At 48.6% G+C, this 66,835-nt stretch overlaps 3 protein-coding genes across 8 annotated transcripts in view; 1 reads left to right on the top strand and 2 right to left on the bottom strand.

The window, feature by feature from the left end:
• Positions 1-4,371, top strand: part of CCT7 (chaperonin containing TCP1 subunit 7) — a 17,548-nt gene extending 13,177 nt beyond the window's left edge. For both annotated transcript variants that reach the window (XM_032291723.1, XM_032291724.1), the window contains 5 exons: positions 677-865; positions 1,500-1,597; positions 1,960-2,092; positions 2,872-3,078; positions 4,000-4,371. In XM_032291723.1, the coding sequence (XP_032147614.1) occupies positions 677-865; positions 1,500-1,597; positions 1,960-2,092; positions 2,872-3,078; positions 4,000-4,221 (849 nt within the window). In that variant the 3' untranslated portion in view covers positions 4,222-4,371. The remainder of the gene's footprint in view (positions 1-676; positions 866-1,499; positions 1,598-1,959; positions 2,093-2,871; positions 3,079-3,999) is intronic.
• Positions 4,372-6,274: 1,903 nt separating this feature from the next.
• On the bottom strand, positions 6,275-35,834 carry FBXO41 (F-box protein 41). 4 transcript variants are annotated; one of them, XM_032291719.1, is made up of 14 exons: positions 35,531-35,783; positions 32,672-32,848; positions 20,250-21,293; positions 17,978-18,203; positions 17,422-17,495; positions 16,812-17,170; positions 15,844-16,085; positions 15,509-15,624; positions 15,241-15,393; positions 14,783-14,878; positions 12,286-12,404; positions 11,948-12,106; positions 10,798-10,913; positions 6,275-10,661 (listed from the first exon to the last, which is right to left on the bottom strand). In XM_032291719.1, the coding sequence occupies exons 3-14, from the start codon at positions 21,152-21,154 to the stop codon at positions 10,599-10,601; spliced, it is 2,628 nt and encodes an 875-aa protein (XP_032147610.1). In that variant the 5' UTR covers positions 21,155-21,293; positions 32,672-32,848; positions 35,531-35,783; the 3' UTR covers positions 6,275-10,598. The 4 variants fall into 4 exon arrangements, with proteins under 4 accessions (XP_032147610.1, XP_032147611.1, XP_032147612.1 ...); XM_032291720.1 differs by lacking the exon at positions 32,672-32,848 and having other exon boundaries at positions 35,531-35,834; XM_032291721.1 differs by lacking the exon at positions 35,531-35,783 and having other exon boundaries at positions 32,672-32,899.
• Positions 35,835-43,505: 7,671 nt separating this feature from the next.
• Positions 43,506-46,275, bottom strand: EGR4 (early growth response 4). Of its 2 annotated transcripts, none has more exons than XM_032291717.1 (2): positions 45,759-46,275; positions 43,506-45,358 (listed from the first exon to the last, which is right to left on the bottom strand). In XM_032291717.1, exons 1-2 carry the CDS (start codon positions 46,246-46,248, stop codon positions 44,034-44,036), a joined length of 1,815 nt encoding a protein of 604 aa, XP_032147608.1. In that variant the 5' UTR covers positions 46,249-46,275; the 3' UTR covers positions 43,506-44,033. The 2 variants fall into 2 exon arrangements, with proteins under 2 accessions (XP_032147608.1, XP_032147609.1); XM_032291718.1 differs by having other exon boundaries at positions 43,506-45,355; positions 45,759-46,210.
• Positions 46,276-66,835: the final 20,560 nt, after the last annotated feature.

Genomic DNA, 66,835 nt, shown 5'->3' with positions numbered 1-66,835 from the left:
GTATATGTGCTGCCGAAGCGAGCACTTTTTTTTCCTTCGAGATGGAGTCTGTCTTTGTTGCCCAGGCTGGAGTGCAGTGGTGTGATCTCAGCTCACTACTTCCTCCTCCTCCTAGGTTCAAGCGATTCTCCTGCCTCAGCCTTCTGGGTAGCTGGGATTACAGGCATGTGCCACCATGGCCAGCTAATTTTTTTTTTTGTTTTTTTTTTGTATTTTTAGTAGAGTTGGGGTTTCATCATCTTGTCCAGGCTGGTCTTGAACTACTGACCTCAGGTGATCCCCCCATCTTGGCCTCCCAAAGTTCTGTGACGGCAGGCATGAGTCACTGTGCCCAGCCAAAGGGCTCTTAACTGTTGGGAATTCCATGAGTGCAGCACCTCAGAAGAGGCTAGAGCTCAGCCAGGTTAAACTGTTTCTCACATCTTGACAGCACCAGGTCTGGTTCTCAGCCTTGGGGTTACTTTCTGCTTTCGTATTAGGGGGTTTCAGGTGATTCCTAAGTCCATCTTACAGGGTCCTTGTTTGCTTGGACTGAGGAGTGGCTATTCTGTTTATCCCTGTTAATTCCCAGATAAATCAGGATGTTTTATTTGTGGGGGGCAAGTGGATGTATTTTACCCTACCATATATGTCAACTTTCACCCCAAAGCATTCTCATCCTTTTCTGGGTCTCCAGGATTATCAGGCGATTGTTGATGCTGAGTGGAACATTCTCTATGACAAGTTAGAGAAGATCTATCATTCTGGAGCCAAAGTTGTCTTGTCCAAACTCCCCATTGGGGATGTGGCCACCCAGTACTTTGCTGACAGGGACATGTTCTGTGCTGGCCGAGTACCTGAGGAGGATCTGAAGAGGACAATGATGGTAACCAGATTTTCACAGCCTGCTTCTTGGCCTTTGTGGCCCTGCAGGGTTTTCACTGACCCTTGGTATAAAAGAGTGTACTGTCAGGTTGGCGTGTGAATTGAGCTCTGTTTTCTTTTAAGTCTCTTTTTTCCAGGAAGTACTCCATTTCCATGTGTGTGTGCCCAGTAGCACAAACTGCTTTAGTCTAAGCAAAACAAGTCCAGAAATCTGGTTTGTGAGAGAACCTAGCAGTAGTGCTATGATTAGCTGGAGAAACTCAAATATTGATATTTCCAGCCAGATTTCTTCCCTTTCATGAGCATCACACAAAAGATACTTTTAGATTTAAAGTACTGCTCCTGAGTTCAATTGCTGGACCCAAAGCCACCCTAGTTTAGGGGTGGGAGTATAAGCTGAATCAAAGGGGTCCCTATCTCCTTTTAACTTGTCCTGTTTGATGTATTTTAGTTCTATTTTGTTTTTTGCTCTTTCAGAGAGAGGGAAGGGTTGCCTGGAAGTCAAGGGAAAGGGCGGGTTATCCATTGCAGAGGCTCTGGGGGCATGCATGGGAATTGGCTCTGAGACAAGGTGGCAGGAAGCTACCTGGCTTTGGGATCCTTCACTACTAGATCTTGCCTTCTTTGCTCCCTAGGCCTGTGGAGGCTCAATCCAGACCAGTGTGAATGCTCTGTCAGCAGATGTGCTGGGTCGATGCCAGGTGTTTGAAGAAACCCAGATTGGAGGCGAGAGGTGAGCCGTGGTCCCAGGCTGTGCTCACAAACCTGCCTGAGTCTGACCTTCTGCCATCTTTCAGCTGTGATATATAGCTTATACTCTTCTTTTTACAAAGTCTCACCTTTGGGTCATAAAGAACTCAGATATATATAACATTACAGGAAGGTCTAAAGTTTTAACTCCACAATCCTTTATGCCCTAGTAGTACAGCTGCAGACCTTTCCAAGAAAATGTCTACAGGTATAAGGTTGGGATTGGGCAATCTGAGTGAAGAATGTCAGAGCAGCTGCTGAGTGTTAGAAGGGCTGGCAGTGAGGACAGTACAGCAGGATGGTGGCAGATGAGTTCATGTGTGTACTGTTTAATCCTGGGCATAGGTACAATTTTTTTACTGGCTGCCCCAAGGCCAAGACATGCACCTTCATCCTCCGTGGCGGTGCTGAGCAGTTTATGGAGGAGACAGAGCGGTCCCTGCATGATGCCATCATGATCGTCAGGAGAGCCATCAAGGTACTGGGCTGATGGCCTCCTGCCTTCTCAGCCTAACCTATCCTATCTCCCTAGCTGATCAGACCTTGGATTTCTGTGGTGATTCCTTCTCTATATGACCTGCCCTTTCGTGGGTGGTGTGGTGAGCCCTGATTTGCCCCACAAATGGCAGAGAAACTGAGCCTCAGTTTCTCAAAAAGTAGGTCATCCTGCCTTGAAAGCTAAGACTTGTTCTTTTAGCCAGGCATGGTGGCTCACACCTGTAATTCTAGCACTTTAGGAGGTGGAGGTGGGAGGGTCTGGAGGCCAAGAGTTTGACACCAGCCTAGGCTGAACATAGTGAGACCTCGTCCCTACAAAAATAAAAAAACATCAGCCAGGCATGGTGGCATGTGCCTGTAGTCAGTCCCAGCTACTTGGGAGGCTGAGGTGGAAGGATCCTTTGATTCCAGGAGTTGGAGGCTACAGTGAGTTATGATCACACCACTGCACCCCAGCCTGGGCAATCGAGTAAGCAGAAGAAAAGGACTTGTTTTTGTTAGCAAACTGTGGAGCTAATGTAGTCAGATATTCTCGTGATTGTTCCAGTGTCTTTGGGCTGCAGATGATCTTGAAAATAGAAACCATAAGGCTCAGGTTGGGATATTCCAGAGAGGGGCCATGTCTGGGCTTCTGGGGTTTAGGATGGAGGAAGGAATGAAGAACCACTCTTTTTGGGCTAAAGGAACCTGCTGAGTGGCCCAGCATGGAATCCTGAACCAGAGGCTCTCTTACATTGAGAGGTGGTCTGATCTCTGCAGAATGATTCAGTGGTGGCTGGTGGTGGGGCCATTGAGATGGAACTTTCCAAGTACCTGCGGGATTACTCAAGGACCATTCCTGGAAAACAGCAGCTGTTGATTGGGGCGTATGCCAAGGCTTTGGAGATTATCCCACGCCAGCTGTGTGACAATGCCGGCTTTGATGCCACAAACATTCTCAACAAGCTACGGGCTCGGCATGCCCAGGTGGGTCCTTTCTCTCCCCAGGGTTCAGGGTTTTGGTTGGTGGGGCTAGATTCTGAATGTGAACTGTGCTTACTTAAGCTGTGCATGCTTGGCCCAGGAGATAGGCTGCAACTCCACCCAGCCTGTCTGCCTGACCAACTGCCTTCTCTGAGGGCAGAGGGAAAGCCATGGTGCCAGCACTGGGGATCCAGGGTTTCTTCATTGCTTCTGCCAAGAGTATGATTCCTCCTCATGGAACCACAGGAGGAACCCTGCAGGCACCTTCCTGGAAGCATGCACTGACCACAGGGAGTGGGCTTATCAGTGTGGTGGTGAAGCTCTCCAGAGCCTTGCTGACCTGTGGCCTTGCTGGGGCTTCACCACCAAGTGTGACCCTGGGCTAGTTACTTCAACCTTTCTGAGAGTTTAACTTCTCCATTTATTAAATAGATAGGTTTGTTAAGTGCTTAGCAACGAGTGAATGACCCTGCTTCTGGCATGTATTAGGACTTTTGCTTGAAGTCACTTTACCTCTGTGTCTTCCTTTCTTCATTTATAAAATTGGGCTTAATTGAAGCAATGAGATGAGAGAGATTGGATAGTAGTTTTGTTATTCTCGTTTATCTTGAGATCTCATTGTTTGATATATGTATAGTCCTCAGGTGACCTGAGGATGGGGACACCCCAAAACACAACAGCTTGCCTGGGAGGAGATCCCAGAGTTCTGGTGTGTATGTCCAGGGTTAGAGGGAGGAGTTGGCAGGAGTAGGGGTGTCCCCAGGTTCCTGACATGCTGCCACAGGAAGATGCAGTACTCTTCGGGGAAATGCCACCAAGTTGAGACAGTCTGAGGGTTCCTAGCAGTGTCTTTTGGAGTACCAGTTTACAAGAGGAAAGTTGAGTGCAGTTCCATATTACCTCCTTTCTTTTCTACTCTTTCAGGGGGGCACATGGTATGGGGTAGATATCAACAACGAGGACATTGCTGACAACTTTGAGGCTTTCGTGTGGGAGCCAGCTATGGTGCGGATCAATGCCCTGACAGCAGCCTCTGAGGCTGCATGCCTGATCGTGTCTGTAGATGAAACCATCAAGAACCCTCGCTCGACTGTGGATGCTCCCCCAGCAGCTGGCCGGGGCCGTGGTCGTGGCCGCCCCCACTGAGAGGCACCTCACTCATCACATGACTGGCTGGCTGCTGGGTGCACTTACTCTCCTTGGTGTGGTTACATGATTTTGCAATGAAGGGGTAGTCATTGGCCCACTCTCTTCTCACTGGAGGCTATTTAAATAAAATGTCAGACTTAGGATTAACTTTGTAAATTCTTTTGGCACAGTACTTATAAATGTCTGGCTATAGCTTAGAGTTTTAGCTGTGCGTGCACTTGTCCAGCAGGGAGACAAGAGCATCCTGGGGTGAGCTGCACTAGAGTGGCCCCTGTCTGGAAGTTTGACTATGGTTGCATTCTTTGTTCTGGAAGTGGCTGGATGATACAGAGTTGCTTTGCGGCATCATCTTATTTAGCCTTGGCCTAGTCAGGTACTGCTCCCAGGGTTTCTCTGGTTTGAGTAAATGGGTTACATTGCCTTGTCTGCCCCTTCTACCTCCATATTCTTTTGGTTTAGTCCTTTGTTCCCTCTTATTCAAGACTTAGAAGGGTGTTTTAGGGAGGCCTCATGCTCTTTAAACTCTGGTGATCCCTTGGAAGTCCACTAAGGAGATGACTGAAAGCGCCCACCTGGTCTTCTCAGTTTAGCCCCCCAGTGATCTTGGCCTTTCTGCTTTCTTATGGCCAATGAGAGTTTGCAATGCCTGGCACTGATGAGCTGGAAATCCAGCAGTATCTAACATCCTCCTCGTTTACACTGGTCCTGATAGCTGGCCTATACCCAGCTGTAGTTGGTCACTGTTAAAGTTGGAGGTAAATGATGTCACTGTCAGCCATTGAGACTTGCTAGCTAAAACTGGCAAGTGATTTTTTTTTTTTTTGAGACGGAGTTTCGCTCATGTTACCCAGGCTGGAGTGCAATGGCGCGATCTCAGCTCACCGCAACCTCTGCCTCCTGGGTTCAGGCAATTCTCCTGCCTCAGCCTCCTGAGTAGCCGGGATTACAGGCACGCACCACCATGCCCAGCTAATTTTTTGTATTTTTAGTAGAGACGGGGTTTCACCATGTTGACCAGGATGGTCTCGATCTCTTGACCTCGTGATCCACCCGCCTCGGCCTCCCAAAGTGCTGGGATTACAGGCTTGAGCCACCGCGCCCGGCCTGGAAAGTGATTTTTAAAAAAAATTATCTGAACCTAGCCACTCCTGGTTAGATGGACTCAAGCACATAGGTCCAGGCTTTGGAGTCTGGCTTTCCTCCTAACTTGATGGTCTTTGGGTAGACTGATTTTTCTGAGCCTCTGTTATTCTACCTTTATGACAGGGTAAGAGTAGCTAGCTCAAAGAGTAGTGACACTTAAATACTCATTTTACTTGATGTTAGAGAGACAGTTTAAGCCTAAAACACCTATTCTTTTTTCTGGTTTTAAGTATTTCAGGACTCTAGGAATCAAGTCAGGGGCACAAGGGCATTTTATAAAATGGGAAAATCAAGGCCAGACCATGATGGCAACTTGGTGTCCCCCAGTCAAAGCCTGATTGGCTGGCCAGAGCCTCCTGAGGAGGCAGCCAAGCCAGGGAGGGGCTGGGCAGTGCCTGCTGCCCTGTTGTACTGCTGCTGGGTTTGCCCATGAAGACAGTCTCTCCCAGCTGAGAGTCGGAAATAATGTATCCCAAGGCATTTCCTCTGGATGCACACACTGAAAGCGGGGTTGAGCTGTGGCAGGGCAGTAACCTAGGTGGCTTTTCTGCAGTCCTGAGACAAGTTTTTGTTGTTTTTGAGTTGGGGCCTCACTTGGTTACCTAAGGTGGAGTGCAGTGGCATGATCTCAGCTCACTGTGACCTCCACCTCCCTGGCTTGATATCGTCCCACCTCAGCCTCCCACGTAGCTGGCACTACAGGCACATGCCACAATGCCCAGCTAACTTTTTTGTAGAGATAGGGTTTCACTATGTTGCCCAGGCTGGTCTCGAATTCCTGGGCTCAAGCGATTCTCCCACCTCAGCTTCCCAAGTGCTAGGATTACAGGTGTGAGCCACCGTTCATTCCACTGGGTTACCTGCCTGTGTGCACTTAAGCTGCAGAAAGACTATGGTGACACAGATGACAAGTGTGGCCACATCCCATTTACTTCCCTGGGGCAGAGATACCAGTTTCACCACCTTTTTTATTGGATACAGAGTCATAAATTCTCTGATGCCCATGTGAGTCCTTTTAAATACATACGCTCAGGTACATTCAGCAAAGGGCATCTTATGGGTGACATGGAGCAAAGTGCTGGGATGGCGATGCCTGGGTGGGGCAGAGAAGTGTGGCCAGGGAAGGCCCCCTGGGGGCTGGAGGTACAGGCACCACTTCAGAAACAAAAATAAAACCAAAAATTGCTCTCCACCCATCTGCCTGTGCTTGGGGCTGGGGAAGCTACCCTCTCACACTCAGGCCCATTATAGCCTAGCTGTGCAGGAAGGCAGGGCCTAGGGGCCAGTTATGGAGGTCCCCACCAGTGGTGCCCACTGGAACCAAGCCTGCTGGCATCAGCCACAAGGCAAGCCTGGGTCACCTCAGGCCTCTGCCCTGGATATAAGACCCTTGCCAGGGTAGAGCTGAGGCTGGGCAAGCCCAAGGCCAAGCCTCCCTTGGGCCATGCTGGCAGTGGCAGAGGAGACTTGGCCTCAAGGTGGGGAGCCTGCTTGATTGTCAGGGCAGCCTTGGGACTGGCTGAGGTCCCAAGGGGTTGGGGAGGGAGTAGTTGCCTTTGTTGGCCCTGGTACTCTGATCTTTACCCAATCCTAAACCTTATCCTCAGGCAAGGGCTGCAAATGAACACTTGTCCAGGAATACATACATACACACAATACACAGCAATATATACAGAAATGCAGGCCTGGTACAAAGCTGGGTGAGAAAGCACGGCCACTGGGGTAGAGAGAAGGGCCAGGCCCCCAGGGGAAGGAAGTTACACTCATCAGGGACTGACAGGCTGGGACAGGTCCCATGGGTTCGAGTTAACTTCTCTGGGCACTTGGGCCATACACCCACTCACCATCTCTCCTGTTTCTACCCCAAGTCCACCAGGAACTCGGACTTTGGCACCAATAGTCACTCTGGGAAGGTCTCCTTCAGCTTAGCGCCTTAGAGGGATTGGGGCCCGGACTGCTCCCCACCTGTGGCCCAAAAGATTAGAAACCAGGACCAGGGTAACAGGCAGGACCCAAAGGCAAGGAATGGAGCCAAACCTTGGAGTAGCAGGCCTTGGGAAGGAGGCCTTTTTTGTTTTGTTTTTTCCTTTTGAGGCAATTCCTGAGGGGCTTGCCCAGACTCTAGTATTATAGGACTAAGAAAGCAGGAGCTGCCCTGATACTTCAGTGGTCTCTCCTGGCTGGGGAAAGGCGACGGTTCTGGGCAGCCCACCCATTCTTTATCCCCACAAGGATGCATATATATGCATCATTTTCTGCCAGTGCTGTGGGAAAGCAACCTGAATAAAGCATGAAGTACTTAAGCCAAGTACACCAGCCTCCAAGGTAGGCACTGGGGCCAGGCTAGATGGCAGGGGGTGGTAGGAACACCAAGTGGCCACCTCCACTGGGCCTCAACACATACCTGGGGCCCCTGGAGCAGGGCTGCTTGTTCTCAGATATTCCTCTTTTTTGCATCTTACCGAGTATGAAATGTGGAGGGATCCCCTTTGGATGGGTAAAGATGGATGAAGTGCTTATAGGGATGGCCAGGCCCACTGTCCCTGTTTCCATCCTCAGCCTTAGCTGTATGGTTGCCAAAGAAATGAATGCATAGAGCCTCCCAGCAAGCAAAAGCTCCCTACTCAGCAGCAGGGCTCATCCCCGAGGAGAGAACAAAAGAGCATCAAAGGGCTGGTGGGGAGCAAGGGCTGTAAAGCTGCCAGTGCTCAGCATGCATGAAGGCTGGGGTGCACAGGCCTGTCAGCCCTGGGGGTGCGTGTGCAATGCGATACTCTGACCTCTTACTCCTGCTGCAAAGGCTTAGGCCTGTGCAGTATGTGCTCTCACACATCCTTCACATAGCCAGAACAGGGCAGAGGACTGAGGGGCTTTCCTGGAAATCGCTAAACTCATGGGAAGTGGACGTCCCCCCAGGCGGAAGGGTATCTTGTTCATCCTTCTGTCTCTAGTGCTGGTGGTGCTCAGTACTATTGCACAAATGAATGAATGAATGAGTGAATGAAACTATGACTAGCATCAGTAACCTTTCAGCACCACCTTTCTGTCACCCTAGCTCATTGCCCATACACCCCAACCTCCTTTCCTAGGGCTGATGCCAGGCAGTCTAGTGTGTACCACTCAGAAGTTGCCCAGAGCCTTGTATTCAGGGATGGAAGGTCCCAAGGGCAGAGAAAATCCCTCAGTTGGGCAGGCTTAAGCCAAACAGGGCATCCCTTTGTGCTTTGTCCAGGAGACAGGGAAGGCAGCACCTCTGGTTCTGGGGTCACAGGGAGCAGGAATTACAGGGGTGCAGTTGGCAAGGCAGGACAAACAAACCCAAAGCAGCCAGGCCCTTAGTGGACCTCCACCTCCCTTCCAGGCCTCTGGAGCAGAAGGCGGCTGTGCTGCTTTTTCCTGACCCCTGAGGACAGGACTGGTGCAGGGAGGAAACCAATGGAGCCAGCTGCTCTGGGGTAGAAGCAGGGGGTGCCACACACAGCCAAAGCTTCGTGCAGGACTAGGCAGGGAGTTGCCAGCATAACACCCTTGGTATTTTAGGTTAAGGGCAAGGACAAAACAAGCCATGGGAGGAAAAGTCAGCCATGATAGCAAGAGCTGGGACAGAGCTAGGGAGTGACACTAGGGGAGCTGGGTGTGCTGCTGAGCCCGTGGGGTCCCAGCTCTGGAGGACTCTTTACAAGGTAACCTAGGGCTGGGTCTTCATGTCCAAGCTAGGTTGTGTTAGGAAGTTGGTCCCTGGAAAGGACTGGGTAATGAGGGGACCCCATCCCCAGCCAGGCCTAATGGCTAGGGCTGGGAGCCGATTCTATCTAGGAGAGAAAGAAACCCTAAGGTAGATCTAGTTTAGATGTCTGAAAGAACTTTCCAAATGAAGGTTGGCAGGACCCCCAGCCTCTGAGCCACTACGGGAGTACTTAGAGGAGGAACCGGGGAGACCTGAGCCTTTGGAGCCTTGGTGCTGAGACCTGATACTTTGGGGACTGCAAAGGCCAGTGAAAAGCCCCACTGGCATCCTGTGGCTTCTAAGCCAAGTGGCTCCAGCCCAGGTTCAGCACTGCCCCTAGGCAGAAGACTCCAAGGCAGCCCTCACTCAGCCCGCCGGTCCTGTGGAGACTGAGGAGGGGGAGTGAGTCTGGAGGATGCTCTTCCTCTTCTTGGCCCCATGGGTCTGGCCCCCTGCCAAGGCCACATCTCCAAGCAAGCTAATTAGACAAGGAAGCAAAGCATGCCACCCTCATCCTGGCTTCCTCCAAGGCCTCAGCACAGAGGGTGGCCCTGTGCCTCCCTCCCAGACAGCCCTGGTGACCCAAAGGCCAACAGGTTCCTGCCCAAGCACCTGGATTAGAAATTCCTTGAGGACAGGAACTACTCACTGTGACAGGGCTGCCTGGGGCTGGGACCCTGACCCTCTGGAGGGTCCCTCAGAATGAGTGTAGGTATAGAAACATGCACCTTTCAGCTCTGAATTTAGCTCTGGTGTGCAGTGGGGTATGGGGCTGAGAGGAAGGGTCTTGTCTTACAGCAATAAATAAGTTTTCTCTCCCTGGCAATCCCCCACCTTGGAAGGGTGGTCTCATCCTGGGGAGAAGTTCTGGGTGACTGTTTCCTTTCCAAACCCACCCCCACCACTCCATTGTACTGCTGCCCCCAGCTTTTGGCTGACCATGTGCCCAGGCCCCTAGGTCTGCCTGTAGTATCCCCAGAAAATGTAGATCCAGAGCCTAGGCAGGCTGTCTAAATGGGGTACCCCCAGAAGCTGGGGCAGGGTTGGGGAGAAGAGCCCTCCTTGCCAAGTCTGAGCTGCCTTGTGGAGCCCCCGCTGACCTTGGCCCCAGAGGCTCCTGACCAGGAGGCTGGGCCTCGGGAAGGAGAGGCCGGCCGGAACAGCTGAGGAACCACTGGGTGGTTATTGCAGATCCTGCAGGTGATAACACCAGACGCTGGTGGTGACAGCTCCTCACTGGCTGTGCCAGAGGCTGCTCCAGCTAGGGTAGGGTTGGGGTCAGAGGGCAGCTTCTGTCCGAGCCCCTGTCCTGGAGAGGCAGTGCCCTGGGTCAGGCCTGTTGCTCCACTGCTCCAGGAGGACGACAGGAGACTTGTCAGTCTCCCCTGGAAGCCAGGGATAACACGCGGCCTCCAAAGGTCTAGTCCAAACCAGGGTCCCTCCGAGGTCCAAAGAGAGTGCCCTGGTGTGGGGCTGGCAGGGGCCCTGCCGCCCCCTACCCGGGTTAGCAGCCGCCTTCCACCTTGATGTGCAGAATTTTAGAGAAGCCGGGCCTCCGTCGTAGGGCCTGAGGACAGAACCCTGGGTTAGTCCTCCCTCTGTGCCAGGCAGGTGGGTCCCTCCTGCCACACTCACCCAGGTCACTGGCCCCAGTCTAGGGATGCCACTAGGGGTCTTGGGCAGCCTCAGAGCTGACCCCTCACCTGAAGTTTTGTCACCATGTCTTCAAACAGCTTCTGGGCCTCAGGGCTGCTGGGTTCTTTGAAATAATCTGCAATCCCAATCTGGACCACAATGGACTTTAGGTTCCGACAGATGCCTGAGAAAAGGTGGGCAAGGCAGGGGGCGTGTTGGGCTTGGACAATGGAGCTGCCTCCTATCCTCTCACTAATTAAGGAAATCAGACAATCATGTGCCAGCCACCACCTCTGTCCATGACAGAGGACAGCAGACCCATGCCATCTGGGTGCTGGCGACCGGATGCAGGGAGAGGTAGATGGGGCTGAGGCACCGGAGAGGCTGCAGTGGCGTCTGGGAGGGTGAATGGGCAGCGGCCAGCTGTTGAAGGGCTCTGGAAATTTCCCTGACAGAGGGGGAAGCTGTCCATGGTCTGGTATGAATGACAAGGAACAGAGTGGCTGAGGTGAGGCTTGTGGATCCAGGCTGGAGCATAAAGGAGGGGGAGGTGGGACAAACACTGGGGAACAGAGGGCTTAAGGGCGTGAAGTATGGAGAGGTGGAGGAAGGTGGCTGAGAAGCACTGGGAGGTCCTGATTCTGGTGGTCCAGGGTGTGCCATGTGGCTGAAGGGGGAAGAAGGTCTTGGAAAGAGGGTCAAGGCATGTTGGCGCAGTTGGCATGGGGTCCTCCCAGGAGCCAAAGGGTCCTGGCTAGTGGTCTCCTTGGGCAGGAGCAGCCCACACTGGGTGCCATGTCCTCAGTGCAGGTGGAGGAATGACTGAGGGTGGAGTGGGTGGTTTGAAAGGTGTGGAAGCCAAGGAGGCATGATATGAAGTTCAGGGAGAGAGGGGTCCTCACCCTGAGAACTGTCCTGGGGGGGCTTCCACATATCATCTCATTTAATCCTCTCACGCATCCTAGAAAGTCAGCTTAGAAGATGGGACTTGGAGAGGTATAGTAACTTGCCCAATGTCACTGAGCTAATAAGTAGCAGAGCCAGACATGGGACCTAGGTCAGTTGAGCTCCAGACCCAGTGTTCTTAACCTGTCCCCTTGCCTCTGCCCTTGGCTGGAGGCCCTGATCAATCTGCACCAGTGATAGTTAGGCTACCTGCTGACAGAGCCCTGTGAAAGGTGACAGTCATACCCTGCCCTGCATTCCCCCATTGCTCACTGTTGAAGTGCAGCAGGGCCTTAGGGGTGACAGGGGTGGCTGTGAGCACCAGCATCTCCAGTCCCTTCAAGCCTTCACGGCAGACCTCTGCCGCCACCTCCTGGGTGATCTCTGACACATGGTCAAGTTCCAGGACCTGCAGCCGCATGCAGTTTCTCGCTAGGAAGAGGAAGCAGAAGGATCCTGCTGACAAACTCCCCAGGTCACCCCCGCGGGCAGCACCCTGGGTCCCCTGCCACCACCCAGGCTGCAGTCCTGATCCCCTGTGGGATTTCACAGGGTAGCACTGCACCCATGCCTGCTTCTCACTACCCGACTCAGTCCAAGGAAAGACTCACCGAGTGATGCCAGGCCCTGTACCCCACAGCCGGCACCCCCGACCCCCAGGGCTCGCAGGTGGGGCCAACAGCGACCAATCATCTGCAGGCAGCGGTTACTGAAGCGCGTGGGCTGCTGGCTGGAGAATGGGAAGGGGGAGTCATCAGAGAAGTCTCTGGATGCCTGACACCCCAGCATGTTCCTCCTGTGGGACCCCTCCCTGACTGAGGCAAGTGTTCCTCCCAACAACCCAGCTGGTCAAGTCAGAAAATCAGGATCATCCCTGACTGCTATGCCCTCATCTGCCAAGTCCTGCAGATTCTGATTCCCAAGCACTCTTTTTTTTTTTTTTTTTTTTTTTTTTTTTTGAGACAGGTTCTCACTCTGTCACCCAGGCTGGAATGCAGTGGTGTGATTTTGGCTCACTGCAACCTCTGCCTCCTGGGTTCAAGTGATTCTCCTGCCTCAGGCTCCCAAGTAGCTGGGACTACAGGTGTGTGCCACCATGCCCGGCTTATTTTTTCATATTTTTAGTAGAGATGGGTTTCACCATGTTGACCAGGCGGGTCTCAAACTCCTGTCCGCATGCGATCTACCCCACTTGGCCTCCCAAAGTCCTGGGATCACAGGCACGAGCCACTGAGCCCAACCTCAAGTACTCTTGAACCCACAGTTCAGACCACCATTGGCATCCTCTGGGTTAGTACTAGTCTCCTGCCATGTCATCCTTCACACTACAGACCGGGAGCCCCTCATTCCTACATCCATTCATGCCACCATTCAGCAAATGGTTATCAAGTGAAGAACAACTGAGCTAGGTCCTGGAGGTACAGTGGTGACAACACAGGCAGGGTCCCTACCCTCAAAGAGTGGACAGTCTATTTAGTGGCAGGAGTGGTGGGGGGCATAGAACATTACCAGTCTGATCTTAATCCCTTTCTTATAATCTAAAATCCCCCGAAAGAGCTTCCAATGCTTTCTAGATAAAATGCAAAAAACCTAAAGTCCTTAGCAAGGCCCTTCCTGATTGCCCCAACTTTCCTTTCCATTCACACCAAACTTGCCATTTCCCTGAATACTTCATCCCTCAGCATTTGCCCTGGCAGTAGATATCTCTCTGGCATCTATTATCCACTTGGTAGCAGGGATACAGAAATGGACATTCCTAGATTCTGCCTTGAGAACCACCAGTCTAGCGGAGGAGATCGAAATATAAACAAATTATTGCAAAGTAGGGCCAGGCGTGGTGGCTCATGCCTGTAATCCCAGCACTTTGGGAGGCTAGGGCGGGCAGATCACCTGAGGCCAGGAGTTCAAGACCAGCCTGGCCAACATGGTGAAAGCCCATTTCTACTAAAAATACAAAAATTAGCTGGGCATGGTGGCCCATGCCTATAGTCCCAGCTACTCAGGAGGCTGAGGCAGGAGGATCGCCTGAACCTGGGAGGTGGAGGTTGCAGTGAGCTGAGATCGCACCACTATGCTCTAACCTGGGTGACAGAGCGAGACCCTGTCTCAAAACAGAAAAAGAAAAAAAGTGCTTGGAAATCAGAATCTGCAGGACTTGGCAGATGAGATGAGAGCAGAGGAGTCAGGGATGATCCTGCAAAGTCGATGACAGAGGGGTCAGGGCAAGGTACAGTGGAGATGGAGGCAGGCGAGTAGTGACACGCTGTCCGGGAGGAGCTGTCGTGTGGAGAGAGGCAAAGTGTGGGGAGCAAAAGAGCCTGGTGTGTTTGAGGAACTCCAGGCAGAGTGAGAAAGGATTTCATAGCCTGGATTCTCCAACAACTGGTTCTTATACACCGACCTCCCTGAACCGCCTTTCATATGTCAAATAAAGCTGGTGATTTTTAGCTGGTGTTTACTGAACAATTAAGGTGGACTCTGCAGGCTTTGGGTACTTGATCTCTTCTGGGCCAGTAACAGCCCTAATAAGGTCCACAGTTCCTAATACCACCTTTACTTTGCAGTTTGAGAAACTAAGACATGATTGGGATGCCCAAGGTGACAGTGCCAGTAAACCAGGACATAACCCCAGGTCTGATTTTATTTATTATTATTTAGTTTATTATTATTATTTTTTGAGACAGAGTTTCACCAGTGCAATGGTGTGATCTCAGCTCACTGCAACCTCTGCCTCCTGGCTTCAAGCGATTTTCCTGCCTCAGCCTTCTGTGTAGCTGGGAATACAGGCACGCACCACCATGCCCGGCTAATTTTGTTATTTTTAGTAGAGAGAGGTTTTTTCCCCTGTTGGTCAGGCTGGTCTTGAACTCCTGACCTGAGGTGATCTGCCCACCTCAGCCTCCCAAAATGCTGGGATTACAGGTATGAGCCACTGCGCCTGGCCAACCAGGTCTGATTTTAAAGCCCTGCTCCTAAGGCCTCAATGGACAGATTAATGTGCATGAATCTGTCCTAATAGCTTGTGGAATGGGCTCTGATCTACTCAGTCCTCAGGACACAGGACCAACTGTGTCCCCTCTGCCACCCCCCAAACCTGCCAGGGCTCACCAGGGGTGAAGTGGCGCCACTTGGAGGGAGACGATCTCTCTGCAGCCTGCTCCCAGGGCCCAAATGACCTCGTGGCCCACAGGGTCTGTGGCACTCCTGTGAAAAGACAAAACTGCAGGTCGGCTGGCGGGGTGGCTTATACCGTAATCCCAACACTTTGGGAGGCCAAGGCCAGGGTTGGGGATCACCAGAGCCCAGGAGTTCTCGATCAGCCTGGGCAATACGGCAAGACCCCATCTCTATTTCAAAAATAAAAATAGAAAAGAAAAGATACAAGACAAAGCTGGAGTCGCCCACTCTGGTGGCCTCTGCTCTTGCCGAGGCTTCCTTCCCTTTGGCCATAGAGGTCTTGGGTCCCTTTGCTTGAGAACCCTGGTGGAGACTATGCAGTGCCTCGGGATATTGTGGCACCCTGGGCTGAGAGGGCATGGGCCATGCTTCTAGTCAGGTGGACCCACCTGTAGGTGACAGCCTGCAGTGCGCGGCAGTAGCAGCTGGCCAGCCAGAGCGAGCGGTCGGTGAGGATGTTTGGACAGTGGGAGATGCGCAGGATCAGCAGGTTCCCCCCAGCTGCCTTCAGCAGGGACTCCAGCCCAGCTTCCAGGCAGCCCCTGGGGATGACCAGAAACTCAGAGAGCTGGCCACCTCCTCCTCTGGGAAACATCCTTACTTAACTCCAGGCCTGTGGCCCAACAGCACCCACCACCCACCCACTGCAGGCCTCACCGGGTACTCCGGGCATACTCCTCCTTGCTCTCCTTCTTTCCCCGCTGCCGGGGCTTCAAGTTCTGCAGTGTCAGAGAGTGAGCCTGGGTGCACCACTGAGCCAGCATTGCCAGGAACTGCGGGGGCGGGGAAGGGTACTTGGAGATGAAGGGATCTGAACTTGGTTGGCTGGAGGTGGGCCAGCCCCAGGGTAGGAGGCCCCATGACAGCATTTCAGGCAAGCCAGGTTGGCACTAGTGTTGTAAGGGTTGCAAAGACCAGACCTTGAGGGGTCAGATGCTACCCGGGGGAAAGGTGGCCTCAAGCAGGGAACAGAAGACAGGTGGGGCAGGCACCTTGGAGCAGACACGGGCATTCTCAAGCAGCACCCTTGTCCAGACTGCGGGGTGGCGGGCCACGAAGCGCCAGTCCCGGCAGACCTCGGCAGCATGCAGCAGTGTGCGCGTGTCCAAGTAGGTGAAGATGCAGAAGAGGGCGGCTCGCATCTTCAGGATCTCCGGGCTGATGACCTCGTTGGAGCGTGAGGGGCTGCCCCTCTCTGCTCGCCGACCCCGCCCACTGCCTCCCTCGGGGCGGGCTGCAGAATACCAGGGGTTCAAAAGTGAGCATGGAGGGTCAAGGCTGGTGTGAGGAAGTGTGTGGGGAGCTGGGGCAGGGTGGGAGCTGCAGAGGAATGGGCATGCTGGGGTACCGGGGCCTGGGGGGGAAGGAAAAGGGGCCTCTGCATCCCTGTCCTTGGAAGTACCCCATCTCTAATTTTACGCATTACAAAAAGGTGTACCTTATGTAAACTTTCTTTTTAAGGTTATATATCACTCAAACTCACCCCCTACATGAGGTAATGCATCAGATTTGGAGAGGGAAAGGAGTTGGGGGGTGCTGGAGTATAAACCAGGCCTCTGGAAACAGAGGGCAGACATGCGGCTGCCCAGAACATGGGGTGCAGCTACACCCCTGACCCTAACCCTCTCACCTCCAACCCACCCACACATGTGCGGGGCCTCCCCCACTGCACCAGGGGCTTCAGAGTTTGGAGGCAACACTCAACTGCTCTCCTGTAAATGTTAATGAGCCCACTAGGTGAATGGACCCCTCCCTGGGCTGGATGCGGCATCCTTGTGCAACAGACAATCTGAGCATACTTGTGCCACTGCAGCCCAGCCCTGTCAAAAAGTTCCTGCCCCAGGCCTAAAGGGCGCTATGTAGGAGGGGTGGGCAAGTCTGGGGAAAGGGGGAGATGCAGGAGCCCAGGAAATTCACTGTTTCAGTCCTGTGTCTCCCTGCCCACCCTTCCAGGACTTACCTGAGAGCCGGCAGCTGCTCAATGGTCCAGCCATAGCAGGCCCGGGGCGGGGCACATCCAACGGGCCCTCAGCCTCTGACTCAGTGGTTCGGGAGCCCACGTCAGAGACATCACCCTCTTCCCCCTCGGTGCTGTGTCGGCGGGGTCTGCGCTGCCAGTTCTGGATGGCCTGGCGCCGCAGGCCTGAGCTGCGAGGGGCCTGGGACCGTTCTGGGCCCCCATTGGCATTCTGGGCCCGTGCGCCCAAGCCCCCAGGGCCACTGTCCTCAGGGACCCCCTCCTCTGGTCTGGGCAGCTCCAGACTGTCACTGTCATAGCAGCCTGAGCTCTGGGATGCGGCTGGCACACGGCTGGAGGCCCTGAGGCAGGGTGGACCACACAGTAAGGGGTGAGAGGCACCAGGCCTGCCCAAATTCCCCACTCTGCCCCTACCATCAGCCGAGGGCAACCCACCCGCCCTGCTTTCCAAAAGCCCCTTCTGGGTGAGGAAAGGCAGACACAGGTGAGCCAGGGAGGGTAGGGGCAGAGGATGACACAAGCCCCAGAAAGGCCAGCGGATCTTTCCAGGGCGAGGGTAGGCTGCATGGGGTGGGCTGGGCCCAAGGCTTACCCTGTGCTGGGAGAGGAGCCATGCCGTGACACTGCATATGTGCTAGGCATGGCCGGGCCTGCGTGGTGTTCTCGCTGTGGGCCCCCAGAGTGGGAGGTAAAGGAGAGGGGCAGAGGAGCCAAGAGGATGAGCAGGAATAGCAGGGAAACAGGGTAAAAGATGGAGAGGAGGGGAAGAGAGAGAAGGAAAAAAGTTGGGAAAGATGGACAAATGGACAGACAGACAGCCCAGAGAGGCAGGCTCACCAGCCGCCTCCCCACACCCACCCAACACCCTGAACCCCAGCTAGTGGCTCCTGGGCTCTCATTTGCAGTGATGGGCAGAGATAGCCCCTGATGGCTGGGGCCACTGGATCACATCTCACTGCAGCCTTAGGGGCTGCCACTGGCACTCCTGCCCAATCAGAGGGGCTCCCCTGTTCCCAGCATCTGCTCATGGAGGAAAAGCCAAAGAAGGGGCAGATGAGGCATCATGGGGAAAGGTCTGGCCATGTGAAAGGTGAGGTTGCGGGGGGCCAGGTGTGCAGATAGAGGAGGGAAGGCATGTGGGCACTCACCATTCTGCCTGGGCCCCGGGCATTGGGGCCAGCGCCACCTCCCCCACCTCCACGGCCCAGGCTGGCGCTGGGCGTGCTGCCACAGCTGCTGCTGATGACCTGCAGCTGCCGCTCGGCACGGTCAGCACGCTCAAGGAGCTCCTCAATGAACTGCTGCAGCCGCAGCTTGGCACTGGCCTCCCGCGCCGCTGTCTCCTTCAGGAACTGGTCGATCTGCACCACCTCCCTGGGCCCAGAGCAGTCTCTTACCCCAGAGTCTTGGCCTGCCTGCCCACATCCCCTCCGAAGGAGAGCCCAGCCAGTGCAGGCAGACACCTGCACAGCTGCCTGCAGTGTCTGCCTATGGTCACATGGGTTTCTGCAGAACAGGCCAAGCACATGGCCCCACACGATGACACAGAACAGAAATGCACGCATGCACATCGCACTCCGAGCTACACACTCACACCCTACCCACCCAATACAAGACATGCAACTACACACCCTTCTTTCCAAGAAATACTCAGGAATACTCATCCCACACAATCACTCCAGGCACACACACAGCCCCACACACATGTACCCCATGTACATCCATATGCCATAACCAGACACATCTCTCTCATAAACACAGACATGTTCAGACACACAGGCATGCCCTTCAGTACCCAGCATCCCAACACAGCACACTCCTAGGCACACACTTAAGAGTCACCAGCCATGTCACATATCCCCACACAGAGCCCCATTACACAGCCCCAGGCACAGCCCCACACATTCATGTTTCTGTACTCACATCATGTTCCAGCTCGAGCACATGCTCACGTGTGAGACACGCAAAGAAACGTGGAGGCACAGTACCACCAACATAGTCAAATACACTTTCAGGAACATTCAAAAATATACACTAAGTCACATCAACACGCAAAGGAATACACTCAAATGTGGAAGCATACTGATAGTTTGCACCAACTTCTAGGAGCTCATGAACACATGGCACACTTAGAATCACATTTGTACTTACTCCCAATTGCATTCCCGGTTGTTTGTGCATCCATTCAACATTTATTGAGCACCTTCTAGGTGCCAGGCACTGTTCTAGGTATTGGGGAAATAGCAGTGAACAACTCCTGCCTTTATGGAGTTTATATCACAATGGGGACATATAAATAATATCTATATACAAATGCTCTTTGGCTTACAATGGGGTTACATCCTCATCAGTCCATAATAAGTTGAAAATATCATCAGTCAAAAGTGTATTTAATACACTTAACCTACTGAACATCAGTGCTTAGCCCGGCTTACCTTACTTGTGCTCAGAGCACTTATGTTAGCCTACGGTTAGACAAAATCACTGAACACAAAGTCTATTTTATGAAAAAAAGTGTTGAATATCTCATGTAATTTATTGGATACTGTACTAAAAAAAGTATGGTTGTATATACTGTTTTTCATTTTCATACAGTATAGTGTCTAATGACTGCATGGTGCTTTTGTAGCATCAAAAAATCAAAAAATTGTGTCAAACCATTGTAAGTCAGGGACCATCTGTAGTTCATAATCCTACATTTAAAGACCAGAGAAATGAAGAAAATTGAGACAAAAAGCTAGAAGGAAATCCCAAGAGTGTCCCAGAAGGCAAGTGGAGAAGGCATGTCAGGGTTCAGCTGTGTCAAATGCTGCCAATGTGCCAAGTAAGATGATGGTTTGGCCTTAGCAACAGGAAGGTCTCTCTACCAGGGACTCTGGTAGAGGTGGAAATGCGATCAGACTGGGTTCAAGAGAGAAAGTAAGGAAAGAAATTGGAGACAAGAAGTATAAACAAATACAAGGAGTCTTCTGTAAGGCGGAGAGAAAAGGGGCAGCAGCTTAAGGGGAAGAGGGTTACGGCAGATGGGAGAAATGACATGTCTTTATGCTTTCAGGAATGACCTGCAGAAACAGAAAATCTCATGATGGAGAGGGGAGAGTTGAGCTATATCTTTAGGAAGGCAAAAGGGAAGAGTATCTGGTGCCAAAATGCAAGGGTTGGCTTGTCTGGGACAGAGAAGGAGAAAGGCACAGTCTTCACAAAGAGGCACAGGGTCACACTGCCATGTCTTCACAGTACCAAGCACACATCATCGTGACACTCTTGGCCCCACACACCATCACTGCATGCTCGTGGCCACAGATCCTGTTACAAAGCCATAGCCACATACACAGACACACTCAGGCACGCCCCCGGTGATTGTGGCGGCACAGTGACTGGACGGGTACAACCACCTACAGAACCCGAGGGTCTACTCACTGCTGCTTCCGGCTCAGCTCCTGTTCCTTGTGCACCAGGTCCTGCTTGAGCGAGGCCAGCAGCTCCACGCTCACGTCCACCTGGCGCGAGAGCTCAGACGCGCGCTCCTCCAGCTCCTCCTTCTCGCGCCCGAGCCTCGCACTCTCCTGCCGCGCGGTCTCCAGTTCAGCCGCCTTGCGCTCCAGCTCGGCCTGCAGCCGGCCCACCTGGCCCGCGATCTTCTGCTCCACCTCCTCGCTCAGCCTCTCCAGCCGCCGGTCCACCTCCAGCTTCTCCAGCGCGCGGATCTTGAGGCGCGCCAGGCCTTCTTCATAGGCCACATCCGCGGGTGAGGGGGACGCGGGGGAGGCGGAGGCCGGCCCGGAGCAGGGGCCGGGGCCGGGCCCAGGTGGCGGCGTCGAGCACGCCGAGGACGCCACGGACTTGCGGGCGAACAACTCCCCCAGTGGGATCTCGATCTCGCGCAGCGCGTAGCGCGCGGCGGCGGCGGGCACGAGGCCCGGCTCGGCCAACTCCTCGCAGGGCAGGCTGGCGGGCACCAGGTCTCCGGGGAAGTGGGCGAGGGGCGCGTGGTGGTGGTGGTGGTGCAGCAGGTGAGGCGCCGCGGTGGACGGCCCGGCCGCCTGCTCCTTGCCCTGGAAGGACGTGCTCTCGAAGACCTCGCGCCGGGCGCCGGGCACGGCCAGCAGGGCGGCGGGCTCGGGCGCCAGCGGGAAGCCCGAAGCGGCGGCGGCGGCGGCCGCGGCGGCGGCGGCGCCGTCGCAGATGCTGTTGGTCTTGGAGAGGATGTAGAGCGTCTCGTAGGTGTGGCTGTACTCCAGGTGCGCGCGCAGCGACGACAGGCTCCGGAAGCGTTTGTGCTCCCCGCAGCGGGGGCAGCGGTATGGCAGGTCCAGCGAGGCCATGGCCCCGCTGCCCCCGCGGCACGCAGGCTCCACCGCGGCCCCCCTCGCCGGTCAGCCGGGAGCGCTCATGGGGGGCCGCGGGCGAGCTCCCCTGCGGGGTGAGGAAGGCTCAGGGCGCCCGCGGCCCAGGGCGAGGAGGCTGAAAGAGAGGATGAGTCTTAGGAAGAGGGTACCGCTGCTCCCACCCCAGCTCCCAGTCCAGAGCTCACATCCCCCAGCCATGAGGAAATTCGTATCGAGACCTCCCAAAGGAGGCTGGGCTGCTTTCGCACCTGTGGGAGGGCCTGTATATGAGCAAGAGGGAGAGAGAATAAGATGTAGGTTTTTAAAGGGGAGGGCGCGTAATTACTTTTATTTGTAATGGTTCCAACCTGAAAATGACCCAAGTGCTCATCAACGGTAGAACGGTTATAATGATAGAATCTACCCAGCAATAAGAAAAGGAACTGTTGGTACACAGAATGACATGGATGAGTTCATCCAATATTATGTTGCATGAAAAGAAGCCAGACCAAAGAGTGCATGCTTTAGGATTCCAGAGAGATGGAGTTCAAGAACAGACACAATTGATGATGAAGAAGTTGGCATAGAGGTCTCCCGCTCGAGGCTACATGAAGAGGCAGGAGGCAGCTTTATGTGATGTGGAGAATGTTCTGTATCTGCTCTGAGTGGTGTTTATACAGTTGTGTACATATGTAAATAATCATCAAGCTGTACACTTGAGTGTAAAAATTGAAGAAGATGCTTATTTTCATTTTTTGCAGATTGCACCCCCACACAGGCTGGGACTATTGATACCATGTTGCAGTGACCAGGACATCACTCCACCTAATGACATTGCATGTGTCACTGTTTGTTCTGTCCTGATTTCTGCATCACATCCTCCTATCCCTACTATTCCAGGCACTTAGGTCTTTTTCTCAGACCTATTAAAGGTGGGGTGGGCTTCCAGAAAGTGTCCCTGCCCCACCTTCACCCCAAGTGCTTTATTAACCATCCTCCCCACACCCCTTACAGCACAAGGTCCCACCACCCCTCCACCAATTCTAGCATCCCAACCCTCCTCACCTTCAACTCCTGCTGCCCCTCCATCTCTGGCTTCCTGTCACCCTTCTTCTACCGTGTGGGGTCTCCATCCCATTCCTCACTGCCATCCTCTTCCTAACTGCCTGCAGTCGGGCTTCCACTGCCCTGTGATCAAGGTCACAGATCACTTGCTGATCAGACAAGCTAGTTGTCATCAAGGGTCTTCCCCTTCTTGGTCCTGTGCTGATACTGTTGACCCCTCCATCTTCACAGGCTGCTGTGGGCTTTCCTGTTTGGATTTTCCCCTGGTTCTGTAACTTCCTGTTCTTGCTGCCTTCCTAAACATCCTCATTCCCTGAGGTCTGCCTCTGCGGTCCTCCATCTCTCTCCTCCCACTAGGCAGGCAGTCAGCTTCCCTCTCATAGGTTTACTTACACCTGTAAGCTCTACTTCTCCATCATGACCTGCCGCAGAGTTCTGTTGCCTTCTGGCATTTCCACAGGATGTATGGGTGGATGTCTGTTCCCTGTGCCAGCCCAGCATCCAGTCCTCCTCCCGGTAACAGCACCCTGCTTTGACCGTAGGGAACCATCCTTCCCTACTTTCTCAGTCCACAGGGTCTGGGGGATGTGACATAGACTTGGCAAATCAGTCCTGGGATAAACACAGAGCACCAAAGTTGAGCCAGTGAGCCCCAGGACTGTTCTGGAATGATTGAGGGAAAGCATTCTCTTTGGGATCAGGTTTCTAAGCTGATGGAGAAGGGCAGAGCTGCTGGGGCCATCCTTTCTCCTTTTGGGAGGAGACACCTGGGAATGAAGCCAACCCAAAGAAGCAAAACTTAGATGGAGAAAGACATTGCTCACAGACACTGTTTGAGAGCCTGGTCTGTTCAGTTGCACAAACCAATCAATCCTGTCCCCCCACCCCACCCCACCCCCACCTTTTTTTTGAGATGGAGTCTCACTCTTTCACCCAGGCTGGAGTGCAGTGGTGCAATCTCGGCTCACTACATCCTCTACCTCCCGGGTTCAAGTGATTCTCCTACCTCAGGCTCTCGAGTAGCTGGGATTATAGGCATGTGCCACCACTCCTGGCTAACTGTTGTATTTTTAGTAGAGATGGGTTTTCACCATGGTGGCCGGGCTGGTCTTGAACTCCTGAACTCAAGTGATCCGCCTGCCTCAGCCTCCGAAAGTGTTGGGATTATAGGTGTGAGCCACCGTGCCTAGCCCCCATTGCCCTTTTTTGCTTAAAGCTAGTTACAGTTGGGTCTGGTTACTTGCACTCAGAAAATATCCTAACTGAGAAATTAGAATCAGAGATGGAAATTTTTAATAGACCCACAAACGAAATTAGCTGTTAGTTCAGCTCCTTAGTTGGAGGGGGGCATAAGCTGGCACTGCTTTCCCCACAGCCGACTTAGAGGGTTGGTGAGCCTGTCACAGAGCAGCAGCAAAACAGCTGATTAAACTGTCTCCCACCATCCCTGGAGCTCAGGCCATGTACCTACCATGCCTGCAACATTAGGGGATTTGTAGAAAAATGTCAGGATGTTGAGTGTCTTTCCCATGGCCTCAGTAAGGTCCAACAAGCAAGATACACACTCTGGCTGAAAGGAGCCCATCTGAAAACAAAGAGGAAGAAAATTTGGGCTTGCCCAGAGAGGTCCTTTCTGCCTGCGGCCAGTAATTCAATATGGCTGAGAGTAAGATAATTAAGAGCCAGCTCTTTTCTTCAAGCTAAAGTCAGCTCAAGCGAAGACAGACAGGCTGGGAACTAAGAAGGAGACAAGCCTGAGGCCTGACAGGTACTTGACTCCTCAGGCCCTGCTGAACCCCTCCTCCTGTGCCCTGCCAGCTGGACAGAAGCTTCTCTTATAAGCAGGCTTCTGTTGGGATGCAGCTTGAGTGAGAAGGGGCAGATGACATTTTGCCTCCCACCCCAGATTAAGAGTTTGCATTGCCCTGTGGCAGAGGCCCAGCTAGAGGCTGCAGAACCAAGGGCTCCTGGGATGCACAGAACACTGGGGCCTGTTGCTGAGAGATAACCCCTCCCCTCCTACACCACCACCAGGGACTTCATTCAAGAATCATAACTTTCATAGAGGTTTGTAGCTCTGGTTAATAGCTCTGGGGATGACAAAATGCAAACGGACTGAAAAGCCTCCCAATGATTAAGGGAACTGTATTGCCAGAAAACCCCCACAAACCAAAGGATAGGATTGCTCAGCCCCTATGGCTGCCCTGAACCTCTCTAAACCTGTACCCCTCAGGGCACCTCCCACAGAGACAGCAAAATCAGAGCAGCAAGATTGGTGTACCAGGGAACCTCTTCCTTATCTTTGAGTCAAACATGTGGACCACAGACCAGGTTTTTTTCCTCACCCCCCTCTTCAACTAGGAAGGCTTTTCTTCTTTCAGCTATACAGTTTTCTCTCCATCATTGTGGTTGGGCCATAAATAGAAAGACCATGAGCTTAGTATCTAACCAAACAGCCCATTGCTATTGCCAAGATGTTAAAGTGGGGAGATAGATATGGTAACTGGGTGAAAACTTCGAATGTCTCCTCCCAGAAGTGGGAGAACTGTGCTTTAAGTTTGGTGAGGGATAGTTGCATTATGATAAACAGGGAAGTATTTTTAAAAATTACACAGGAAAGGGGGTCTGTGTCAATCTTGGACATCTAAGAAGTGAAATACAGTGGATGTTGATTGTTTTTGCTGCCCAGCTCTCGTCCCTCTTTGTTGTGAATTGATCTCCAATTTTCCCTTTGAGAACCATTCCCTGCACTTTGAGTAGATTTGGGGTAGGGCTGACCACATCCACTAGCTCCCAGGGAATGCACATGACCTCAGTCTTTTCCATTAGAGTCACAGTGGTCGGGTCAGTAACAGACTCATTTCCCAATCTGGCTGATACAGGTACTTTAGGAGCTGTGCTAAGTTGGTAGGATGTGAGCCTGTAGCTACTTGTGGACATTTTTGTCCTTTCTTTGGGAGAAAAGAAGTAAAAGACCCCTAATGATATCATTGGGGTTTCCACATCTAGATGTGCCTGAAACTCTAACCCAGGACCTGACCATTAAGAAGGGCTGCAAATGTTTCTCTAGCTTTAATCATTTGGGTCAGTTGCCAGTCTCTAGTAATAAGACTGCAGACAAACACAGTGGCCCACAGTGTCAAAAACAAATCCCAGACTTCTCCTCACCTACTACCCAGCACCCGTTTCCTTTGGTGTCACTGTCCTCCCTGCCAAACCACTGGCCATCTTGATTTTTCTCTCTGATAACCATCAAGACCTACTGTTTTTTTTCCTTCCGAGTGCTTTCAACCCAACTATTCTTTTCTCATGCTTTGTGCTCTTGCAGACCACAGCCTCCTCACACCTAGACTGCTGGCCCAGCCTTCAGTCCCACAGCTCTATTCCATCTGTAAAGGCATCAGATTCCTATGCTCACACTCCTTCAAGGGTACCCCGTCTACTACCAACGGCAGCCCAACTCCTCAGCTTCACGATCTGGCCTCTGTGCTCTTGCCAGTTGGAAACTGAAAAGTGGCCTGGCTGTTTCACTTGCATTTCCTTGATTGTGATGGCCGGACATTTCTTCACATGTACACTAGCCATTTCTGTCTCTTTGGCGACTTGCCTGTGCACTACTTTGCTCATTTTCATACTGAACATTCATATTTTCTTATCGATTTACAAAAGCTTTTAATATTATTGATCTTTTGTCATTTATATACTGCAAATATTTTTCTCAAGCGTGTTGATTGGCATTTACTTTTGTTTATGGTCTTTATTGACATACTAAAGTTTTAAATCCTGCCACAGGAAAATCTGATTTTGTTATTATGCTTAGGAAATCTCTCCCTACCCAAAGATTATGTAAACAGTTACATATGTTTTCTTTTGAGACTTGTGATTTCCCTTTTTTAAAATTACAGAATATTTTTTAGAATTAAGGATTTACATACTACCAAGTCATTGCCACTAACTTTAGGCTGTATGATTTCCTTTTGGATATTTTTTTCTTTATTTTGAGACAGGGTCTCACTATGTTGCCCAGGCTGGTCTCAAACTGCTAGGCTCAAATGATCTACCCACCTCAACCTCCCAAAGTGCTGGGATTATAGGCATGAACCACTGCACCTGGCCTACATTTGGATTTTTTTGGTTTTTTTTTTAGACAGTTTCGCTCTGTCACCCAGGCTGGAGTGCAGTGGTGTGGTGATCTTGGTTCACTGTAACCTCTGCCTCCTGGGTTCAAGTGATTCTAATGTCTCAGCCTCCTGAGTAGCTGGGATTACAGGCACACACCACCACATCTGACTAATTTTTGTATTTTTAGTAGAGATGGGGTTTCACCATGTTGACCAGGCTGGTCTCAAACTCCTGACCTCAGGTGACCTGCCCACCTCGGCCTTCCATAGTGCTGAGATTACAAGTGTGAGCCACCATGCCCAGCCCATTTGCATTTTTTAACCCAGCTAGAAATTTATGGTATGCATGGTGTGATAGGAATTTTTTAAAACCAACTTTCCTTTATAGACATTTTCACAGATGTTAAAAAATAAGAGTATTACGATGAACTCCTAGGTACTCATCATCCAGCCTCAAGAGTTCCCAACTCCTGGCCACTTTTTCTTCATCTGCGCACTACTTCCCTGCTTCACACTTGCCCTACCCCCACTATTGGATAATTTTGAGCAAATCCTAAATATCATATTATTTCATCCATAAATACCTTAGTATGTATGAGGCAAGACTTAACTTTCTTTTTTTTTTTGAGATGGAGTTTTGCTCTGTCTCCCAGGCTGGAGTGAAATGGCTTGACCTCGGCTCACTGCAACCTCCATCCCCCACCCACCCCCGGATTCAAGTGATTCTCCCACCTCAGCCACCCAAGTAGCTAAGATTACAGGTGTGCACCATCATGTTGGTCAGGCCTACATTTAGATTTTAATATTAAAATCCAAATGAGCCATGGCACCTGGCCAAAACTTAACTTCCTTTAAAAAAAAATGATATGTAATAAGCTGGGTGTGGTGGCTCACGTTTGTAATCCCAGCCCTTTGGGAGGACAAGGCAGGCGGATCAGCTGAGGTCAGGAGTTCGAGGCCAGCCTGGCCAACATGGTGAAACCCTGTCTCTACTAAAAATGCAAAGATTAGACGGGCGTGGTGGCAGGTACCTGTAATACCAGCCACTCGGGAGACTGGGGCAGGAGAATTGCTTGAGCCTGGGAGACAGAGGTTGCAGTGAGCCAAGATCACGCCACTGTACTCCAGCCTGGGCAGCAAGAACAAAACTCTGTCTCAAAAAAAAAAAAGAAAGAAAGAAAGAAAGAAAGGTGCCAGGCACAGTGGCTCACGCCTGTAATCCCAGCACTTTGGAAGGCTGAAGTGGGTGGATCACGAGGTCAAGAGATCAAGACCATCTTGGCCAACATGGTGAAACCCTGTCTATACTAAAAATACAAAGATTAGCTGGGTGTGGTGGCGTGTGCCCGTAGTCCCAGCTTCTTGGGAGGCTGAGGCAGAAGAATCGCTTGAACCCAGGAGGCAGAGGTTGCAGTGAGCTGAGACTGCGCCACTGCATCAGCCTGGCAACAGAGTGAGACTCCATCTCAAAAAAAAAAAAAGGTATGTAGTAATTGTTACAACATCACCATCATTTAGCCTTTAGGTTTATTAAAACCCAAAAAGTAGCCTTCAGAAGTAAATAAAAAAGATGGTTCTTTGAAAAGACCAAGAAAATAAATAGCTCTCTTGCAAATCTATTCAGAGTGAGAGAGAATATATATATATATATATATATATATGTATATATAACACATGGGGAAAAAAGAGATATAACTGCTGGCACAGAGAAGATTTTCTTAAAATACTACCAGGTACAACTCTTGGCCCAACTTTTTGAAAATCTGGGTGAACTGAATGCTTTTCTAGGAAAATATAAATTATCAAAATTGACTCAAGAAGAAACAGAAAACTTAAATAGACTAATAACTATAGACAAAACTGAAGAAGTTGGCAAAGTGACCAGAGATATTCTAGAGTTCATACACATACACAACTGTTCAAGAACAAGGTTATTCCACAACGTATAGTGAGTTCGGTGTCAGGACATCTGTGCATATGTGTTCATCCTAACTAAGTAGTGGCCCTTCCTGTGGGGGACACCTTTCAGGGCCCCAGAAGTAGCCAGCCTTCTCCTCACTCTGCCCCCTCTCACCATGTACTTTTGAAGTGCCCCTTTTTGCCTTACAGCATCCTGCTAGCCATGTTGGCAGAGAGCAGGGGAAGGGGAAAGTCTCGGAGTATCAGCTTGTGAATGGATGTGTCAGGTGGAGGAAGAGAGGGGCTTCTGGGATTCAGGTGCCTCTTCACTCCAGGCCAGCCCACTTTACAGTTGCCCTCCATCTGCTGAAGCTGAGGAATGACTATGAATCTGAGGAAAATTTTTGTCTAGATTTAAGCACCTCCTAAGCATGGCCCTGAAGCTTTGCTTGAATGCAGGTGAGAGGGCAATAAAAGCAGGGGGAGGAGGGACAGGAGGAAAAAGGAAAACAGAAGTGTTGTTCAAATTTTATCCCAGGTCTGTACTATGAGCACCATGACAGAACAGTTGGAGATTTTCCTTTGCATTCTAGTCTCCCCAGATCAGCAACCTCTGCAAGCCCTAAGACTATGCTTTTTCAGCGTGGCCCTGCCTCCAGACCTGTGATTCTCCTCGTATCTGAAATGCCTATCTCAAGCCTACTTTCTTTCAAATCCCCATCAAGGTTTTGTTTGGATAGAAGGATTCTACAGGCTAAACTAATCAGAGATAATTTTTTTTTTGGGGGGACGGAGTTTCGCTCTTGTTACCCAGGCTGGAGTGCAATGGCGCGATCTCGGCTCACCGCAACCTCCGCCTCCTGGTTCAAGCAATTCTCCTGCCTCAGCCTCCTGAGTAGCTGGGATTACAGGCACGCAACACCATGCCTAGCTAATGTTTTGTAGTTTTAGTAGAGACGGGGTTTCACCATGTTGACCAGGATGGTCTCGATCTCTTGACCTCGTGATCCACCCGCCTCGGCCTCCCAAAGTGCTGGGATTACAAGCGTGAGCCACCGCGCCCGGCCTAATCAGAGATAATTTTTTTAAGGCCTTCAGGTATGTGAGTCTTATCTCTTCAAACAAGACCAACCATCTCAGGATGTGTGTCTTCTCTAGCTCCTGTCTCCTGTCGCATTCCCACACGTTGACTCTACCAGTAACACAGATCATCTTGCATTTCTATGGCTTCCACCGTCATGTGGTCATTGATAGTCCTTGCATTGGGCATTATGATTTTCATCTGCTCAGCAAGTCTTCTTCACCTTCTGTTAATAGCAACATCTCATCCTTTCTTTTTTTTTTTTTTTTTTCTCATAGGTAGTAGGAGACTTCACCTGGATCATCCTTTCTTTAGTGAGCTGCCCCTCTGTACTTTATGTGGTTCTGGCCATGTTGTCAATCCTCGTAGGATGGGCACATGACCCAGGCCTGGCCAATCACAGTATCTCTATGTTCTTGGCCACAGTGATTGACCCAGGGTTAAGCACATTCCTCAAGCTGAGCCAACAGAGTCCTATTGGGAGTTTATATGAAAGATCAAGTAGTCCTCTTGTCCCTCTGGGATCCCACACTAGGATGGTGAAGCTGTCTATGGACTTGTGCAACCTCCACCCACTACATGGGGAAAGCCCATGCACAGTGGGGAACAAGGTGGCAACACTCAGAGGAAAGCTGGGCCAAGAGCTAGAGAGTCCTCACCACAACTGTGAGCACCTGGGTGTCTAAGATCCATTCATTTCCCTTCTTCCTAGTTATATGAATTGGTAATTTGCTTAAAGTAGTTTGAGTTGAATTTCTGTCCCTTGCAATCAAGCATCCTAACTAATAGTCTCCCAAATCTGCATTTCTAGCCTAGACTTCTCTCCTAAGCTCTAATCAAACACGACTTATTCTACGTCTATTTGCTGAATACCTTGAATTACACCATACTAGGTGCTGCGCTAGGTGTGTTGAGGACAAAGACAAACAAGATCCAGTCCTGGCCTTCACACAGGTTTGTAATCTCCCAGGGAAGACTGAGGTGTTAGAGGATACAGTTATGAAATAACTGGTTTCTACACTTAACCTAGCTTGAGGAATTGAGGGACTGGGGAACCCCCAGTGGCAGTAGCATCTAAACTAAATCTTGAAGAGCAAAATATAATTGCCGGGTGAGGAATAGCAATTATGAGGTTTGGGGAGGAGAAGAAAGGCATTCGGAGCACATGAAACAGCATGTATAAGGGCAAGGAAGTGAGAAAGGGTATTCCTCCTTTAGGGAACTATAAGGGTAAGCTCCATGAGGGTAGATACATTGTATACCTCAATCACTGCTATTTCCCGAACACTTATGCCAGTGCCTGGCATGGGGCAGGTACTCATGGGGTAGTGTTTGTGGACTCAATGAATGGCAAGGGCTTGATCAGGTTTACAGTTTAGAGAATGAAATACAGACAGCCAAAGTCAGGAAGAAGGTTGTTGGAACACCAGAAGTGAAAATTATTAACCAAGGTAGCAGGAGTGCAAATGGGGAGAAGGATGGATATGGGAGCAATTAAGGAAGAAGAGTTGAGAAGACCTGGTGACAGAATGACTGTGGCAGGTAAGAAAGGGAAGACTCAAGGATGAGGCTTAGGTTTGGGTCGTAAGCAACTGGGGAGATGGGGATGTGACTGAGTAAGGAGGAAAAATGGAGGAAGGCAAGTTTTGAAGGGAGATAAGTTTGGTTGTGGATTCCATGAGTTTAAGGTCCCAGTGGGCCGTGGAAGTAGAGATGTTCAATACATGGATTGCAACATGGAGGCAAAAATACAGTTTTGGCAACTTGAAGGTAAAAAGGAAAGTGCTTAATAAATGAGCAAGTTCAGGGAGAATGTGTAGAGAGAGGGGAGCTGTGGGGGAAGATGCACCCTCAGAGAGGCGAAGAACCAAGAGGTTCCTAAGAACCAGCAGCAGAAATGGGAGTTCTGGCAAGGAACCTTAGGTAGGAGAGGATGTCCAGGAGAGGACTGAGCAACAGTAGATATAATGTTGACAACACAAGTAAAAGCAGAAGTGGGAAGGGCCCACTGGGGACTTTCAAGAGGCCTGCTTTGATGGGCCTGGCTCATGTGGGCTGAGGAGTGAGTGAGGCAAGGACTTGAGGAGAGAATCAATGAAAACTAGAAGCTCAACTGTGAAGAGGAGGAGGTAGCATGGTAGAATCCAGAAGCAGTTTCTAAGATGGGAGTGACCTGAACATATTTAAATGCTTCTTAAGGCTAACCACATTCTGCTCTATATCTTCACTTCCGCTGGCTTGAGGCACTAATAATTCAATGTCTTAGACCTGAAATTTATAGCAATGCTTTTTTAAAAAAAATGCCTCTTAGAAGCAGCCAGTAGAGAAGGAGAGAATGAAAAGGGTTTTATTTCAATGTTGGCGGCTCAAAGCTTAATGTGACTAATGCTGAACTCACAATACCACATCACCTACCTTCAAACCCTTTTTCTCATGGCTCCTAACCCAACCAATACCATAGTTATCTATTCAGCACCCTGGATAGCGACCCCCTAAGCCATCTCTGAATTCTCAGTCCCCTCTCAGATCTCATCAATCACTGATTTTTGTCAACACTATCTTCTAAATATTTGATTCTGTCTACTTTTCCTAAAGCCACTTCCCCAGTTCAGACCTATATCCCCTTCTATCTGAACCACTGATATTGTCTAACTGGAGTCTATAAATCTTCCAGCTTTGAATTCTCATGGCTGCCAAAGTTTTTTTTGCATATATGATCCAGTCATGTCACTTTTCTAAAAACATCTTGGAAGGATGGCCACCTTCTGAGAGGTGACATCCACCCTGCCTTGCCCACCGTCAAGACTGGCTGGAATCTAACCATCCCTGAGCTCTGCCAGCTCTAGCTTTTGTCCTGTTTCTCTCCCATGTGCATCCTTAGTGTGCCCTACAAAGTTTTGCTCCATGGGGAAATGCCATGTGCTGTTACATCCCCAAGTCTAGGCTCATGCTGGTCCCTCTTCCTGGGACTCCTGGGCCTAAATTATGCAGGCCCAGCTCAAATGCCACCTTTTCCATCAAGCCTTCCTTGACCTCTCCCTCTTAAGCTCAAATCACATCACTGCGTGAATCAATCCTTACTGTACCTCTTCAAGGATGTGGCAACAGGCATCACATACTGATAATTATGGACATGTTTGTAACCTCAGATACCTCCTAATACATACAATGGAAGCAGGGACAATACAATTGATTCATCTTCACACACAGTAGACATCAGTATGTTGTTAGAGGAATCACACTGAATAATGGAGAAACTGATTGATTTTACATAACCAAAGCAATTTCCACCACTCATCATCATGGAACTGGATGAACTAGTTACAATTAAATAAATCCAAAAATCACCTGGAATAACAGCTGACTTCCTGATTCTGCTGGTCACTTACTGGGAGGTTAAATCTTGCTGTGTCTTCTCAGTGCTGCTGTTTTGCTCTAGCTGAGCTCTAAGGCTTAGGGCTTGTCTGCTTCATTCCTTTTTATCCACCCAGCAAACGATGTCCAGTACAAGGCCCATGCTAGGCACTGGGTACTCATAAATGAATGAGAGTTGTGCCATTAGGGTGTCTGCAGTTTAACAATCAAAACAGTGAATACTTATCTACCAATGATTCTGGTCAGACATCATGCTATTCACTTGGTCCTCACAACAATGCTGCCAAGTAGGTGGTACTGCCTCCATACTAGGATGAGGAAACGGAGGCTCAGAGTGGCCAAATCACTTGCCCAAGGAAAGTCTGTAATGGGACTGTTTGGTGGTCCCCAATGAGACATGCCTCCCAGTATTCCTGCCCTTCCTTATGTGCTCTCTTCCCACACTGACTCAGGGATTGGCCATGTGACTTGCTTTTGCCAACTGGACATTAGCAAGCCTGATGCAGGCAGAGGCTTGATCAGCAGTTGTAACTTAGGTCTTGTCCTCTTGGAATACTCCCTCTTGGGATCCAGCCGCCACATAAGAAACTTGGGCTAGACTACCAAGTGATTAGATGCCACATGTATCGAGACCCTGGAGAATGAGAGGCTATTTTGATGTCCCTCTCCTGCTAGTCTCTCAACATAATGCAGCTGTGTGAGATTCCACGTGAGACCAGCAGAGCTCACACCCACAGTCACAGCTAACGCCAGACCATGAGGAATAATACATCACTGCTGTTTTAAATCCGGAAATTCTGGGGTAGTCCGTTACACCCTAATAAATAACTAAAACAATGACAAACTAGGATTTGAACCCAGTATACCTGACTACCAAAGCTTATGCCCTTGGTCTCACATTGTGTTCCTTCTGATTGAGTGGAATGTCATACTAACACAGGTTGGCCCATGGTAGCATGCAATAAATATTTGTTAAATGAATGGATAAAGGGTGTGATAGTTCACCAGGGAGGTAAAGAGATCTAGGGAATTCAAAGGCAGGATGGCAATTACTTTTCAACAACCGTCACCCCCTTCCCATTACAAATATTCCAAAACAAGGCTGGGCACAGTGGCTCATGCCTATAATCCCAGCACTTTGGGAGGCTGAGGCAGGAGGATCACTTGAGCCCACAAGTTCGAGACCAGACTGGGCAACATAGGGAGACCCTGTCTCTACTGGAAAAAAAAAATTAGGCAGGTGTAGTGGCACATGCATGGTCCCAGCTACTCGGGAAGCTGAGGTGGGAGGATCACTTGGGCCAGGGAGGTCGAGGCTGCAATAAGCCATGATCACGCCACTGCACTTCAGCCTTGGTGACAGAGCAAGACCCTGTCTAAAACAAACAAACAAATATTCCAAAACAAAAGCGAAACCATTTAGGCATCCCTAAATCTAGAAACAATTGTCTGGATATCGCCAGACTCCCTCTCTGTGTCTGCTTCTTTCTCTGTTAAATTCAGATCAGGCAAAATTGAGATGGTAATAGAGTTTGTTTTCTGATGGCACTGCCTCCCTGCCCCCAACTCTCCATTACACCCATGGCATCTTCTGTCTTCCTCCCACTTGGCCTTCAGAGCCCAACAGTTCTTTCTGTCTCTTTCCATATAAAATCCACATGCAGAAAAGGGGCTGAGAAGGTGGAGATTATAGAAATGGGAGAGGAAGGTTTGGATGTTAACAGATGGATTTACAAGCCAAAGAAATGAAGCTCTAAACTCAGTACTCTTAGGAGGCATCTGCCAGCAGGTGGAAGTATCCTAAGGATGGGGGAGGCAGCTGGAGTTGTCCCCATTATACCCCTATTAGGCCGCTGTGGGTGGGGAGTAAAGGAATGCCCACTACCTCTATAAATCCCTCTGAATCCCCCAAGAAGGCTGGGGCTATGGCTCTCCACACCTGTGGCTGTGGCTCCAACATGTATACCTCCCATAGTAGCCATTCCAGCCTGGCAAAGACCCATGGGGGTCAATGCATCCAGTCCTCTGCCTTCTGGCAGCCCTGGCACTGCTTTTTCTGTTCTAAGCCCTACCTCACTCTCCTGCTACTGCAAACAGGCACACACCTCCCAAGGTCACACACAGGCTCCAGCACCTGGATCCCACACCCAGAAAACCATCTGGGCCCCTCTCTGCAGAGAGACCTAAGGAGAGAGCAGGCCCACACTGTACTCGCCGGCAGAATGTGGGCAGTGCACACGGGCCCCATGTCACACACACTCACATGCAAAGCAATGCGGAGGGGCGCACATATCCAGAGACACTGTGAGCACTGTCACCAGTGCAGGCACTGGATGTGGAGACAGAAACATACGTCCACACACATGCACACCTCCAGACTATCACACGTGCACACCGGCACGCACAGACACCCGCACAGGTGCCCAGCCAGGCCTTAACACCAGGCCCCTCCCCCAGCCCCTCAGAAGCAGGTGGGGAGGGTTGGGGTTTCAGGGCGCTTTCCCTTTTCCTTCCCTCTGGCCCCTGCTCTCTAAGGTCCAGAGTCCCAGTGGGGTTCTGGAGCCCGCCCCTGCCCCAACACCAGGCTCGGGGAGCGACAGGCGAGAGGGGGGAGGGGAAGCCTGGTCTTGAAACGTTCTGATTTTAATTTCTTAAATTAACCCCTTCCCTGCCTCTGGCCTGGCCTGCCCAGAATCCCTCCCGGTTGGGCGGCCTCGCGGGCCTCTGGAGGGCTGTGGGGGAGAAGGAAGGCGAAGAAGAGACAGCGGCTGGGGTCCTCCCTCCTTCCCTCTCCGGGAGCAGTCCCGCAGCGTGCCCGCGACTCGCCCTTACCTCCTCCACCCCGCGGCGAGGCCAGGCCCAGCGGCCCAGGGCTGGGGGTGCAGAAAAGCCCCCGTGTGCGGGGTCCGGACGCAGGGCCGCCTCGGGGCCTCGGATGTCGTTCCCCTCCGCAGCCTCGGGTGGCCGCCTCCGTTAGCACCCCCGCCTCCCTCTCGGGGCGGGGGCGGCCGAGCCTCCCAGCCAGTCGCAGCGGGAGGGGCGCACGAACCCGGCGGGAGGAAGGATGGAGGAGGAGGAGGGGGAGGAGGGGGCGCGCGGCCCAGGAAAGCAAGGAAAGGGGGAGGGAGGCAGCGCGGAGGTGGGGCGGAGCCGGCTCCTCCTCCGGGGCGGGCTCTCCAGTAAGCTGGGGAGCGGCAGAGGAGGCCAGAAGCGGCTGCGCCGGGACCCCACGTTTTCCGCTCAAGGTGGTTTCGATGCGGGAGGGGTCTTCGGCGCCGCCCTGGGGTGCAGGGACGGCTCGCGCCGCGCCGCGCCCCTCCCGGGTCTCAGCCTTCCCGGATCCCGGCACCGCCCAGTGCACTCCCCGCCCTGAGCACCTCCAGTTGTGGCTTCTGCTGGCCACCTTGAGTCGGGGCCTCTCCGCCCTAACCCTACCACTCTGGTTTGGGCCTCCTTCCACTCGGGGGCAAATAAGGGGTAGGAGGCTCTGTGAATCCGGAAGGGGGCGGGCGCGGGCACTACTCCTGAGACATGCGCCACGGTCCCTAAGAGGCCTCGTGGGCAGCGCGCCTGGGTCGTGCACTCGGCGACCTCGGGTCAGACGCTTGGTCTCCGCAGAGACCGCCTGGGATGCTCCCCTCTTGGCGTTCCTAGGGAACCCAATTCTGCTCTTAAAGTGCCACCTAGGAACACGTGTCCCCATCACAAATCCCATCCCGTTCCTAGAGGAGTAGGAAAAGGGCAGTGGCCTCCAGGGCCCTGGTTCCCTTCTACCCACTCCCGCCATTTGGCTAGGATAGTAGCCAGGCTTTTTGGGACTGGAGCACCTGGAGGGTCCCACCTTTGGCCTAAGGTCTAGCTGGATGGTGAGGCAGGAACCATCTGGCTCTCGTGGGCTTGGATGAAGTCCCCAGGGCTGCAGTGAGGCTGAGAAACCACACAGGGTTTGGAGGCTACCAAGGCCAGAGCTGAGCTGAGTCTTGGATGAGAAAAGGGGGAGATGTTATTTCAGCCTGAGGGTGGTGCTTGTGCAGGGCTGTGCACATGTGCCTTGAGGGGCATTCTGGTTGCAGCAGAGCAGAAATCAACTTACTTCCAGAATTCCAGTAAATCTGGGGCTCATGGGAACTTTCTTTGATCTCCATCCCATTTCTGTGAAGGCAGAGGCATTGGGACATTCAGTATCAGAAAGGACAATTTGTAAATTTGTCAGTAGCTTTAGGGGAATGGCAAATTTAATAAGGACAGAGGCTGTACAGTGGCCAATCAGGTCGAATTCCCCCTCTCTTGATCTTCTCTTCCTCTCTGTAGCTCTTGAATTTCTTTCCTCCTCGAGGAATTCTTCTGAGATTGGGCAAATAAGAAATCACTTTTCCTAATACCTAAACAATAACAGCTCCTGTTAACCAAGTGCCAAGCATCATGCTAATCATTTTTATGCATATCAGTTATTCTTCCTAATATTATTATCCCCACTTTGCAGAGGAAGAAGCTAAAGTTTAGAGCTCAACAAATGGCTTAGTCAGGATTTGAACTCAAGTGATCAAACTCCAAAATCTGTGCTCAACCACAGTGCCCTCCTGCCTTCTGTTTGCTATAATAAAGTCCACTGGACCTTCACCTGATTCCCTAAATCCACCTGTTCTTGCAGATGGCCAAAAATGGCTGTATATTGTCTTAGTTTTACCTTCGTTGTTGTGATGTTTCTCCTCACTCTGTGCAACCTGTGAACGTGTTAAAACAATGTGCAACCTGTGAATGTGTCAAAACAATCTGGGACATGTGTGGCTATGTATGTGTGTGCTTTTTTGCATGTGCGCATGAGAATGTGTGCACATGCATGTGTACATAGGACATGTATCTATGAGCACATACATGCCTGTGCATGAGTGTGCATGTGTGTGTGTGTGGGTATGAGTTCATACATGTGTATTTGCACGTGTGCACGTGTGTGCGCATATGTCTATGATTGTATGCAAGTGTATATGTACGGATGTGTGCCCATGCTACATTTCACAGACAACAGTTCCTGCTTGGTTGTTATGGGAACCACAGTTCTAAAAATGTTAAACTGAATCCCACTCCATGTGAACCAGAGAAACCAAGAGAGAGAGCAAGCTTGGTGACAGAGACACCTTTGGGGTCCCAGAGCTGAGGGAGAGAATTGTGGGCTCAGCAAGAACTGGAAAGGCCCAGACTAGCCAGAGGTGTAGTCCCACTCATGAGACACATGGCACCTCGTTGGGTCTATCAGGGCCCCTTGCTGCAGACTCAGTCCTGCTTTTCCCATATCTCCCTCCTTATCCTTTCTCCTCCCTCTTCTCTTTGCTAGCTTCATGCATTCCAACCACCTTCCTTCCCTCCTCCTTCCCCTTTCTCTTTCCCTTCTTCTCCTTTTGGGTTTGTTTGTTTTGTTTAACTAATTGACACAATAACTAAGCACTTTAGTTTTAGGCTTGGTGATATGGGGACCACAAATGTGGATCAAACAAGGTTTCTGCCCTTGAAGGTACTCAAGGGTGGGAGCATTTGGATAACCGATAGGGGAAAGGGAGGGGGCAGAGCAAAGCACAAAGGGAGAGATGACAGAGGAGGTTGGAAGGTGAATTTGGATCAGATATGGAGGGCTTTGACAGCAAGGGTGAAAAATAGGTATTTTTTATAGGAGCGTGGAAAGCTTGGTCAGTTTGGGATAAAGCGCTTGTTTGTTGTAAATGGTGTTTTAGGAAATTTTCATTAGTGCTGGGCAAAGTGGAACAAAAGAGGGATAATGGAGGCAGAGGGATCACAGGAAGCAGTTTTGGCATAGTGTAGCCTGTCTCAAATAGGGTACATGAGTTGGGGTGAAGGGAGAGAATAGAGCAAACATACTGGGTTGCTTTCTCTAGCTCTCCCCCATATCCCACCTCATCAAGATATGTATTATTCTTTCCCATCTTTCCAGTGTGAAAATCAGGACTTGAGTCAGCCACTATTACTGATATGTGTCGTGTTTCTTAGGTGCACCAGAAAGTAAAATAGTTGGGAACCACTGGCCCAGCATGTAGTAGCCCTCAGTTTTTGTAGAGTGAGTGGATATTTAGATATGCACTGATCTTGGAACTGGAAGACCCAGGTTCAAGGCCCATTTCATTCTCTTATTATCTATGTGCCCTTAAGAGAATCCCCAAACATCTTGGGCTTCAGTTTTCTCTTCTATAGAGTGCAGGTTTGGACAGTAAGTTATTTAAAAAAATATATTAAAAAAAAATAGAGACAAGATTTTGCCATGTTGCTTGGGCTGGTTTGAACTATCAAGCTATCTACCTGCGTTGGCCTCCCAGAATACTGGGATTACAGGCATAAGCCACTGTGTCTGGCCTGGACAAGATGTTCTTATAAACTCCTTCCAACTGCAATGTTATGATGTGGTTCTATGAAATTGACATAGCCAAGGTATATGTTTACATGGAGCGAGTGCCATGGACTAAGGTGCTGGCAATAGGCACAGAGAGGATAAATGTGGGAAATATTTTAATAGAAGAATTAACATCATCTGGTTTCTGTTTTCAACAACATCATGACTAGATAGCCCAAGGACTCTTTGTTGAGGGGGAATCCGGTAAAAGCTGAGGCAAGGGTCTGAAGCCTCAGCATGTTTTCATATAAACATAGAATTAGAAAGGAATTAGAGATATAGTTACATAGTTATTCCTATATATAATCATAATCACATAGCTATTCATATGTAATCATAAATATATACACATGTATAATCATATAATCTTTAATCTTACTAATAAGTCTCAGGTCAAGAAGTATGGGACTGAAGTGGCATTGGAAAAAAGGTGACCCTAAGGCAAGATGCTTTAAGCCCTCTGTCATGCCCACAGAAGGGCTGCTGGAGGATGCCTCGGCTGTATGGCAGTGTCAGTGTTGTGAAAGCACCCGCTGTTTAGCCAGCTAGGGAAGGAGACGTCCAAGATGGCCAAGACATCTCCTTCCTCTGGGGAATAAGGAGAAAACTCCGCTCTCCTGAGCTCTTGTAGTAGGCTTGACGGCTGTCAGGGAGGCCCACAGACATCCTGGGACTTAATTGTCTCTATGTGGTGCTGTGCTTCAGCAGTCACGTTCCATAGCTACTTTCAAGTTCTGCTTCTGCACCTGGTTCCTCTTTTTCTTAGAAGATAAGAATTAGTAATAGTAACATAAATCTTAGTGACCTTGTTATTTCTTGACAAGTATGGAAAAAGTGCTGACGCCTTAGGTTTTCTCCTCGCCTTGGCTTCTTCAAAGTCTTGGGCCCCCTATCTCCAAGATACGTGATTTACTTGACCCTATCACTGACCACCATTACCTCATCCTACCTGCTCTTCCCACTGGTTTGTATACTTAATGAAAGTCAGGGCATCCAGGCACTCAGGGCCACTGCTGGACTCCGTGCTTTGGTTGACAGTGGACCCCTGGGCCCAAACTCTGTTTTCTCTTTCTTGGTGTCTTGTGTCTTTTATTTCCACAGTTTCTGGTCTCCACACCTGCAGAGGGACTCACAGAACACTGTAGGGCTGGACCCTACAATTCTTGCTACAAAATATATGGACTGCTTCACAAAATGTAACAGACATCTTCTGAAATGCTTAGTTGAGCTTGCAAAAAAGGGAAAAAAATCTACATGGACTAAAATAAGGGGATCAGGACAAAGAAATATAAGCATGAGATATGCCATGACTAACCCCAGAGGGTATGGGAAGGGAGGCATATGGCTTGTTTGTCCTGACCTGGGTCCTGGTTAGAGAAGGGGCAACTGCCTCTGAGAATGTATAGCTACTTAAGTTGGACTCTAAACTCAAAACATCTGCATGTTACAAGAACCTCAAGCCAAGAAATTAACAAAAGATTGGTCTCTGTCAGGTGATACTCTTGGAGTGGCTGGTAGAAGCAAACAGGAAACTGCTCAGGAGAAACATACCGGTCACCCAAGGCCACAGAGTATTGCTGCCCAAGTAAATCACCACTGAACTTGAGCTCACAAGCTAAATATTATGATACATAACAGGAAACAATGTACCATGAATCAGAGTAGAGAAGATCCTGAAGAATTACAATAAGATCCAGCAAGTCTAAGTGACGACCTGGATGTGTGAGGAGGGAAGAAGCAAAAGTGAACCCTACAGAGCTGTAGTTACTTGGGTGAGTCCAGGGAAGCAAATAACGTTGCTATTACCAGAAATATGGAAGGGTGATTTGATTTTAGACAGACTGTATTTGGAATGGTGGTGGGACATCCATATGGGGGTATTCATTAGAACCATGGGGCTGTTTGACTTAGAAGCCATCTCTGTAGGAATGATAGCTGAAGAACTGGTAATCAATGTGCTCTCTAAGGAAAGTGAAGAAATAAGAAGAGGGTTAAGAATTGGTCTAGGAAACACTCACATTTTGAGGACCAGGTGAAAAAGAGGAGCAAATAAGGAAAATGAGCTCTTTGACAGTCCTGATTCTGGTTGGGTCCTGGGTTTGGGTTGATTTTCAGATTGTGTGGTTTTAATTTTCCATTTCTTTTTTTTTTCTTTCTTTTTGAGACAAAGTCTCACTCTGTTGCCCAAGCTGAAGTGCAGGTGGCACGATCTTGGCTCATTGCAACCTCCACCTCCCAGGTTCAAGTGATTCTCCTGCCTCAGCATGCCAAGTAGCTGGGTCTACAGGCACACACCACCATGCCTGGCTAATTTTTGTATTTTTAGTAGAGATGGGATTTCACTATGTTGGCCAGGCTGGTCTTAAACTCCTAACCTCGTGATCTGCCTGCCTCAGCCTCCCAAAGTGCTGGGATTACAGGCGTGAGCCACCGCATCCGGCCCAATTCTTTCCATTTCTAGCCGAACATTCTCTTCCCTCAAAATCCCTAGGGGAAGCTCCAACAAATGGGAGCAGTGTCCCTTGGGACGTAGCAGGAACTTCTCAGCTAGAGGTTATACAGCCAGACTGGGCTCTGGTGCCAGGACTACTACTAAGTCACTTCTTTGGTGTTCAATTTTCTCATCAGTGATGTGAGGCCTAGGTGGATGTGAGGACAAGGGGAACAATAGAGCTGATAGCACTTGCTGGAATGCTGCTGGAGAGGGCAAGATTGGGGTGATCAGAGGCTGGCCACCCACTGTCTGCATTCCCTCCTTTGTTCAGGTTGTGTGGTTTGAGACCAGTTGCTTGAAATATGGGCCATTATGCTTTTCCTTTCCCTACTCTGCATGAAAAGTGAAGCCAGGTGGCCCATGCCTAATAAATGAAAGGTGTGGTCACTTAAATAGTAAGAAAATGAGGGTCACCATTATCTTGCATCTCCACAAATCTACCACTTACTTATCACAGTGCCTGGCAGTCCATCTTTTGAGCCTCTTCATAGGGTTAAACTTTGCCCTCTGCAGGCTACTCTTCTAAAATGTTAATTCTCCTAGAAGGTAATATTAAATCCTTTACCGCAAATTAGTTTCTTAGATACATGATACTCGGTCACATGAAAGCACTTAACACCTAGGGAGAGAAAAGGAATGAATTCTCTGAGTTGATAATTTTATCTCTGGTCAGCTGGACTGTGGGGTGGAGGGTGAGCATATCTGAGAGTGAAGGGGCGAAGAAAGAAGCAAGAGGATGAGAAGCTGGTTTGATCTGGCATCGTAGGGCTGTAGGCTCTCTTAATTCAAGAACAGCTCAGCTCAGAAGAGAAAAGAATGAAGTCCCAAGACGCAGACACTCTTTCTTCCTTATCAGAGAGTGGTCATTGGAGCAGAGAGATGGAGAGCACAGCAGCCTTTTTATGCTCTAAGGTCTGCCCAAGGTGGTCAGAAAGAGTGGAAAAGCTTTGGGTAGGAAGTTCAAAGAGTAAAAAGGGGCCACCTTCGCCATTACAAGGTCATGCTTTCCTTATCACCCTCCTAGCCTTCCTCTGATCCCAAAGCCATGAAAGGTTCACTTGGAAGGACAGCTGGAGAAAGGTGGCTGTGGCAGGCGCATGGCTGAATGGTAAGTGGGCTGATGCCTCCTGGAGAGGATCCTTTTTGTGGGAAGAGCAGCTAAGGTGATCATGAGTCTCTGGCAAGGGCCTGCTCCTTGCTATATTCAGGTGTGCTCTAGCTAAATGCTGAGACCCATTTTGGCCCTGACACCATGTGACTCTTGGAACAGATTGCATAGATACTGTCTGGAGCCTCTGTGACACTGAATACTCTGGGTTTTCACAAAAGGCACCAAAATACTGACTGCAGCCTTTTGCTGCTGTTGCTACTGCCTGGAGCTCCCTCTAGCTGCCAAACCTGTTTCTCACCTTTTGGTACGAAGCCTTTTTAAACAGTGCTATTTAAGCTTAGGTGCCTCCATTCTGGGGTTGAAAAATGAGGGTTGGCTTTGAAGTTAGACAGATTTGTTTGGCCTGTCTGTTCCTAGCCTGGGTTAACTACATTGTTCCAGCAAGCTATCTACATTGCTTCCACATCTTTGAAATTAGGTGTATGCCTGCTATATTTGGGAATGTGAGGATTAAGGAGAATAATATATACATAATATTGAACACCTATGCCTTCTAACCACTTTGAAGTTCCAGAAACACCTCCAGCCCTTAGGTCAGCTGTGATTAAATTCGTTCATTAACCCAACACACACTTATCGAATGCCTACTCTGTGCCGCAGTGCTGGCAGGTGTGCCTGACAGTGGGTGTGTAATGTGTTCAGAGCATGTACCCCATGAGCGTGGGGATCTCCTTTATCTTCGGGCACATGTGGTCCTGGGGGAGAAGCTGGGGGTAAGGGTCAGGAGCTTACATGGCAGATTCAGTAAGCTTTTAGCACAATAATTTTAATTGCAAAAATAAACAGTTTTGTCAACTGCTTGAGAGTAGCGTCTGCTTTACAAAAATTAACAACAACAAAAGGAAGAAAAACCCCAAAGCAAAACGTTACATCCAATGGCTGCTGGATAAGACACTGCTGTACAAAGTCCCGCGCGAGACCGGCTCGGCGCTGCCCCAGCCTGTCTCTGGGGGTTATAAAGGAAGGCGTGGGGCGTGCGCCAGTTATAAAAGACTGTCTTGAGTCCCACGGTAATGCCTATTCACTGGGTGGTCTCAGAAGACTTCCCTCAAAGCGCGGCTAACTTGGGAGACAGCGCCTGGACCGCGGGAGCTGTCCGCGGAGCTGGTGCTGAATAGGGCGTGCGCGGCAGGCGCTTCAAGGAAACTGGAAGTGGGACCGGAGGCCGGCCCTCGGGTGTGCGAGGGGAGGTGTTGGAAGAGCTGGGAGGAGAACCGGCCGGATCTCACGCGCGCCGAGCGGCGGCGCTCCAACCCATAAACCTATCTCTTGTTCAGAGGGCGGCGAAGGAGAGGCCCAGCGAGTAAAAACCGAGGCCCTTGAGCCGCTCCTCGGCGCGTGCCTTCTGCTTGAGGTGCACCTTGCTGTGCCGTTTCTTCTCATCGCTGCGCGCGAAGCGGCGGCCGCACACGTCGCAGGCAAAGGGCTTCTCGCCGGTGTGGGTGCGCACGTGCGTGGTGAGGTGGTCGCTGCGGCTGAAGTTGCGGAGGCAGATGCGGCACTGGAAGGGTTTGTGGCCCGTGTGGATGCGCAGGTGGCGATTGAGCTCGTCAGAGCGCGCAAAGCTCCGCACACAACTCTCCACTGGGCACGCGAAGGCCTTGGCGTGCGGCCGCGGGCAGAAGCAGCGCGTGCTGCATTTGCTGCCTCGGCGACCCTTGCGCCGCGCCTTGGCCGGGGGGAAAGGGGTGGGCTGCGGTGGCGGCACGGGTGGCGCAGCCACGCCACTGCTTCCAGGGATGTCCGCCACCAGAGGTTTCGGGAAGTCCGCTGCGGAGGCGCTGCGAAGGCCCAGCGGGGAAAGCTGAGGCTGCGTACCGGCCAGAAACTCTCCGCCGTCGCCACTACTCCCTCCCTCCCCACTAGGAGGGGTCAGGAGCCCAGGGAGGCCCTCAGCCCCCTCCCCTAAGTCACCCGGGGCCAGTGGGAAAGCGTCGTAAGCCCCGCTGGGGTAGAGTCTGTTGGCTGGGACGGCTGGCAATTCCGCAGGGCAGCTGATGGATAGCAAGTCCTCAATCTTGGTCCCTACTGCGGGAAAACGAGCCTCGGGGGCGGCTTGGTAGCCTCCTTGTGACCCACAGTTCCCTGGGGCCCCCACAGAAAGCAGCTCCCAGGGCGCATAGGGACCCTTGAAGGCAGAGGCAGCATCCAGCGCTGGCGAGGCGGGAGGCGCCCGGAGGCCCGGCTTGACGTCGGGCGGGGAGAGCTGAGGCTCATACAGGCACTGTGAGGGGGCCCCCGCGCAAGGCGAGGACTCCCAGAACGCCTCTGGGAAGGGGGCAGCGCCCAGATCCGGGGAGTAAAGGTCCGGTGGACCTGGCAGCAAGGCATCGGGTCCCGCGGGAAAAGGGGCATCCAGCGGGGATCTGGAAGCTGCTGCCTCTGGACCGGGGAAGGGTGCGAGCCCTAAGATGCCCGACATGAGGTTGAAGAGTGCCTCCGGGTCGTGCGGGTGTTCGGGAACTGCCTGAATGAAGAAGCTACCGCTGTAGCTGAGGCCAGGAGGGGGTGTGGGCGCAGGCCCCTCCAAGAAGCAGGAGTCGGCTAAGTCCCCACCTGCGCCACAGCTGTTCAAAGCCCAGCTCAAGAAGTCGCCTGCTGAGGAGGGAGCAGGAATCAGCTCTGGGTCCATCAAAGGGTTCACCTGAGTCCACAGCCCCTACCCATGAAACTCTTGGTGCCCACGGATATACACAAAGTGCCTTTTGCACATTCTGATTCAGCAGGGGCCCACATACGTCCCAAGAAGCACATACAAACATGCACACGCAAAACACACGTGCACAGGCAAAAGGGCGCTCAGATATCCGCACAGGTTCCTGCGGAGGCGCTGGCGGCCCAGTGTGGGTGGGAATGGGGGTACGCACCCCAGGACTCCTGAGCCTCCCATCGCCCTTATTCTCATAGCTCCAGTGTCCCCATCCCTGCTGGTTCCCAGGTATCGTGCGCCCCCGCGCTGCGCTGTTGTCGTCTGAGCACCCCTGCTCGCCCTCCTTACCTCCAGGGTAGCCAGTGGCCGCGGCAGCGTCCCTGGCGGGCAGCCGGGGCAATTCACCGCTGGGTTCGGCGCAACAGTCTTCAGTGGACTTGACGAGGAGCGCGTCCGGTTCAGAAAACTCACCAAGGTGGAGCATGGCGCGGAGCCGGCTGTGGGGCGCCCGGGGCCTCGCTCGCTGGGCTTGGGGGCGCGCAGGTAGCGGGGAGGCCGGCGGTAGGGGTTCCCCGCGGCGCGCAGACCTAGGCGCCCGGGCTCCTGGCTTCCGGCAGTCACCTCTGGGAAAGGAGTTTGGGAGCCGCGGCGCCCTCGCTCGCCCGCACCGGACTCGGGCGGCGGCTCTTCGCCTCTCGAGAGCGCAGCCGGGCTCCCCCAACCCACAGCCCCCCCACTTATATAGCTGCAGCGGCGCTGGCTCCGGGCTTCCGACTCCCGGGCCACTGCCATTTTGGGAGGCCCCGGTCCTGCCGCTGTGACGTAAATGCCCAAACATGGACACAGGATGTGTGCCGGGGACTCCCGAAAAGGAAAGCTCGAGCTGTGACGTTGTTGTTGCCGCAGCCGCTGCGTGTGCGCGCGCGCTCCCCAAGTGTGGAGCTGTGTGTGCGCCGTGGCCGCGGATGCGCCTCTGGGGCGTTGAACCGCGCCGGGCAGACGGTCCAGTAGATACGCTTCCCGCCTGGAGACAGAGGCCGAGGGGTGTACCGTGGCTTTGGGGTTCCACGGTTTTGGGTTCGAATCCGCCCTCTGCCACTGACTAGCTTGACATTGAATCCCCCTTAATGTCGATTTCTCACCTGTGCATTTGCTATGGAGAAAAACTGAGTTAGAGCACATAAACGACCAGGCACACTCAGTAAACCGTGGAGATTATTGCCATTCATTCATTTCTTTTGTTCACGCCTGTGTGTTTTTCCATTTTAAGTTGTGTGTGTGTGTGTGTGTGTGTGTGTGTTAGGAAAAATAACTTATTTAAATTAAAAGGGACTGTAATACTTGTTAATAGCAGGGGAAAAGTCAACTAGCACAAAAGGGTATATTCTAAATTGAAAAGCAAAAGTCCCTCTTCTCTCCACCTACCTTCATTCCTAACTCCTGAAGTAGCCACATTTAAGTTTCTTGGGTATTCTTTCAGAAGAATTTTATGCATATCCAAGCATACACATGGTTCTGCAATATTATCATTATTTTTCACTTAAAATAACTTAGAGATTGTGCCATGTCCTAACATAAAGACCTTGTCATTCTTTTCCAAGGCTGTATAGTACTCCATTGTAAGGGAGGACCTTGAGTTAGTTGATTTGTCCCCTGTCCGTGAGCATATAGGCAGTTTCCAACCTTTTACTTTTACCAAGGTTGGAGTCAACATCCTTGACTATATATATGTGAATGTCTGTGGGATAAATTTCAATGAGTGTAATTATGTGCCAAAGTATATGTAAAATTTTGATAGACAACTGGCAAATTGTCTTCCAGAAAAGTAGGGCCAATCCTGCTCACTCTTCCCTCGCCCACAGGGGATGAGATGCTTCTGTAGACCATTTTTTCTGCCTTCATGCAAATAACTTTTACTCTAAGAATGTTGTTCCCAGCAACACACAGAGAATCCATGGGAAATATCTCCCTGGAATCAGTACTTGAAATAATTGGGCTTCTTTTAAGGAAAAAAAAAATTCTAGCCTTAAGGAGGCTGTGAATCTTGGCTGCGGAAGCATCAGAGGCAACTCCAGCAAAGAAGCTAGCCTACTCTCCTAGTCTCATCTCTCTTCTGCTGTGGTTTTCCCTCTGTCTCGTTCGCTCATTCTCTTTTTAAAATGTTTATTTTATTTTGTATTATAGCTCGCTTAACTCCCTTCTGGAACCAAATTAAATAAACACATGGGAGGAAAGATTAAATAAATACATGGAATAGCATCTTCTTCTTTATGAAGAGCATTAATTCCTGGGACTCTGTGTGCTGGAGGATAAGGAGGGTAGGTCTAGGGCTCCCCCTTCCTTCTCCATTTTCTTTGAAATAGAAGTAAAGCCCTTTGGTGGTGGCGGACTCAGCATCATCGGCAGTATAGCTCTCAGCCTCTCTTCCCTCTGTACTCTCCTTTTCAAGAGAGAGCCCAAGAATGCCCAAACCCCACATTGTCAGTCCTTTCACCCTATGTCCATCATCCAAACATCCATTCATTCAGTTTCTCAATGTTCATTCATTCGGTATTCATTTCTTAAGTGCCTATTACAGGCCAGAAAGTAGACTTTTGTTTTATGTCTTCTGGGACCCTGAGCCCCATCTCCAGCCCTAGGTGCCCACTCCTCATCCCACAATGACTCCATAAGTGTTTTCACAGAATATGTCCCTTCACAGAATCATCTGCAAAACATATGCTGACACACTTGTATGCGTCTTCCACAAATCATACAAAGGTTCTCACAGGGTCATGCACTTGCAGCATGTCTTACTAAATGGCTACACAAATGGTTCTGTGTTAGTAGCACATATATGAGCATGTAGGAAATGCAGAAACCCACCACATGTCTGTAAAGATTAGACACACCAAACATGATTTCCCTTATACTCTATTTCAGATCCAGGGTTTGATTCTAATCCAAATGCATTGCCAAGGCCAGGTGAGCCCACACCAGACACACAGGGCACACATGTCTCAAATCCACTCTGGCATCCCACTGCCTGGGAGGGAGAAGGAGTGGAGGAGTTTGGCTGGGCTGGTGTCCAGGGCTCCCCAGGTTGCCCCGTCGGGCCAGATTGGTCAGCCCCAGGTTGCCAATCCCTTCTGCTGTTCTTCCCTCTGCCACAGCATTCCTCCTCCTTCTTAGTCACAGATAATTCCCCTACTCCCTTGGTGAGTTGCCAGGCCTTTGCTGCTCTCTGTCAAGGGCTGTTGGACTAGGTCTGTGTTAGGACAAGGGTCCAAGTCACCCTAACTTTCTCATGTTAGAGGCCAGACCTAGGGGCAGGGCTCAGGGATGGGTAGGAATGACTAGGAGAGGAGATAGAGAAGAGACAGCTTGTGCTCTGGGTGTGGGCTGGCTCACACCCCCATGTCTGTGCTACTTACCTCCAGTGAACATACATACACACACTCATGGTCACACAGGATGGCTACCTCTGGAGGGCAATTTGCAACTGCATTTGGCTCCTTGAGGACTGGGAGGGAATATAAAGGGGGCTGAGCATTTTGTAGCCCTTTCCAGCTTGTCCCTTCTTCTCCCTACAAAAAGATTCTTGGCCCAGAGAAAATAAACATCTTTGGGAGGGGAAGGAAAAGAGAGGAGCTTAGATCTATGAGTCCCCTTTTAATCACACTTCAAATATAAAAACACAAATGTAACCAAGGGAAATAAAGGAAATCACATACATTGAACACTTTACAAATATTTTATCCTTCAATCTGCACAAAAGTTCTATGGAGTAAGAAATTGGAGACCATTTTCACAGATGAAGAAACAGACTCAAAAAGGTTAAATGACTTGATGGACACCACACTTCTATTCAATGGGAGGGCTGAGAGTCAAGTCCAGGCTAGCCTACTCTATAAGACAATTTAGGAAAAGATAATTAATTTTGCAAAAGGATTCACTGTAAGATGGCTTTAGATGGAGAATCTCCCTATAGCTTTCAAATAGAATGTGATGTGCAAACTCGAGCTGGCTGGTTCCCATCCCTGTAAGAATTCCCTGGAGTGATGGTCATGGATAAAAAAACAGTGGGTCACAACTAGTACTGAGGAATAGCACATATAAGTTTCTTCGGATCTGTTGTTTAAGTTGTTGGGGTGTGTGTTGCGGGGGGGCCTTGGGGAAGGTGAGAGCGAATTTTCTGTTTCCGTGGGAGAAGATGCGAAGGAGAATTCACTTTCTAGACAAGCACCAAACGAACATTTACTGAATGAATTAATGAATGCAGAAATTGATTCATCAAATGTTCATTGAGTGCAGCCCAGTGCCAGGCTCTGGGTTGGCCCTTCAGATGCTGATGCCACAGTGCATAAGACTGGAAGCTTTGAATCCAGGGAAGGAGGTGGGGAGGGGCAGAGGGAGGGTAGAGGGAGCCTCCCTGCTCTCTCTTCCGGGGAGGGCTCAGCCCCTGTCATAGTTCTGGTTATGCTACTGCTCCCTCCTCCATACCCTACCTTGATCTTTCTGCTCTAAATATCATTGTGTTCAAATAATAGTGTATATATTTTAAAAGACTCCAAGAAGACAGCTGCCTGGGAGTATTAATCATGAAGAGGCCAGCACTCGGTCTCCATGGCGACTACTGACAGCGAGTGCTGAGGAACAGTTCTATGTCCCACTTCCTGGGGCCATGGAGATGCAGGGACACTGCATCTCTTATTCTTCTTTTCTCTCTGCCTCTCCTTTCTTTTCTCTTCCTTTCCTTTTCTTTTCTCTCTTATTCTCTCCTACCCTCTCTCTCCACTCCCTCTTTTTTTTCTCCCTAAAGGATTTATTTAGAAGCAGGGACAGAGGCAGGTCAGCCATCAGATTAACAAAAGACATGGCCAATGAGCCCGCAGCATAGACGACGTCTGCAGCCAGCCTCAGTGTCTGCAGTGCCCAACTCCACTCCCAAGACCTCTGCAGTGCCCGCGGGCTTCCACAACCAGTAGGGCAGAAGTAGTCTGATCATCTGCCCCTGAGGGAGAATGTCAGGATCCTTCTCGGTCCCTTTTCTCTTCTCTGCTCATAGCCCATCATTAGTTTGTGGTTTGGATCATTATTTTGATTAGGAGTATGGCTATTATTTTTAATGCCCACAAAAGTAACAGGCTTATTAAAAAAAGACAAATGTTAAAAATTGTAATGCAAAGAATGAGAATATCTTTCACTATCCTGTACACACACACAAACACACACACACACTTTTAGGTTGATTCCTAGAGATTTTTTTCATGCATATTCAGGCAACATCCATTTAGTCAACAATCATATTACCATTATCATTTGTATTTACATCCATGAGTTCATATTATACACAATCTTGAAACTAGCTTAACACTGTACCTTGAATTTTTAAATTTTTTCCATAATGATACCCATCTATAGTGTTGACCTACAGCGTTGGTAACAACTTCACCAGAATATTTCATTGTATAGTTGTATATAATTTTTTAACTTGATAGTTTCTCGTCTTTCTTTCATTATTATAAAGAATCTGGCTATATGTAGCCTTTTATGTATATGTGGTGTATTGATGGGGTAATAATACTACAGTATTCTAGCTAACACTTGCATGTCAATTACTATGGGCACTATCTGACAGGTATTGAGAGCTTTACATGTACTCATCATTTAATCCTCATCACAACCTGATGAGTGTTATTATATCTCTATTTTACAGATGGAGAATTTAGCATGGAACACTAAGAAATTTGTCGAAGCTTACCAGGTTAGTGTTGGTGCCAGGATTTGAACTCACACTGTAGCCATAGGCTAGATTACAAAAAGTGAAATTTCACGCTCACTTTAGCAGCACATATACTAAAATGGGAACAATACAGAGAAGAGTAGGTCCTTAAAAAAAAGTGAAATTTTTAGGACAAAGGTACAAACATTTAAAATTATTTATATTGTTAAATATTCCTCTAAAAAGATTTTTCCAATCTCTGGGCCAACTAGCAGCATGTGAGGACCAACTGGTAAGCAGAAAGAGGCATCCTAATGATATTTTAATTTGTGCTGTAAAAATTGTCAGTAAGGATGAGAATCTTTTTGCGGGGCCTTAGTATTTCCTTTTCCATGACATAGAGGCTTAATGCCTCACCTAAAGACTTTTGAGTGGAAGCATTCCTTATGCTCCTCACGTCCCTGCAGTGGACACTGAAGGCGAGGCTGCTCTGGCAAGGACTGGGAGGACTGGGTGGGAACATTGGGTGTGGGGGCTTCTGTACCCTCCTTACTCTTGTTCTTTCTATTTTGAATTCTTTCTATTTTTATTTATTTATTTTTTGTAAAGATAGGGTCTCACTATGTTGGCCAGGCTGGTCTTTAAACTCCTGGGCTCAAGCGATTCTCCCACCACAGCCTCTCAAAGTGCTGGGATTACAGGTGTGAGCCAGCACACATGGCCTGTTCTTTCTATTTTGGATCATGGGGAGAGGTGGCGAGGAGAACAAGGTGGCATCATGCCATTAGGAAAAGTGGATTCTTCCAAGGTGGCTTGGCTTCTAAGCTGTTCTCCTACAGGAGAGAGGGAGGTTATTCTTTCTCTCTTCTTCCATTCTATAGCCTTCCTTTGGCAACACTGGACAGAGCTGAGAGGTGGATGATCACAGAAGAGGTGTGTCTAGGGTGGGTTCTAGGAGGGTCAGAGGTAGGGGGACAGTTACAATGACTTCACACTGCTACTACCCTGTGATTTGGAATCGGCCTCTCATCAGCCCTTTGGATCTAAGCCTGGTTCTCCCTTTGTGGGCAATAATGGACTTGGATCTTGTTAAGTGTTTTTATTTGATTAAATAATGGTGTTCAGAGCACTAATTTTCAATTCATGTGTTAAGAAAGTGAAAAGGAGGCTTAGTGAGGAGACTGAGAGACCGATAGCTCTAGAATAGAATTGGAATCAGAAACAAGCCTTCTTAACTTATCTATCTGGCATGTTTCTCTCTCCCTGGCCTCCTTCTGTTTTCACTTATCTGAGCTCATCTCACTGTCTTTTCACCATCTCTCCTCCCCCGTCTTGCCATAGTTTTCTTTAAACTCTTTGATGTAGATTGGTCATTGTACTGAGATTGGACAATATAACTGAAATGCCCAGGCAATTTGTCTACAGCTGGGTCCATTGGGCCATAGCCTGGGTCCTCTGTGTGTCCTTGAACCCTGTCCATCATCATCAGGCTGGGCTTCTGGTTGCAAATGACAGAAATGCAACCTCAGTTAGTTTAGACTACAAAATAAAAAAAAAAAAAAAAGAAAGGAAGGAAGGAAAGAAGAAACTTATCACATATCCAAGGGAATGGGGAATCCTAGGAAGTGTCAAACAAGCAATCTGTGAGGGCATCAGGGACACATTGGGTGTCAGAAGCTGGGTGTCAGAGGCTGAGTTTTCAGAATGCTCTCAGCTCCTTTTTCTCACTGATAACTGAAAACCTGGCCATTAACAGATTGTGTGTTCTACACATCAGCTGCTGTGATAAATGGATTTTCATTCCCAGTTCCAGGTAGGGAATCCCAGAAAAGACCTTTGCTCTTCTCCCTAGGACAATTATATGGCTAGCAGGCAGGGTAATATATGGTTGACACCACTAGGGTCTTGTGCTTGTGCTTTGAGGGCCAGTCCCAGAGAATAGGAAATCACTGTGAGCCAGGAAGCCACCCTTGTCCTTGAGGCAAGAGCTGGGCAGCAATGAGCTCTGGCAGGTTCTCATAACCAGGGGCAGAAACAGTTCCCTCTGCTTAACAATGCCCCTAGAGCAAGTCGCCTACTCCATCTGTCTGCCAGCTCCAAGGAACACTGCTCAAAATAAAAATCCCTAATTAGCAATTCCTTCAATCCAGAGCAAAACAATTTATTTGTTTCCTAGAATAATCTGGAGCCACATTTGGCTAGTCAACCAGTGGGTCCCACATGTTCATGCAGTGTGCCATGTGAAGACTCCCACAGGGAGCTTTATTCAGTTAAGGCATGAGGGGGAGTGCCCTGGGGGTCACCTCCCCAGGGAGCAGCAAGTAGGGGCCTAGAACAGAACTGGTTTTTATCAATGTTGTGCAGCGGGTTTCTGGTACAGGGTAGGTAGCAAAGGAAGGAAGTTCAACAGGATTTCTAAGTACCTGCTCTCACAGAGGCCAAACCAGTCATCCCTACATTTGGTAGGGACACTGCAGGGGACATAGAGAATCGACAATAGAGAAAACCTCAAGCCAGGGAGTCAGAGGAACTGATTCTGACCCAGTTCTGCCACTGGCTTGTTCTGTGACCTTGAACAAATTACAAATACTCTCTGCTTGTGTTTTCTCACCTGTGAAATGGTAGTATGTTATCTTCTCTACCTACAGTCTCAGGATTAAGAGTCAGAATTAACAAATTAAGTGGTGATTGAAGCACAGGTAATTGCTACCAAAAAAAAAAAAAAAAAAAAAAAAAGGCCGGGGATGGTGGTTCACATCTGTAATCCCAGCACTTTGGGAGGCCGAGGCAGGCAGATCACCTGAGGTCGGGAGTTTGAGACCAGCCTGACCAACATGAGGAGACCCCACCTCCACTAAAAATACAAAATTAGCTGGGTGTTGCGGTGCACGCCTGTAATCTCAGCTACTCTGGAGGCTAAGGCAGGAGAATCACTGGAACTGGGGAGGCAGAAGTTGTGATGAGCTGAGATCGCACCATTGCACTCTAGCCTGGGCAACAAGAGCAAAACTCTGTCTCTCACACACGCACAAAAGGGCAATGTTAGAAACAATAAATGCTGTTAATAAACAGTCAGTAATTCTTCCTACTCCAAATGTGTGCCCTATGTTTTCTGGGCATCTACTCATATGGGGGTGGGACTGGTCACTATGGCCTGAATTTCATGACTAGTTGTTTTCTTCCAATCCTTGCTCTCATTCATTCATTATTCATTCATCTAAATATTTGTTGAGGACTTAATACATCAGCCAGTTCAACAACTTATTGCAGAAAGGTGTGACGCATGTGCCAATAGGAGAAGGACCGGATGGGTTGAGATCACAGAATGAAGCAGGAGGTAGTTAGCTAATCAAGATATTCTGGGAAGGCTTCCCCAAGGAAGTGACATTTGAATGGAAACTGGAAGGTTACATAAAAGTTAGCCAGAAAAGGGAAAGGTTGAGTGGGGATAATCTAGGCAAAGGGGACAGCATGTACAAAAGCCAGAAGGTGAGAGAAAAAAGACAAGGGAGGAGAAAAGGACTCAGGGAACTGGCAGAAGTCCACGATGGCTGAAGCATAAGGAGGGAAAGAGGCTGGAAAGGGCAAGTGGGATCAGGTTAGAGAAACTGGTGAACTCAGGACACTGGAAGACCTTTTAATCAGCTTTAGGGATTTGGACTTTTTTTTTTCCCACCTATCTGATCACAAGCTTACATGCATAGGCATTCGGACTTTATCCCTAGGGTAATAGGATGCCATTGAAGAGATTTAAGCTGTATAAGTAATGCAATTTTTATGTTAGAATGACCAATGTGATATGGCGTGGAAGGTGACCTAAAGGGGAGATTGGTTAGGAGGCCACTGTGGTAAGTCAGGTGAGAGTGGGCCCTCAGATTGAACAATGGGTGACAACAGGAAAGGAGAAGCGTTCAGAGTCAGCAGCCATTTAGGACCTCTTTTATAATGGACACATGGGGGTGAATAACTGGCTTGAGGAGCAGAAGAGAGAATAAGGAGTCAGGGTTGACTCTTTGGGTTGTTTGTTTTTTTTTTTTTTTTAAGACAGTGTTTCACCATGTTGGCCAGGCTGGTCTTGAACTCCTGACCTTAGGTGATCCGCCTGCCTTGGCCTCCCAAATTCCTGAGATTACAGGCGTGAGCCACCATGCCTGGCCCTTGGGTTTGGTTTTGACCATGGGTTAGATTAGACATTTTTTTTTTTTCAAGACAGGCTTTCATGCTCTGTTGCCCAGACTAGAGTGCAGTGGCATGATCACGGCTCACTGCAGCCTCAACTTTCCCCAGCTCAGGCACTTCTCCCACCTTAGCCTCCCAAGTAGCTGGGACCATAGGCATGCACCACCACACCCCACTAATTTAAAATTTTTTTCTGTAGATATGGGGTCTCACCATGTTGCCTAGGCTGGTCTTGAACTCCTGGGCTCAAGCAATTCTCCTGCCTCGGCCTCCCAAAGTGCTGGGATTGCAGGCATGAGCCACCATGCCTAGCCAATGGTCATTTATTTAGGTGGAGAATCAGTAGGAGAAACAGAGACTTCCTCTGACCCATGGTGTTTTATTTATGTAGCTATAATTTACATACAGTAAAAGGAGCAAATCTTAAGTGTACCTACCATTTGATGACTTTTTTTTTTCTTTAGAGACGGGGTCTCTCTATATTGCCCAGGCTGGAGTGCAGTGGCTATTCACAGGCAAGATCCCACTACTGATCAGCATGGGAGTTTTGACCTGCTCTGTTTCAGATCTGGGCCGGTTCACTTCTCCGTAGGCAACCTGGTGGTCCCCTACTCCTGGGAGATCACCATATTGATGCCGAACTTAGTGGGGACACCTGATTGGCATAGCGCACTACAGCCCAGAACTCCTGCACTCAAGCGATCCTCCAGCCTCAGCCTCCCTAGCAGCTGGGACTACAGGCACGTGCCATGGTGCCTGGCCATTTGATGACTTTTTAACACAAATCAAGATATAGAACATTTACATCCTCCAAAAAGTTCCCTTGTGTCTCTTTCTGGTCAGTAGATACCCCCTCTTTGGAGTAACCGTATTTCTCAGTTATATCACTATAGATTAGTTTTGCCTGTTCTTGAACTTCATATACATGGAATAATTCAATACGTACTGTTTTGTGTTTGATTTCTTTTGCTGAACATAATCTCTGTAAGATTTACCCACTCCATGTTTTTCATGCATCAGTATCAATATGTATTTTGTGTGTATCAATTCTTTTTTCTCAGTCACTAACTTTCCATTGTTTAAATATACCAGCTTGTTCATCCATTATCCTACCGATGGAGGTAGATTGTTGTTGTTTGCTTCTATGTTTGTTTTTAGGAGATCAAAAGGAAGACCATTTAGAAATGAATGACAAGGTGATGATAGAACAGTTATAGGCTGGGCACGGTGGCTCACACCTGTAATCCCAGCACTTTGGAAGGCCAAGACAGGTGGATCATGAGGTCAGGAGTTCGAGACCAGCCTGATCAACATGGTGAAACCTAAAAATACAAAAAATTAGCTGGGCATGGTGGTGCATGCTTGTAATCCCAGCTACTCAGGAGGCTAATGCAGGAGAATCGCTTGAACAAGGAAGGCGGGGGTTGTGGTGAGCCAAGATCACGCCATTGCACTCCAGCCTGGGCAAAAAGAGCAGCACTCCGTCTCAAAAAAAAGTTATAAACCCTTATGATCTACTACATAGCTTTAAAATATATCAGTCTGAAGTATGATTGACATATTTTATCACACTTTAAAGATCTCATTTACTTCAGCAAAAAAAAACTTTAAATAATTGAGTAATTACTAGTTATAAACTTAAGAATGTGCAAGAAGAACATGAAGAAAATGACAAAATTTTTCTGAAGGACATTGAACAATAGACGAGGGAGAGATAGATCTTCTTGGATGGGAAGACTCAATATTATGAATATGTCAGTGTCAGTGTTGGTGGGTTCTTTGTGAAGCAGACATTGAGAGGGAAGGCTACAAGGAGGTTATTTGGGAGTAACACATGTGAGAGATAAAGGCAAGATTGGACAGGAGAGCCTTACACTGCAATGAACATCTGACAGTCTCAGCCAATCCAGTGATGACTTCCAGAGCAAATTACCCAATAGAAGAATCCTGCATTGGGAAGAAGTGGCCAGTCCCTATGTCCTCTTTGTTCTCAGTAATTGGTCAGGGGCCTAGCTGGAAAGAGCATGGTCTTGGCCTGAAAGCAGAGGTGAACCTGAAAGATGCTAACAGCTGTAGGCTCATCGGTAACTGCACTGCTTGCAGCTGAATGGCAAATTCTTTGTTGAAGGGAGATTTGAGTGGACACACCTCCTTAGCTGCCACAGTCAATTCCCCAAATCAATCCATAAGTTTCATGCAATGTCTGTAAAGATGCCAGTAACACCTGTGGGTTTTATTTCTGGAATTGAGGTGCAATTTGACAAATTAGTTCTAAAGCATGTTTGGAAGAATATGAAAAAATAATCCAGAGAATTTTGAAAATGATGACTCTATCAAATATCAAAACCTAATAACATAATGTAGCATTAGTTCAAAGGATACCCAAATGAACCAGTGGAATAGAGTTGAGAAACCAACCCACATGTATATGGAATTTAGAATATGATGAAAGTAGCTTTTCACAGTAATGCAATATTTGATTAATGAATAAATGGTATTAAGAGAACTAGGTAGAACTCGGATGAAAAAGTAGAATATGTATTTTACACAACACTCAAAAGTAAATTCCAGATATATTAAAATATAATAAATCCCAAACTATAAAATAACAAAAAAAATGTATCAGGTAATTTTTATAATCTTGGGATGAAGAAGGCCTTTGCAAGAATGAACTAAGGCCAGGTGTGATGGCTCATGCCTGTAATCCCAGCACTTTGGGAGGCCAAGGCAGGTGGATCATGAGGTCAGGAGACAGAGACCATCCTGGTCAACACGGTGAAACTCCATCTCTACTAAAAATACAAAAAATTAGCTGGGCAAGGCGGTGCTTGCCTGTAATCCCAGCCACTCGGAGGCTGAGGCAAGGGAATTGCTTGAACCAGGGAGGCGGAAATTTCAGTGAGCCAAGATCATGCCACTGCACTCTAGCCTAGCAACAGAGTGAGACTCTGTCTCAAAAAAGAAAAAAAATGACCTAAAACCCAGAAGCCATATTGGAAAAGAATGGCCACATATCCATCAAGAAGGGATTAGTTAAATAATTATAGTAATTCATGCTATTGAAAAAACTGTAGCTATTTAAAATGAAATAGATCCATATTTACTGTTAGAAAGTTGTTTTGATATATTGTAACATAAAAACTAATTGCAGAATAGTTTATTTTTTGAGTCCATTAAATTCTACAGTAAGCGTAAAAATGTTAATGTGTAGAAAATGAGCTGGATGGATACATTTCAGACTACTAACCATGGTAATTTTGTAGAGTGAAACTGAGGGACAAGAGTATGCTAGGCACAATTGGGGAGTCAACCTTACGGACTTGATATCTATTAGGAGACACTAGATGAGTGCCACAGGTGCATCTGGAGACAGAGGTTTTCAACTTCCCTGCTTGTAGTGTGCAGTCTCCTTGGTGCTATCATCATTACACCCACTCATTCTGCTAGCCAGTGTAAAAACAAATCATGAAAAACGAAGTAATAAGTATGGAAAAAACAATTTGAAAAGATGGTAGTTCGTATAATCAATTGGGCAGAAGGTAGACGTGGATATTTTTTGTCTGATATGCTTAATCTCTGTTTCTCCTTGCTTCTGAGAGCCTCTTGGTACTGCACAGGCTGGAAAGCAGAAAACTAGGGTTCTCAGATTCCTTTACAACTAGAATTCCGAATGCAAATTAAGTAATACCCAGCAGATGCCTGTGTGAGACTTAGAAGGGGGGCACAGGACAGAGTCATCTCCCCATCTCTTTGGGTGGTTTTTCTGCTGTCGAGCCATATCAAGTGACATGAAGTTTTCCACAGCAGTGCTCCAGTACCCACTCCCTGGCTTTTTAGGTGTTCAAAAGTGGTTGTGTTGGCCAGTAGGGACTTCCTGATCCCTGTACTATAGCGTAGTTTTGAGTTTAATAATTTTATATTCTGAGATTCATTCCAGCCCTTCCAAAGATTTTTTAAGTATTTGATATGTTCTAGTAAACCTCTTCCTCTTTAAAATACATAGTTTCTGTTTCCTAGTTTCAGTTATCTTGTTGCTGTCTAACAAACCACCCAGAATTTAGTGGCTTAAAATAACAGCAATAATTTATTTTGCCCACAAACTTGCAATTTGGGCAGGGCTTTGCAGGGAAGATTCATCTTTGAACCACATCAAATAAGTTGGAGGGGCTCTACTGAAGGCTGGAGGGTCTACTTCCAAGAGGGCCCATGCATACCATGGGCCAGATGGTGCTGGCTGTCAGCTGAGTTCCTGGGTTCCTGTCCATGTGGACTTTTCCAGGTGACCTGGGCTTCCTCACAACATAGTTGCTGGGTTCCAAGGGAGACCTTTTTGAGAGAGAGAGAAAGACAAAAGGAGAGAGGGAGAGAGATCATCTTTATGTCTTAGCTTCAGAAGTCCCATAGCGTCCCTCTGCCATACTCTAGTAGTCAAGGCAGTTATATAGACCCATCCAGGTTTAAGGGAGAGGACTTAGACCCCACCTGTTGATGAAGGAGGGGCAAAATTCTGGAAGAGCATGTGGGATGGAAATGTTGCAGCTATTTTTAGGAAGTATAATCTGCCACATACCTGCTCTGAATCATGACTGATACAGTTAATAACAAGGATTTAAAGCCCCCAACAATTTAAGCATAAAAGGTTGAACTAAAACTAAATACAATAGAAAGTATTAAATCTGTAAATGTCAAAATAATATTTTAAAGGAATATACAAGTATTTAATACAAATATTAAATCTGCAAATATCTAAATAACATATTAAAGGAATATACAAGAAAATAAAGGGAAGGAAGATTTTTTTTTTTTTTTTTTTTTTGAGATGGAGTTTCACTCTTGTTGTCCAGGCTGGAGTGCAATGCCACGATATCAGCTCACCGCAACCTCCACCTCCCAGGTTCAAGAGATTCCCCTGCCTCAGCATCCCAAGTAGCTGGGATTATAGGCATGGCCACCATACTTGGCTAATTTTTGTATTTTTAGTAGAGACGGGGTTTCTCTATGTTGGTCAGGCTGGTCTTGAACTCCTGACCTCAGGTGATCTGTCTACCTTGGCCTCAGAGTGCTGAGATTACAGGTGTGAGCCACCACACCCAGCCAGGAAGATTTTTTAAGGTTAAATTTTTCTTAAACAGAAAAGCTAAAATATAGAAGCAAATAGTTTTAAAAAGAATAAAGTTTAATATATAGGATGGAAAGGTAAGGGAAAAGAATAGAAAGAAAGTAGAACTGGAAGCCTGAAAATTAGGAAGAGAAGCAATGAAATAGGGGTGAGGATAGTATAAGATGAATGCTTAAAACAACCCTTATTGAGTCAACAAAGTATGTTCAAATAGCATTGAGACAAAAGCCTATTAAATCAAATAGATCTTTGTTAAAATAAGAAAAAATGACCAAGGCAAGTTAGAAGTCATTTCTGGCCCTAGACATGAAGGGTCCCTCTTCAAAGGCCCTGTGGGACCAGACTTACCTTACAGGGTTGCTGCTGGTAATCCTGCTACATCCTGGCTTTGGAGATCCCACCTCTGATCTCTCTCTCTCTCTGTCTCTCTCTGTCTGTCTGTCTGTCTCTCTCTCTCTCTCTCTCTCTCTCCTTAACCATGTCTCCTCCATGCTAGTTTCAGATTTCTGTCTAAGCAACTCTCCTTAGACTTTGCTGCCTATACCTAAGATCTTTCCTGGTCCTGTGGCCATGGCAACTGGGTTATCATCCTGGTCTTGCCAAGGAGAGAACAGAGCCCCATTGAGTTACTTCTTGTGGAGGCCGTTTTGCCACCGTGCAGGTTCAGGTAGAAGGTGGTCTGGGAATTGGTGTGGACGGGTTGTCCGGAGGACACAGGAGCCTGCTATATCTTCAAAAATGTATCCTGACAGTATTTGGGTTCCTTTATTTCACTTGTCTAATCTGCCATTGCTCTTATGGTTGTTTTGTTTTCGTGACAGTGATTAAGAGAAGAATCAGCTGTCACTCCAAGCACACACACTATGTTTCCCAAGGGACACTCTGGGTTGATTCGCTTTCCCAGACAGTGCTTTTGCACTGACATCCTTGACTCTTGTCCCTCTCTTTTCATTGGGTTGCTATCATTTCTGCCACCAGAGCCTTGTTGTGGAGGCAAAACCCCCACCACCATGGAAGACTCGGATGTCCTATAGGCCTCTTTGGGAAACACTGTAAGCAGAATTCACCCAGCTGTTGGGCACCAGCAGTAAGTTCTCCAAAGCAGCTCTGCGCAGAGCAGGAGCTGGGCTGGAGGTGGAGGGCTGAGAGGTGAGCGTGGCAGGCTTCAATTACGTTGCTAGGTTCTGAGTTGCTAGGTTCCGAGTTTCCTGAAAGGCTGTGCCGGTTCACCCTGGAAACATGTCGCTTTCCTGGCAACTCCATATATAGGCTGCCGGGTGTCTGCTGCCAGAACCTTTGCCTCGGAGCTCCTGTGCTGCCTGGTGGTTCTGCTGCCTTTAAGAGCCTTATGTCTCTTGGTTATCAGAGGCTGAGCCTTTCTCCAGAGCAGCAGGAATGGCAGGATTCTTCTCTGGGGTGTTAGCTTTGTGGGAGGGGCTGGAGGATATGAGAAGTGCTAGTGGGAAAAAGAGGAATTGAGGCCTGTGATTGAAACTATTTTGTCTCTCTCCTTATTTTAGAAAATTAAAGGATGGGAGTGGTGGGGTCCACAGTGATTGTTCAATGGGGGATGGGGTCCTTGGCCCACCCCTGCTTTTCCATAGGCCCTTTCATGACCAAGGGCACCTATTTTGAGATGGTTGGGACCCCAGGCTGGGGACTGTGCTAGAGGCAGTTTCAATCTTTGATGTGTAATCAAGAAGCATTAATGGATCCATAGAGAGACTGAACCTCAACCTGCTGGCCTAAGTAGTCTGTGTTTTGATCAACTGAATGACTTGGCCCTGAATAACAATGAATTGGATTTTTGAAAAAATCAGTGGGGATAGAGAAATGGAAGGACCCTCTGGTCAAATGCCTAGAGAATACTGCCAGCTAATACTGATGGGCGCTAACTCTGTGCTGGCAGTTGGTATTTGTCAGCTCTCCTGCTGCTCACTGCAGGTCTGTGAGGTAGGTGATTTGATTGTCTGCATTTTACAGATGAGGAATCTGAGGAACAGAGTTTAAGTTTTGATCCAGGATTAAAGAGCTAGAAGGTGGAGATCTGGGACATAAACTCAGAAATCGGGTTCCAGTCCTGTGTCCCTAACCACTTCACTCCCCTGCTTCTACGTTCTCACGTCGGCCGCGTTGCTTTCCTGTCAGTTTCCTGATCCAGCCCCTGACTCGGCTATCGAGGCAGGAAGCCGCCTATCCCACAGCAGACCTGGGCCTCCAGAGACGGCTCTCCAGCGGGTGAGTCCAGGACTGAGGCCACCCTCCAGATTTCCCTCAAGAGCCCCTACTTGACCCAGCATCTGTGCCCAATCTTCCTATCACTTTGGCCATGCTAGCCTCATCCTTAGGGGCTCTCAGGCCTTCTGGAAAGTCTAGGCACATGACCCAGATTTAGACACTGCCCTCATGCCCCTTGTCCCTAGTACTTCTCATCCACCCTTCCTAAGCCTTCAAGTCTCTTTCCTCTAAGCCCCTTGTTCACAGCCTTCTCCAATGAGGCTCTTCCTAGATTTTCTCCAGGCCCCGCTCAAGGTGATTCAAATTCTCAAACAGACTTGTCCTTCCCCTTGTCACTGTGCTCTCATTATCTTTTTTAGGTTATTGTTGTTAAGCCTTGGTCAAATTCTGTGTTTTTGTATAAAGTGGCTATTTATATAGACACCTATTTCCCCTATTCAGCACCAAGCTCCTTGTGGGCAGGCATCAGCTCTTATTCATCTTTGTACCTTTTCTGCACCCAGGGCTTGACACACATTAGATGCAGTGCACATTTGTCCAGGTGACTTGCCAGAGGGGCACAGATTATTCCTGGCCCCACAGTTATTCATTATCCATCAAACACCCTTTACCTTCTTACAATTTTTGTTTGTTTGTTTGTTTATTTATTTATTAAGATGGGGTTTCACCATGTTGGTCAGGCTGGTCTTGAACTCCCGACCTCAGGTGATCCACCTGCCTTGGACTCCAAAGTTCTTGGATTACAGGCATAAGCCACCACGCCTGGCCTACAATTTTTGTTTTGCTTGAACCAAATGAGAACAATCTTTCTTATTTTCTTTTAAGCTGATTATCTTTATGTACTCATATTTCATGACAGAAATTTAAATTAAACATTACAATTCTGCAAAATGAATACTTGAACATTTCCTTTGATTATTTATAAATAAATGCTTTCAAAACTTTTTAACAAATTATAAAACTAGTATTAACACTAGAAAACCTTATTAATTTGCTGGTAATTGCCTAATGATTGTAGAATTTCCAGGTCAGTATCTAAACTTCAAAAATAATGACTCTTATTCTATCACTTTGCTCCTACTAAGATGTTATTATATAATAATTATTTAAAACCTCATCCTTCAAAAATTTCTGTATGTTTTATAACATAATATGTTAGAAAACTAGTGTTGATATATAATTTATACATGAACACAAATACTAAATTGGAAAGATATGCTCAAAAATTTATTTTTTCATCTTTGTTATTGTGTAACTGACAAAATTGGTATATATTTAAGGTATACAACTTGATGTTTTGATATACATACACATTGTGAAATAATCACCATGATCAAGCTAATTAACATACTCAGCACCTCACATAGTTAACTTTTTTTTCTTATGGTTAGAACACTTAAGTTCTTGTGATTTCCTCTTAATAAATTTCAAGTATATAACACAATATTACTAACTATAGTCACCATGCTGTGCATTAGGTCTCCAGAACTTACTCATTCTGTGTTACTGAAACTTTGGGCCCTTTGACCAACATCTTCTCCCTCAACCCCGGCAACCACCCTGGCAACTACTCTCTGCTTCTATGCATTTCACTGTTTTAGATTCCACATGTAAGTGAGATTATGCAGTATTTGTGCCTGGCTTATTTCACTTGGCATAATGTCCTCCAGGTTCATCCATGTTGCAGATTGCAGGATTTCCTTCTTGTCAAAGACTGAGTAAGCTATATCTATATCTATATAACTATATATCACCTTTATCTGTCTATCTCTCTATCTCAATATTTAAATCCATTCATTCATCAAGAGACGTTTAGTTGTTTCTTTATCTTGGCTATTACAAATAATGCTACAGTAAGCATGGGAGTGCAGATATCTCTGAGATTATGATTTCATTTCTTTTAGATATATACCCAGAAATGGGATTGCTGAATCATATGGGAGTTCTATTTTTAATTTTTTTAGGAACTTTCATACTGCTTTCCTTAGCGACTGTACCAATTTACATTCCCACCCATGGTGTGCAAGGGTTCTCTTTTTTCTGCAACCTCACCAACTCTTGTTATCTTTTGTCTTGTCAATAAGAGTCATCCTAACAGGTATGAGGTGATATCTCATTGTGGTTTTGATTTGTGTTTCCCTAATGAGTAATAATGTTGAGCACCTTTTCATGTACTATACTGGTTGGGCATTCTTTTGAGAAATATCTTTTCAGTTTTTTGTCCATTTTTATTTATTTTTATTTTTTTTTAAGATGGGGTTTCACCATGTTGGTCAGGCTGGTCATGAACTCCCAACCTCAGGTGATCCGCCTGCCTTGGCCTCCAAAGTGCTTGGATTACAGGTGTGAGCCACCACGCCCGGCCTTGTCCATTTTTAAATTGGGTTATTTGTGTGTGTATGCGTGTGTGTGGGGGGGAAGTTTAATCCCTCAGCCAACATATGATGTGCAGATATTTTCTCCCATTCTATAGGTTGTTTTTTTTTTTTTTTTTTTACAGTGTTGAGTGTTTCCTTTGCTGTGCAGAAGCATTTTAGTTTAATGCAATCCCACTTGTCTATTTTGCTTTTGTTGCCTGTGCTTTAGATATCATATCCAAAAAATCATTGCCCAGACCAACATCAAGAGGCTTTCTCCCTGTTTTCTTCTAGTAGTTTTATGATTTCAGGTCTTACATTTAAGTCTTTAATCTACTTTGAGTTAAATTTTGTATGTGGCATGAGCTAGGAGTCCAAATTCATTCTTCTGTGTGTGGATATCCAGTTTTCTCAGAATCATTTACTGAAGAGACTATGCTTTCCCCGTTGTGTTTTTGGCACCCTTGTCAAAGATCCGTTGACAACACATGCATGGATTTATTTCTGGACTCCCTATTCTGTTCCATTGGTCTATATGTCTGTGTTTATGCCAGTACTGTTCTGTTTTGATTATTGTCACTTTGTAAGACCTTTTGAAATCAGAAAGTATCATGCCACCAGCTTTTTTCTTCTTGCTTAAAATTGCTCTGGCTATTGGGGTGAAAGTGACCTTCTTTACATTTGTGTATTTATTTCATAACTCATGCTTCCAGTTATTCCTAATCATTCCTAAATTGCAAGGCCATGGGAGTTCCAGGATCTGGGTCCATTCACCTTGCATTGATCATCACTTAGCATCATCCAATAGCAGCTATATGTAGGTAAACACTTTTGAGGGCATTTAAAGGGATATTTTTTACCAAGTGGATCAGAGTGGGGAGTTGAAGATGCTGAAGAGCTCCCTATTATATTGCCACTTCAAAAGTTAGGATATGCACACCTCCCCCTATCCCCCCACTGCTAAACTTACTGAGGTCAACTTTGGGACTTAGAGGGCTAGTGGGAGAAAGATATAATTTGAACATTCAAAATATGATAGAGTTACACAGATGTTTACTTGTTTGTGAATCTAGTATTTTCTACACATTTTAAAAAATCTCATTTAAAAAATAGGCACATCAAGTTGCTAAGGGCTCGCTGACTTTCCTGCCCCATCTCTCACCTTCATTTATAAATCACATTTTTTTTTAGTTAATTCCAATAATGTAATAAGCAACCTCAAAACAGAGCTAAACTCTTCTTGGCAGTAACTCACACCTGACTATATGGTCCCCATCCCAGCCCTTTGCTTCCCTCACCCAGGGTGACTTTCCATACTATATTCAAATCAAGTTTGGAGTCCAGGGCTTGTCCTGTTACATCACCTTTTCATCTATCTATACCTACTCTCACCATTAGGGCAAATCTGCTTTGGTAGGCTTATTACTTTAAAAAAAATTATTTAAATGGCCTCCCTTGGCAGATAATAAAACTCAGATTAAATGATGATTTTCTATATTTAAGAGGAGCTTAAATATAGCTGAGATACTATTCACCTTGAAGGCATCACCCCACCAGTTTGGATATAACTTTCTTTGTCACATTCCAGAAGTTCCTTCTTCTAGGACAGGACCAGGGCAGCTGACTAAGAGGTCCCCATCCCACACTCTCTGCCCACCCCCTCACCAGTACTGATTAGTGTTTTTCCCTCGGCTTCTGCCATGGGAGGTAATGGCTCCTCTGTGACATTTTTCTTTTAGTCTCATAATTTAGAGGCTGCTGGGTGGAGTGACACATGCTGCCATGATTCACTCCTCCCAGCGTCGAGTTGTATCTGTGTTTCTGAGCA

Source organism: Sapajus apella, unplaced genomic scaffold, assembly GCF_009761245.1.
Source record: "Sapajus apella isolate SASKATOON/1434 unplaced genomic scaffold, GSC_monkey_1.0 scaffold26, whole genome shotgun sequence".
Classification (NCBI taxonomy): domain Eukaryota; kingdom Metazoa; phylum Chordata; class Mammalia; order Primates; family Cebidae; genus Sapajus; species Sapajus apella.
This window is presented reverse-complemented; position numbering and strand designations above follow the sequence as displayed.

Coding starts and splice junctions, on each gene's coding strand:
- FBXO41 (XM_032291720.1), bottom strand. CDS start 21,154: ATGGCCTCGCTGGACCTGCCATACCGCTGCCCCCGCTGCGGGGAGCAC. Junction 16,086..16,811: donor GAGCAGCTGCCGGCTCTCAG/GTAAGTCCTGGA, acceptor GGTATTCTGCAG/CCCGCCCCGAGGGAGGCAGT. Junction 10,914..11,947: donor GGCCCTGCTGCACTTCAACA/GTGAGCAATGGG, acceptor ACCTTTTCTCAG/GCATCTGTCGGAACCTAAAG.
- EGR4 (XM_032291717.1), bottom strand. CDS start 46,248: ATGTTTGGGCATTTACGTCACAGCGGCAGGACCGGGGCCTCCCAAAAT. Junction 45,359..45,758: donor GGCCACTGGCTACCCTGGAG/GTAAGGAGGGCG, acceptor CTCCCTCCTCAG/CAGGCGACTTCTTGAGCTGG.